This window comes from Coffea arabica, chromosome 11e, assembly GCF_036785885.1.
Source record: "Coffea arabica cultivar ET-39 chromosome 11e, Coffea Arabica ET-39 HiFi, whole genome shotgun sequence".
Classification (NCBI taxonomy): Eukaryota; Viridiplantae; Streptophyta; class Magnoliopsida; order Gentianales; family Rubiaceae; genus Coffea; species Coffea arabica.
In genome coordinates, this window is record NC_092331.1 from 54,466,836 (window position 1) to 54,538,924 (window position 72,089).

Here is a 72,089-nt window from a genome sequence, read left to right on the forward strand (position 1 = left end):
TTAACTACCCCCAATTAGCAAATAAACTACGTGAATAATTAAATATTACGCATCTATTCAATCATACACAATAGCTATAACAATTAAAAGTAAAAAATATACAAATACCAATAAATGAAGGAAACAGTTAAAATAATTTAGATCTCACAGTTATTGTTGAACCACATCTTCAGTTGTCCCCTTGACTAGAAATAAGAAGTCAGTTCTCCATTGACGGAGAACAAGCCATGCGGAAAAGCTATTCGAAGTTTACAATTGTTGTCTCCCCAAAAGTTGCCAAAAAGGAAAAGTAAAAGACGAAAAAAATAAAAATGAAAGCTATTGTCCTTAGGGGTGGCAATCGAGTCTAAATTGGGTTGAGACATGGGTATAATAAAAAACTTGCTGACTCGAACCTGACCCGCCAACCTGAAACAAGTTAGTATACTTGACCCGAACCCGAAAATTTCAGGTTGGCGGGTTGGCGGGTCGACCTGAAATGACCCGAAATTCAATTTTAATTTCCTGATTTGCTGATTGTGATTCTTAACACAATCAATTCCAAGCTAAAATAAGACACCATAAGAGTAGAAATAATGTAATACATCACCATCCAAATCTAATAACTTCAACTTATACACAAGTCAAACAAATTCAGTTAGAAGAAATTAGTCAAAGTTGGGCAACAAACCAAAGGAGTTTCAGTCATTGAGTTTTCAAGCTCCCTACAGGCCTAGTTTTGCAGAAATTAAAAAAAAAATCAATTTATCCCAATTGAGATGCGAGAGATAATCCAATCAAAGCTTTCTGAAGATTACATTTAAACCCACCGTATTGCCCAAAAGGCCAATATAAAGCTGGAGAGGATGGGGCTAGCTATTTAACAATCAGCTCAGAAAATTAAGGACCAAGAATGGTGTTAAGCGAGAAGCAAGAAGCTCTGGTGAAGGAGTCGTGGGAGTTGCTGAAACAAGATACTCCTCTACATGGCTTTCGTTATCTACATCGTAAGTTTGCGCCACCAGTTTCCGACCAATTCGTTTGCTTTGCAGAATTTAGGCTTTCTACACCCGCACACACACAGAGATATGGAGTAGAACAGAAGAGAGCAAGGCGGCCGCATTTCTGGTTTTGCCGTTTAGAAGAAAAAGGGAAGAAAGATTTAGGGTTAAGGGAGGATATTTACTGATATTTGGGAGTGATATGTGAAGCTCCCCAATAAGCTACTTTAGCAAGTGGATATAAACATCAAGATCAGATCCTAGACATAAAGGAATGAGCTTGGGGCCTCCAATTAAAGCCGGTTAAGTCAAGAATCAAGTGAATGTGTACTGTCAATTGTGTAGTGGACCTAGTGGTATTTAGTTATTTACTATTTAGTGTTCAGAAATGGGTTAGCGGGTCAACCCGATTGTGACCTGATTTTGACCTGTTTTTTTCGGGTTCATCGGGTCTGAGCCGATTCTGACCCGAATTTTCAAAATCTAAATCCAAATCCATTAATTTCGTGTTAGGTTCGTGTTGTGTCAAAAATTGCCACTCCTAATTGCCCTCCTGTGTCCTTTCCCAGTCGGCCAAAGGAGAAAGTAAAGACCAAGTCCAATGACCTCACGTCTCTAGCCACACAAAAGATGGAAACAAATTGTCTGACGATTTCTTTCCTACTTTGACTCCTAATTGGTTGGTATTCTACTACCAATCAACTTCTTAGAATAAAGCCCTATTACAAGTCAACTTCCTCAGCTTTCTTTTTTCTTGGGAGTGGCCCGCTAGTATCCTAATTTGTAGCTAACTACTTGATGCATTTTTGGAAGCTTCTCATGTGCACTAAATCCCGAGAATCTGGACTTGAATGTGCCACCACCAAATTAGCTGGAAATTACTCATTTTAATCATATTTTGATTATTTTCCTACAATTAGTACCATTAACCAAATATAAGTAGAATCCATGAATTAATACAATATTTGGCTAAAATAAAAGGAAAAATAAACATAAATTGGATGACAATTTCACATCCTATCAAGAACCCAAATTAATGGTGTCATCTTTGTTTGTTATGTTAATAAATGAGTTTGACTGACGAGTGTGTGCATTCATATGATAAGTTATCTATAATTTTGGTATTTTAACAAGTGTTTCGACATCACTTGTTATAAAAGTCCTTAATAAATATCTATGGATTAATTTTCTATACACTGAAACAGTGTATACACTTTTATCATTGAATACATGACATATAATCTGAAATTTGAATTTGAAATTTAAATTTTACAAATGTATCGTACATCCAATTGTAATTGTGTATACACTCTCAATGTATATAAGATTTATTCTAGATATATATCCTAAGTTGAATGGCTAAAATAGGACAAATCTCAAAGGCTTCAGTTATGTTTCTTTATATCTTCATCATCAACAAACATACACAACCCTCAAGAAGGGATTAATGATAGCGGATGTTCACTTCTATTCCCTTCAAAATATTGTCAAATCTAGGCGGAATGAGAATATTAGATTGATAAAAATGAAGCGTCGGCAATGGTAAAAAACAGTGATCTCACAATTAGTGAATGCAAACTCTCATTCGATAGGACTTTTGCGAAGAAAATGAATTTTGATCAAAATCTAAGTATTTTAGATCTTGCAGATGGGACCTCTACTGAGTTTATATTTGCTAAATGCAAGGACCACTCTTCTAAAACATGTAACCAAAATCAATCTTATTGTCTAATGATTTTGAATTTCATCATAATCTTGGGAAGTTTTCATACAAGTCACGAGGCCTCCTCAAAGGCAGAGAGTTTCCTTGACTCACATTAATCAAAATTCATTAGTCAAACCCAATTGAAATTTTGAACAATGCACATTATAAACAGGTCAATGGAAGTGACAAGAATACTCAATGGAAGCAACTCATGCTCATGTTTATTTCTATGTGATTAGGCTTTACGTCTCCTTTATTAAACCAAAGAGAACCAAAAATAAAATAAAATGATGAAGCATAAAAATTGGTTAAGAATCTGAGCGAAAATGAATAATCAAGTAATAATTTGTTTATTTAGTGAAACGATTTTCTGAATCACATCATAATAATGCACCAATTATTGCGGCCATTCACGTAATTTTTCTAAATACCCAGGGAGAGGATCTTCTGCTGTTCCAAAATAGAACCCATCTTCTTGTGCTGCCCAGAAGCAAGTGTTTCCCAGTGGATTCCTGCCACAGTGGTGCCTAGCAAATGACCAACTCATAACATCAAAACTTGTGTCTTTATTTCCCCACCAAAAGTGACACCAAAATTTGGTTGTGTGCCAATAATTCATCCGAAAGTGCCATCTAATTCTTTCATTTGGACGTAGGTCATGAAACCCAATATCATTATCTTTAGATTGACAATGAACACGCAATAAATAACTGGAATTTTGTGGCAGCCGACTAGCTACAATAACATCGTACGCAGGCAAATTAATTGCAGAAACATGGACAATCTGAAGATAGTAAAATGACACGAACAGAGCAAGGAGAAAGCTACCTTTACTTATTGTGTCACTCATTTTGATATTTTGAGAACGATATAGTGCTCAATAACTTCTCAACCAGCAATATATAGAGGTTAGCTCTAGAACCCAAATTAGCTCTGGACTAAGTTATTGACCTAACGTTGAATGGCTGAATCTGGACTAAAATCTTTAAGGTTTATGACGTTGAGGTGGGCATTGAAAATCGGATTTACTCGACCAGGAAAATAATTGCTCTGGCATATTGTATTGTGTGGTTGATATACGAAGGAAGTTCGAACACAAACAATGCCACATTGCTCATCGTTATCCAAAATTTAAGATGTAATTAATGGCTCCCCAAAGTTTGTTACGAAAATGTGTGCTGCCATTAATTTTCTTCTATTATTTTGTTTTAAATCTTGTGCTTTAATAAAAGGACAAGCCTACTTATATAGTCCCATGTTTGGACCCAAGAAAATAAAAAACCAAAGAGATTAGATAAAAATCAAATGACTTCGTAATCTCTTGTCCCGTTGGATAAGTTGGATTAGTTATCTTATCAATTACCAACAAACAAACACAAAATCCTCAAGAAAGGATTATTATTCGGGGATGCTCACTTTCTAGGAATCCTAATTCCAATATTAGTCACCAAAGGTTGACTACTGATGATTAATTTTCTGAATTAAAGGATTCTAATTTAATCCTGCGCTAATTTTTGTCAATTATTTTATTCCAAATCCTGTGCTCTTTAGAAAAGCAGATATTTCTGCTTATCAAGGGTGGAGCCAAGACTCCACAATCAGTGGGGTCAAATTTTAGTACAGTAAAACTTATTTTTTGTAAAAAAAAAGAAAGTAATATTACATACAGATTATAATTGTACCCTATGAGTACTCATTTTCTTAAAACCTTGCAAAATCGATTCATTATCAATTTTGTTAAATACATCTTCTCCAATGTAAGTAATTGAATCTCTTGATTTTTTAAAAATAATTTGTGAAGTACCATTAACTCCATCTTCTATGAGTTTCTTTTAAGATATTTATCTTTACACCTGCTATAAATAAAAATCATAATAACATGGGCAAAAATCTTCAGCGGCCATTAAAATATTGCTCGTATCAACTTTTAATTATTAAATAATTTTCATCACATATTGACTACTAAACTAACGAATCAGTACAAATGTGGCCATTTCGTGAATTCTAGCTCGTAATCTACAAAATAATCAAAACATCTAGGGTATTTTTGTCCACCAATAACAAAGTTTTCAGTTATGATGTTCAGGTGGTCATTTAATCCTGGGTTCAATATGCGTAGAAAGTTAGACAACTTACAAATCCCCGCAGCTCATCATCTTGAGTTTGAGATCTTACTGGCTAAAATCTGTAGTTTGTTGGCTTTTTTTCTTTAATGAACAAACAGGAAGAAATATGCACTAATGGCCGTAATTGCATGTATCAGAAATAGTAAATGGAAGAAATCTCCTTCTAAACCAAAAACTAACCAGAAAAAAAAAAGAAAAAGAGTAACACTTTCAAACTCCAAATCTTTACCTCCATTACTCTATAATCTTGAATAAATGTGTAGTTGCTGATATTTTTTTTTCAATTTTTTCATTCCAATTCTCTAGCTCTAGAAAAAGGTTAGCATACCCACCTTAATTTAATCGATCATTTTATGTAATCCTGTATTTTGGATGAAAAAACGAAATAAGATGGACTTTATAATCTCCCCTTCCCCGAGTATGTGTTTACAAGTGTTCGTGGCGTGCATAAATTATATTGTCAAATCATTAAAAAAATCAGCACAGATTCCTTAACAAAGGATTAATAATCAGGGATGTTTTCTTTTTGGACTCTTAATTTCAAAATTAATCATCTGAGGATGAACAATTTCGTGAACTACGAGAGCGTAACTGTTGTTATTATTATCATTATTATTATTGTAAGGATACGTACTTGCAAACGTAGGCGGGAATGAAAGTATTCTGCTCCTGCATGTGAATTACAATGGAGAGTAAACTAATTCTAAAAAATAAGTAAATTAATCAGTAAAATACACTTCCAAAGTTTAAACTGGCCTAAAAGTTGGGTTATCTATTCATCGTTTCATTTTTTTTTTATCCACTGCTTTTGTTCAAGAAAAGTTGGTTATTCAGTGTATTATACAATTATATCGATCGCATTTAAATAATCCAGTGCAATTAATATTTGTCTAATGGTTGAATATTTAAGTCAGGCTTCTTATTTCATATTGAATGTGTAGTTATTTTGTGGAGCAAACTCAGAGTCGAAGTTTTAAGAATGCTAAATGGAAGTGACTCATCCTCGTTATATTTCTATGTGATAAGGCATTAACCATCCTTTCTCACACAAAAGGACAAAAGATAAGTAAAGAGTGTATGGTATAAAGTGGGTAAAAATCTAAAAAAATAAAAATAAATAATCAAGAAGGAAAATTGTTTATTCGGTGTGATTTCTTTTGTATTACGCCAAGATAATACATCACTATATATGATGAACTCCATGAATTTTTGTCCCCAAATTGTATGCGAACGTCTCTTGATCACAATATTTCTGCGTAATTAGGCTTTAAGGCTCCTATCTCTCTCTTTCTCTCTCTCTCTCTGACCAAAAATAATAAGGGATAATTTCAAAAGACCTCCCCTGATGTTTCTGAAGATTTCACTGAGCTCCCCTGAGGTTTTCAATATTACACTTACTGCCCTTAATGATAGATAATGACTATAATAACTTTCATAATTTTTCAAAAGACAAGTCATTAATAAAAAGGGAAAAGATAATAGAAAAATGAAAAATGAAAAAAGGAAAACAATTCTTCTGGACTAGGCTGTATATTGTGGCCAAACTGTTTCAGCCATGACTATTAAATTGTAAACTTCTATCACTCAAATATACTAATCAAAGTAGATGTCTCCTTCCTTATAGTCATCCTGTCATCACCATCCGTGCCACCTTCTCAAAGTGTCTTTTGAATTCCTATTCTCCTAAATGCTAATCCAAAACTTGTAACTCTTTTTTATTTTGCCACCCTACTCATTAAAATCTTGGCAATTCTATCTGTAAATTGAAATAGAATGGAAATCTAAAAGTTTCACATGAAAAACCCATCAAAAGTGGAAATCTAAAAATTTCACATAGAAAATCCATTAAAAGCCCTTACCTCACTTATCTTATTTTCATGCTACTGCTGTTGATGATGATGGAAGCAATCATCACTGCCAGCAACTCAATTATTTATAACATTGAGTACAAAAAAGTTACTGGATTACAGGAAAGTATAATTTAATAGACTGTACTAAAACTACCATCCTAAACTTGCACTTTGTTGATGTTTTTACTAGTTCTTCTTAATAGACATCAAACTTGTTCTCAATAAAATTGTGTCAATTCAGAGAAAAAAAAAATGTGGACTGATTTAGGATGACCAACCCAAATATTGAGAGCAGAGGTTAGAAGAATTTTGGTAACTGAAGGCTTGGCCATTTGAGTGGGGAAAAGGTAAGGATTGTGAGTTTTATAATTAATGGTTTGGTAGACAATATATGAAAGAAACCTATAGATAGGTAAAGATTGTGAAAATAAGAATTATGACGGTGGATTTTGGCATATAAGACAAAGAGTTTGTTCAGAAGAACAAGAAGTGATAAGAGTTCAAAAATTTGGATAAATGTGAAAACCCACGGGGATGGAAAACATCAAAACAATGGCTAAGTAATAAAACTCATAATTTGGTAGTATACAAGTGTATTATTGACTTTTAAAATTTTTTAATGATTATTCATATTAAGGAAATTTAGATGAGGGTAATTTTGGGCATTCATATACCATTTTGGTCTTACATCATCAAGGTGAAACCCAGATCTATGTTCAGGAGGGATATGTATAAATTTCAAAATATGAGGGGAGCTGTCAGAAATTACTAGAAATCTCAAGAAAGGTTTCTAAAATTATCCCAAATAATATTAATAATAAAAATAATATGAAGCATTTGGAATTACATCAAGAAAATGAACTGACTATTGTGTCCAATCTTGCAATTTGATTAGAGCATCTTCGAGAGGGGTGTCCCATTTAGAAAATGGGAATCCATCTTCTCTAACTAACCAATAACATGTGTTTCCTTTAGAATTCAAACCATAGTGATTTTGGCAAATGAATAACTCGTGATATCAATTTCAATGTTTGTTTGAATCAACCGCAAACAATCTAAGCAAAACAAAAACCGGTTATGTCACGTTAATATTTTCTTTTTAAATTTAAGTTTTTATTTTTGTTCCAGAAACCCTAGTCATTCTGGTTGAGTAGCAAAATTATTGAAAACACTTAGCAATTATACTATTTTCTAAAGAACTATTTCTACACTTTGCTTTATACTCCTACTTTTTGCTCTTGTTGATGTTCTGAAAAACCAAAACAAAAGTGCAAAAAGTACTTTAATTCTGTCAACAAGAATGTCCAATCCTATAGCCCTTAGGGAATGTCAAATCGATACCTTCGCATGCTGTTCATTTTATGAAAAATGAAGCATATAGGGTCTAGCAAGCACGAAATTTTCTTGGGTTAGAACGTTCCTATAGAGAGTTGGGTCACATTCCTTGTAAAGCTCAATGGAAATTATGGAGTTTCTTACTTCAATTCAGAGTGCAAATTAAGCAACTATTGTAGAGAGGGTAACTCTTGTATAGTAGTCTTGGCAATATTAAACTTAGGCAAACTAGATGGGATTACTGCGTTCTCTGATTGTTGGGACGAAGTCGGTCGATATTTGTCCACATTTTCTTTGTATAGGATCTGTTCATCCTCGTTTTATTATATATGTAATTATAGGCTTTAAGCCTTCTTTCTAGCACAAAAAAGGAAAAAGACTCAAAAGAAAGAGAGAGGAGATTATACGTAAATTACATGTTTAGGTCTAAAGAAAGCTACAAACTGTATACCAATTTTGAAGGAAAACCAAAACACTGGCTCTTCTTCTAATAGAGGTGCAAGGCGCCAACTACTGTGGCCAATCGCGCAATTTTTCTAGGTACCCTGGAATGGCCATGCCCGATTTTGCAAAATAAAATCCATCTTCTTTTACTAACCAATAACATTTGTTTCCACTTTTTTCCACACCACAGTGATGCCTAGCAAATGAAAAACTCATAACATCAAACGCTGTATCTTTGGAACCCCACCAAAAGTGGCAAAAAAATTTAGTTGTCCACCAGTAATTCATCCTGAAGTGCCAGGAAAACTGTTCATTTGGACGGAGATCATGGTATCCAAGATCATTATCTTTAGATGCACAATGAATGCGCAATAAAGGGGAAGTATTTGGCAGACCGCTGGCTATGATAACATCATATGGCTCATGAATTGCGAAAACTTGGACATTCTGGAGAATGCAAAATGACACAAATAAGGCAAGTAGAAAACTACTTTTGATTCTTGTGTCATTCATTTTGGAATTGTAAGAAAGGATATGGTTCTCAAGAACCTTTTAAAAAAAAAGAAGAAGAAAAGATATAGTTCTCAATAACTTCTGGACTGGCAATTTATGGAGGTTAGGTGTAGAACCGAAATTATTGGGACTGTCTTTGTTTGTTTTATTGCTAAATATCGACTTTATCTATGAACGGCTAAAAATTGGGCAAAACTCATAAAGGATTCAGTTATGATGTTGAGGCGAACTTTTAATTGATAAAACTAGATTTTCTCCGCCAGGAAAAGTATTGTTCCAGCATTATTGTAGGCTCGAGATGCGTAAAAAGTTTTTATTCTAAATATTGTGCTCTAGGAAAAAGGTTAAACCTAGCCAATTATATTTCAAACTTTCATTAAAGCAAATATAATTCTCGATGACAAAGGATTATCTGTTTGGATGTTTTTTACTTCGCCCTCTCATCCTCAATTGCCACGTACAAACACTGAACCTAATAGTTTGGGTAGACACTCATGACCTTTCCTTGGCCATTCGGCCGACTCCAGTGATCTTCTAGTTTCTTTGAATCATCTGCAACTATAACCATTTATTGCCTAAACTCATTGTTTTGTCATTCATTTTGAAACTCAAATGAACGATATACTTCCTATTAGCTTCTGAACTAGCAATTTATAGACGTTAGATGCACAACTCTAACTAGTGGCTACATTAACAGCTATCGAGTCAATATTGAATGACCAAGAATTGGACAAAACATCATAAAAGTTAAAGCTATGATGCTGAGGTAGACATCTAAATTAGATTAAAGATAAAAGTTTGCTTTATTTATCATTCTCCACAGTTTCATATCCGTATATTTCACCTACACGCCATCCGTAATAAGAGTTTTATGAATAATAGACAATCACACCATCCGTAATAACAGTTTCATGGCTAAAAGAGACCGACGAACTGGGTATAGATTTGAAGGAAAACTATAATCAAGAAAGAAAATTGTTTATTGGATGGAATTATGTATGTTTGAATTACATCAAGATACACCAACTATTGCGGCCAATCTCGCAATTTTTCTGTTATCTCGTAGGAGATACCCCTATTTGAAAAATAGAATCCATCTTCTCTTACCATCCAAAAACATGTGTTTCTTATTAATAGATCATGGCCACAGTGAATCTTGGCAAATGACCAACTCATAACAGTAAACCTTCTATCTTTGGAGTTCCACCAAAAGTGACACCAAAATTCAGTTGTACCCCAGAAATTCATCCGAAATTGCCACCTAAATTGCCCATCTTCCAAGGTCATTATCTTTGGATGCACGATGGATATGCAGTAAACTGCTATTTGCTGGAAGCTGGCTAACTATAAAAACTTCAAATGGTATCGGAAAAAGTGCAGAAACATGGAAGCTCTAGAGATAGTAAAATGTTGCAAACAGAGCAAGAAGATAACTACTTTTAATTCCTGTGTCATTCATTTTGAAGATGAACTTTTAATTACTGATATGGTTCCCATTAACTTGTCAGCTAGCAATTTATAGACGTGAGGAGCATAAAACAAATTAATGGCACTTTATTGGTTGCTATATTAATAGATATCCAGTCAATATTGAATGACCATGGCTCTGTTTGGGGTTGCAGTGTTTTTTATAAAAAAAAATTACTTTTAGGTGTTAAAAGTACTTTTAAAGCGTTTGGTGAACATCATCCCATAAAATTAGGAGTAAAATTTTTTATGTTAAAAGCAGTTTTAACAAAAGTTCAAATTTGATGCTTTTAGAGTAGCTTTTGTGATTTAAAAAATAAAATATTGAATTTAATCATTTTATCCTATGTTATAAACTAAATAAAGAGATAAATTCATTTAAAAATTTTTAAATCACACATTATCCAATACAATAAGTATTTGTTGAACTATATTTCCAAACAGTATACTTAAAAACACTTAAGCATTTCAATAAGTACTTTTATTAAAAACTCTATTAGAAAAGTACTTTTCAATAAGTTATCGCAACCCCAAACGGGGCCCTTAGAATTGGATGAAAATAATAAATGTTATACCTATGATGCAGAGGTGGAAATTCAAATTAGATTTACTTGGCATAAGAAATAGTTGCTCCGGCTCCATCATTGGTAGGAAGTTAATAATAATATCCAAATTCGCATTGTTAATCATTCTGCAGATTTTGATATCTAGTATTTAGTTTCCTGGCAATTCCGAGTTCATCAATCTCGCAATATATGTGTTGTCATTAAAATTCTATCAAAATTTTTTTTTATTGTTCTAAACATTGTGTCCGGACTGTATGCAACAAAAGATAATTAAACCTAATTTCTAGACTTTAAGCTTTCTTTAATTTTTCATTTGGTATAGTCCAGTGTTTTTCAAAAAGAGAGACAGAGGGAGAGATACAATGACTCCATAATCTCTCCATCTATATGCCCAAATGGAAAGGCGAAATGAAAATAGTAGGCACTCGTTAAGCAAATCGAATGAATAATCCTATAATCAAGGTTTAGTTGAATGAGATATTTTCTCAGTTAAGAGGAAATCTGCACTGTGTCCCCAATAAAGGATTATTGGTCGTGAACTAAGGATCCTAATCTATTCTCATTAAAGAAAAAAAGTAGTCAAATATAGAAAAAAATAGGGCAATTATAGCTGTCTGGGTTAATAATAGGCATGTCAATGGATTTATCCATATCCAACCCAGACCCGATGTCTTGGGTAGGTTTGGATTTAATTTTTCAAATCCAAACTCTACCCAGACTCAGATCTTATAAAAGAGTTATGAGTCAGGATAGGATCTGATTATCTATAATCCATATTTAAATCTGAAGCCATACCAGATCTTATCCAGATCCATGCATATATAATTAAATTTATATATAAATAAATTTATAAAATATGCTAATATTCTATAGTTATTTGATTGAATACAGTAAGATTTCATGATTATTTTCTTTTTTCAATCTAATTCTAGTTGTCATTGTAATTAGTACAAACTTTTTCAGAAAAAGGAGAAAAAGTAAAGGTAAATAAATGAAAGATTTGACTTAGATACAGTTGAAGGTTTAAAAATAAATAGAAGCAATCAATAGTAGTTATTGTTCATAATATTGCATTTAACTTCTTGAATATTAATTTTATTATTTAAAAATAAAAATTGGACGGTGTTTATTTTTTTTTGAAATCTATGTATTTTTTTAATATATTTTACTTTGGTGTGTTTATAAAAATATAATGGATACCCAAATCCAAAAGGGTCTGGGTTTGGACTATTTTTTCCAACCCATAAAAGCCTGGGTCGAGGTTTAGGTTTAACTAAATTTAATGGGTCTAGATCTGGATTAAAGGGATCCAACCCAAACCCTACCCATTGGCATGTTTAGTTAATAACTATAAAGAATGAGCACCAGCAAAAAGTTATTGAAAGAGAGAATTGTGCCAGTCATCCCTCACATATTTCTGATGTGAAAATTTAGTCTCTTAAAATAAAAATGAATAATTTTAGTTCCTGGGAAACAAAAAATGATCACTTTTAGTCCATTTTCACTTTTCCGTGCAATTCTTGGTCGGAATAAGTTGCAAGCATATCAGGTAACCAATTTTTAAAAGGTAAAAATGACAACTCACTTCACCAAAAATGTAAGGGACCATCATCCCTCAATCGCTTTCAATTCTTCCAAACCCTTCTTTGCTACACTAATTTAGCTACTGATTATGCCTTTCCCCTGTTCTTGTGGTTTAATTTGCACCTAGTCAGTAGCAAAGGACGAATTTCTTGTCCCATTTCTTCGGTGTTAGTAGCTTCATTGCTTCCCCCACCATTGTTGGAACTATCCAATCCTCACTCCCACTCTCACCGTGACAGCTACTACTACTTGATTCCACCACCTCATCTCCATGGTTATTAGGGGCCTTGGGCATTTGCAGAAGCTTATTCTTGGGTTCTTATTTGTTTCTGTATTACTATTATCAGATGTCTCTAGAGGAGAGCCCCAAAACCTGTTGGCCGGTAATGAAGATCTATAAGGAGCAGATCTGCACCTAGTCAATAATGCTTTTTTTGGTGGAGAAGTTGTAGAAGATTAAAGAAAATATTCCTTGGCTTCTCCTCCATTTGCATCGTTATCTTCAATGTCACCAGTACCACTATTGTTGTTGGCAAAATTGACATGATTTTGACCTCTAAATTAGTAGACACCACAACCATTGAAGAAGAAGAAGAAAAACAATCATCCCTAATATCAATTTCTTGCAATATCCAAACCTGAAAAACAGTACCAACTTGCAAAAAGGCCTGCAAAATGATCCGGGCTTGTGGAATGTTGGAGTGTTTAAACGGAAACAAGTGTTTGAACGGAATAGCTAGAGCTGCAGCTGCAAGAAGAGGAAGATGGTTCTTGTTGATCTGGGCTTCTGGTTCGGACTTGGCCTATGCAAGTGACTTTAGGGGAAGATGGTTCTTGTTGAGCATCATTAATGGCCGCTGCAATACTCATTTTGGGTCGCATAATAAACATAGGACCTGAATGTGACCTCCTTTTGCTTCTGCCAAACATTGCTTCTCAAATCTCATCATCAATGGGGTTGGAAACTTATCTACCCTCCTTTAATTCAGCCATTCTTTATAACTGGTTTATAATTTGATACCTTAGCAGGCGCTGTCCTCTTAGGTCTCTGAACATGCAAACAAATCAATGCACCCTTGTGGTGGTTCTACCGTGGTGATGAAGCTTAGATTTAGGTTTTAGAAGAATTAAAAGAGATTAAGGAGTTATGGTCCCTTACATTTTTTGTTAACATTAAAATGATTTGTCATTTTTACACCTTAAAAATTAGTCACCTGATCTGCTTGCTACTTATTCTGGCCAAGATTTGTGCGGATAAGTGAAAATGGACCAAAAGTAATCATTTTTTTCTTGGGGACTAAAATTGCTCATTTTCAATCTGAGAGATTAAATTTTCACATCAACGATATGTAGGGGCGTTTAGTGTAATTCTCCCTTATTAAAAATGCTAAATCTATGTGAGCAGAAAGTATAAGTGAGAGCATCCGAATTTGAGCCCTCCCACTTATACTATTAAAAAGAAAAAGGTGAAACTTCACTCTTTTTTTTTTAATTTATTTTTATAAGAAATTAGAAATGTTCATTAGTAAATTCGACGAAGAAAACTAATGAAAACACAAAACTATTATATTTTTTTAAGGGATAAATTCTACACTTTGATTTCATTTTCCCCCCTTCTTTGCTCCTGTTGAAGTTGTAAACAACTACGCAAAGTGTAAAATCTTTTAGAAGTCATGAAAGTATCCTATTTAGTCCTAATGCTTTTAAGTTTTTCAGTTAAAGAATGTCCAAACTATATATGTTTTAAAGGTAATTAATAAATTACGAAAACGATGGAATGTGTAAAAAAGGATTTCCTAAGTCTTGTGCTCTAGAAAACCTTAAACCTACCTCCTTAATCCAATATAATTCTATACTTTGGATAAAAAAGGAGATGAGATCAGGAGATCCAATTTATACTCCAAAACATATTTGCAAGCCACAAAATTGTGAAGAGTTCCTCAAATTGGTGAACAAAGAATATGGTCTATGATTGATTGACATTCTCATATATTTGTTTTTTAAGCAATAGTTGACGCTCTAAAATTTATAGCTAGTTTGGATGTTTAGGTTAGAAAAGAAAAGATGGGAAATGTTAAGTTATGAAAGAAAAGAAAAGAAAAGAAAGGAAGAGAAGAGATTTTAATGTTGTTTGGGAGTTAATGTAGGAAAATGGATGATTTTGGATATATATATATGTGTGTGTGTGTGTGTGTGTGTCAATAAAAATTTGTTCAATACATATTTGAAGACAAAATTGGCATTTAGAAAAATTTTATTAGGTATTCTCAGCTTTTCCGATACTTTTCGCCCACATTTGGGTGGAAAACTTTGATAACCACAACAGTAGGAGCCCATCCGTCAAAATCATATGCTTTCCTTTTCTACCCTTCAAAAATCCCCATACGCCGGAAAGAATGTCTTTTCTATCACCTTCTTTTCTTTTCTCATCAAATCACAACTTCCAAACTAACTATTAAAGTTTTTTATCTCAATTCCTCCTTCACTTCTTCCATATATGGGATCCATAATTATATGTATCAAGGTTTCCTAGAGCACTGGTCTACAGCAGAATTTTCATTTTCTTTTAACTGTTAGATATCATAAAATTTTAAATAAAATGAACAAATTTATTATAAATTCAATAGAATTTTCATATCTGCCTTCAAATTCAAAGCGGACCCAGCGGGCGCTAAATGCGTGATTCATCTTGGCTAGGAACAATTTGGGCCTTCTTCAATTAATACACAACGAATTTACCGGTTAGACCAGTTAGCAGGAACAAATTTGTTCTCTATTCTCTAAAAGAGATGAAAAGAGATGTAGTGCACGTTCTTTGCATTATTGTTAGAGTAAAATGTGCACAGTTTATTATTTAGATTAATTTTTACTGTCAGTCGTGAATGAAAGACAACTATGCAAAATTTTAATTTTTATATACGTATCATGGATCTAACGGTGATAGTGTATACACTGTCAGTATATATAAGGTTTACTCTTATTATTTTGACTATAAATTTAGGATTAACTTTTTGTACACTGATAGTGCAGTAATTTTTTTTTTTACACGAATAGCTATGGTTGTATGGCACACATGCATGATTTGAATTTCAAATTTGAATTTACATTATACGGCATGATCTAAACTTGCTAGTGTAAAGAAAATTGTACACTGATAGTGTATTAAAAAGTTATCCATAAATTTATAGATTAATTTTTATACACTAATAGTGTAGTGATTTTTTTTTTTTTACACTAGCAACTATAGATGCATGACACATATGTATGATTTGAATTTTAAATTTGAATTCATATTATATGTCATGATCTAAACCTGCTAATGTAAAATAAATATTGTATACAGACATTGTACAAAAAAACTTACTCTAAATTTAAAACATGTGCACAATTTGTTATTTTTGTACGTTATCTTGTTTATAAAACTTGCAAAATATAGAAAAGATGCTAATTAAAACAACTTGTTTCTTAAATTTTTTTTAAAACTAAAGAGCGCCAAGAAATACCAATTGAAATTTGTGAAGAAATTACAGAAACTCTGTTTATTGAGAAGGTGGATATTAATACAAACTGGTAATATGTAGCTTAGTTATTTTGACAAAGAATTTTGGAAGAATATTCTATTCTGCAGGAAGAGGCTGTAACTTGAGGGGTTGACGTAACAAAAGTTATTCAACAAGAAAATAATGTGCAAAAGACTGCAATATGATCTTTCCGCCCCCGGATGGAAAGAGCTGCATAACAGTTCTCATCTTTTCATTCCTTCTCCAAATATTGGTGCCATCTTCACTCCACCGTTTTGTCTCTCCATATTTCCTTCCCAACCTAACAATTTGAAGTTGCCACATAAACCACAAAATAAAATTTCAGAAAATTGATTCTACATAGGTAAATGGGACGGTGCAATTATGATTTTTAGTTTACGCTCCTAGACTTTGTTTAACGTGTGAGATGAGGCCATCAAAAGACAAATTCAACTGGTTAAGTTGAAAGATGAATAAGCTGTTTAAGTTCAAAGGTGTAAATTTACGACTTTTGTAGCATTTGGGAAAAATCTCCCCAGATATATTATATTGTAGACGTTTTCTATTCTGTGCACTTAGAGCATAAGATAAGCATACAAAAATATGAGGCAAGCAAATGTACACCAAAAAACATTGATATTACAACCTACTCCCCCAGCCCCCCCGGGAATTGTTTTCACCTTTTGTGTTGTGAATTTATATTTTTTCCAAACAAGAATAGATAGGCACCACCTTTTATTCTTGTCCTTAAACAAAGAATAAAAGAACAATATGGTGCTTTTATTACAGTTTTTACATCTTTTGCAAAATTAAAATACTTTGTCAAACTAAAATATCTTCAGAATGTTTTCTTTTGAGGGCATCTATACGTACTAAAAGAGAGACAAAGAATTTACCAAGGGACATATCAAAGTCACGGTTTCTGAGCTCACGGTACTCTTGACACAAGGCACAGAATTCGCAGCAGAACTGAACAAGACAATCTCCACGAGGGCTTTCAGGCAACATATATTGCTGCCTCATCTTAGAACGATAGAAACAAGAGTCAATGCATCCGCAACCAGTTGCAAGACAGATCAGGCCATAAAACCCTCCACTTGCTGCACAAGCTGCAAACCACCAAAAAAGTAGTAGTAATAAACGTAATAATGCATTAATTACTAAGTGTCAGAGGTACTATATATATATCCGATATTTATATATTTTTTTTCTATTAATATCTTCACTTACGAGTCGTTTCTTTGTCTACAATTTCTGCAATTTGTCCAAACGTGTTGGGAAAGGGTACCAGTACAGGCACACAATATCAGAGTTAGTTCAGAACAAATTTCTCTTTCCCCAAGTACCAATTAAAACAGGAACAAATCAAATCACCAAGTAATAATGCCAGCAGTGATAATAAAGTGTAAGAAAAATAAAAGGCATAGGACACCAAGATTTTTACGTGGAAAACCTAATTGGGAAAAACCACGGGACCTAATCCAATCAAAATCTCCACTATCACAATAATAAGAATACACAGGTCTATCCGAAATATTCGAACGACAATAATATCACCACCACCAACCAAGTGAAATTGCTACAAAATTATTCCCAAAAACTACAACTGTCAAAGAAGTGAGTTTGGAAATATGTTACCAAACGAAGAGGAAATTTAAAATCTGAACCGGTAGATGAGTAGAGCTTGACAAGAGGATCACGTGTGTAAAATTTCGTCTTAATCGGGTTTCAAATCACCCTCCAATCAAAACCTTGAAGCTTCTCTCTCTCTAGCTATTTCTCTCTCTTCGTGTCTCTCAAAAGTGGCGTCTGGCTCTTTTTCTCGCACGAAGACCGAAGCTTGAATGCAACGTGCGGCTACTCCCTTTTTTTTTGTTTTTAAGTCAACCTTGACTTAAACCTAAATTGTTTGGTTTTGTGGTTTGGCCCACAAACCCAACAATCTCCCCCTCCAGCTTATTTGAGGCGCTCCACCAAACCTGTTTTTTGTCTACAAAACAAGAGTTTCTCCTTAGGTAATGGCTTGGTCAACATGTCAGCACCATTATCATATGTATGCACCTTCTCAAGTGTCAATAACCTGGAATCCAGTACTTTCCGAATCCAATGATACCTCACATCAATGTGTTTGGATCAAGAGTAAAATGTAGAGTTCTTACACAAATGAATAGCACTCTGACTGTCACAGTAAAGATTATACTTGTCTTGTTTCATACCCAACTCCTGAAGGAATTTCTGCAACCAAAGAGTCTCCTTGCATACTTTAGTGGTTGCAATGTACTCCGCCTCTATACTAGAAAGGGCGATACACTTCTGTAACTTATTTTGCCATAACACTACTCCCCCTGCAAAGATCATCAAGTACCCAAATGTGGATTTCCTATTATCAAGATCACCTGCCATATCTGCATCAGTGTATCAATCTAGCATAGTTTTACCATTGCCGAAACATTGACATAATCTAGAAGTTCCCTTGAGATACCTGAAAATCCATTTGACAGGATTCCAAAGCTCCTTACCAGGATTAGAGAGATACCGACTGACTACTCCAACTGCATGAGCAATATCTGGCCTGATGCAAACCATAGCATACATCAAGCTACCAACAGTCGAAGCGTAAGGAATCTTCTTCATGTCTTCTTTATCTTTCTCACTTGTAGGATTCTGTTTGATATTCAATTTAAAGTGACCTGCAAGTGGAGTTGAGACTTCCTTAGCATTACTCATGTTAAACCTGTTGAGCACTTTCTCAATATATTTTTCTTGAGACAACCAGAGCTTCCCATTTTGCCTGTCACGTGAGATTTTCATCCCCAATATCTGTCTAGTCGGGCCTAAATCCTTCATTGCAAAAGATTTACTTAATTCCTTTTTCAACCTGTCAATTTTTATAGTATCACGGTCAACAATCAACATGTCATCAACATATAGCAAGAGAATAACAAAATCACCATCTGAAAAATTTTTCACATAAACACAGTGATCAGATGTAGTCCTGTGGTACTTATAGTCTATCATGAAAGAGTCAAATTTCTTATACCACTGTTTCGGTGCCTGTTTCAACCCATACAAATTCTTCTTGAGACGGCATACAGGATTTTCCTTGCCACTTTCTTTGAACTCCTCCGGTTGCTCCGTGTAGATCTTCTCTTCCAAGTCGCCATGTAGGAAGACTGTTTTCACAACAAGTTGTTCACTCTCCAAATTCAAGTTGGCTGCAATACCAAGAACAACTCGAATTGATGACATTTTACCACAGAAGAGAAGATTTCTTCAAAATCTATACCCTACTTTTGACTAAATCCCTTCACAACCAATCTTGTTTTGTACTTTGGTTGTGAGCTATACTCCTGAGTTTTCAACCTGTAAACCCATTTATTCTTTAGAACTATCTTGCCCTTAGGCAGTTTCACTAACTCATAAATGTAATTCTCATGCAGGGGCACGATCTCCTCTTGCATGGATCGCAACCAATTTTCTTGTTCTCATGCTCTAAAGCCTCACTGTAGGACTCTGGCTCTCCTCCATCTATTAACAACAAATATTCATGAGGATAATATCTACTAGAAGGTCTCCTCTCTCTGGTAGATCTCCTAATCTCATCTTGTGGTGGCGGTGGTGGAGTAGGTGGTGCTTCATGCTCAACTTCATCAGTAGTAGAATTATCATCATCATTAACATCCTCTCTCTGCTCTATCTCAACTCCCCCTTGATTAAATTCAACAGGCACTGGCATTGGATCTGGATCTGAATTTGAACTAGCAGGAATGTCGTCTGAGAATTTTGAATTATCACCTTTATCAATGTCTTCAATGGTTTGATCTTCAAAGAAGACAACATCTCTACTCCTGATCACCTTCTTCTCGATAGGATCATACAACCTATAACCAAAATCTTCATGTCCATAACCCAAGAAAATGGATTGTTTTGATTTTATATCAAGTTTTGACCTCTCATCCTTAGTAATATGAACAAATACCCGGTAACCAAAAACTCTCAAATGTTTAAAGGACACATCTTTTTCCGTTCATACCCTCTCTGGGATATCACCATCTAGAGGAACTGATGGAGAAAGATTTATCAAATCAACTGCAGTCCTCATTGCCTCACCCCAAAAGGGTTTTGGCGGTTTAGCATTAGAGAGCATACATCTAACTCGCTCAGTGATGGATCTGTTCATCCTCTCTACTACTCCATTCTCTTGAGGAGTTTTTGGTACAGTTTTCTCTAATCTGATTCCATGGGACTTGCAATAGATTTCAAATGGTCCTCTGTACTCATCACCATTATCAGCACAAATACATTTTAACTGCTTGTCAGTCTCTCTTTCAATTTTGCTGTGAAAATCTTTAAACACATCCAAAATCTAATCTTTGGATTTCAAAGTAAAACACCAAACCTTTCTAACAAAGTTATCAATAAAAGTTACAAAATAAATAGCACCATCAAGAGACTTATCTTTCATATAGCAAACATCAGTGTGCACTAATTCTAATGGATTCAATTTTCTAGATGAAAAAAAAATTTTGAATGCAACTCTGTTTTGTTTCCCATAAATGCAGTCAATACAAGGTTTAAGTGCATTACCTCTAACTTCAGGTAGGAGTTGTTTGCGAACAAGTGTCTGAATCCCCTTTTCACCCATGTGCCCAAGTCGCCTATGCCACAGATCAATTGATGAATCACGAACTGCATTGACTTCTCCCTTCCCCAACTTGTCTTGCATCAAGTAGAGGGTACTCTGTTTCTTTTCTCTAACAATAACAAGATTTCCTTTGCTAAGTTTTCATTTGCCTCCACCTTGCAAGTTATGGTAACCCTCATCGTCAAGTTTTCCTGTAGAGATAAGATTAAGGCGAATATCAAGGACATGTCGAGCATTTTTTAATATCAGCTGGCACTCAGTATCTGTATCCAAATATATGTCTCTCATGCCAACAATTTTGCATGAGATCTCATTTCCCATCCTAACATATCCAAAACTTCTTCGGTGTAGATTGAGAAGAAATGCCTGTGAGGAGTAACATGGTAGGATGCACCCGAATCAACTACCCAATCACTGTCATAATGAATAATATTCACCTGACCATCATCACATAACACAAACATATCATCATGAGTTGCCGTAACTGCTGTAGTCTCTTCATCACCTTTTTCCTTCGCCTTACCCTTCTTCTCAGCTTGTTCCCGTTTTAGGATTCTGCACTCCTTCATATAATGTCCATTCTTTTTACAATAATAGCATGCAACATTTTTTCGCTACTCAGACCTGCCTCTAGATTTGTCAATCCTATTGTGGGGTCCTTTACTTTTGCTTCTCCCTCTTCTTTCTTTCTTTTCTGTCACCAGGGCCTGGAAGTCATAGATAATTCCTTGTTCCTTCCTCCTGAACTCTTCATTCATCACGGCCTCTTTTGCAATAATCATGGTCAACACACCATTTGGAGCTGAATTACTGACGGAGACCACCATAGTTTCCAAACTATCCGGTAGTGAACTGAATAATAATAAAACTTGCACTTCATCATCCCATTTCAAATTTAACGTAGTTACCTGGTTTATCAATCCCTGAAAATTACTCAGGTGTTCAATTATATCTTCCCCATTCTTATATCTCATCCGAGTAATCTGTTTCAGACAACTAATTTTGTTCAAACCGGTCTTCCTTTCATACATACTCTTAAGCCCTTTCCATAATACATCAGTTCTGGTGTTATTAGCAAAATGTTGAAAAATAGTTTGACCAATCCATTTTCTAATATTACCAACAGTTTTCGTATGCATAACAGCCCATTTTTCATCACTCATATCATTTAGTCTGCCTTTATCCCCTAGAACAGGTTCAAATAAATCTCTACAATGCAAGTAGTCTTCCATTCTGGACTTTTAAATTGAATAATTAGTCGCATTCAATTTTATCATGCAACCACTATTCGAATCATCCATTTTTAACCAGTACAAATGAGCAGTCTAACTGCTCTGATACCACTTGTTGGGAAAGGGGTACCAGTACAGGCACACAATATCAGAGTTAGCTCAGGACAAATTTCTCTTTCCCCAAGTACCAGTTAAAACAGGAACAAATCAAATCACCAAGTAATAATGCCAGCAGTGATAATAAAATGCAAGAAAAATAGAAGACACAGGACACCAAGATTTTTACGTGAAAAACCCAATTGGAAAAAATCACGGGACCTAATCCAGTCAAAATCTCCATTATCACAATAATGGGAATACACAGGTCTATCCGAAATATTCGAACGACAATAATATCACCACCACCAACCAAATGAAATTGCTACAAAATCACTTCCAAAAACTACAACTGTCAAAAAAGTGAGTTTGGAAAGGTGTTACCAAACGAAGAGTAAATCTGAAATCTGAACCGGTAGATGAGTAGAGATTGACAAGAGAATCGCGTGTGTAAAATTTCGTCTCAATCGGGTTTCAAATCACCCTCCAATCAAGATCTTGAAGTTTCTCTCACTCTAGCTATTTCTCTCTCTTCGTGTCTCTCAAAAGTGGCGGCTGGCTCTTTTTCTCGCACGAAGACCGAAGCCAGAATGCAACGTGCGACTGCTCCCTTTTTTTTTTTGTTTTTAAGTCAACCTTGACTTAAACCTAAATTGTTTGGTTTTGTGGTTTGGCCCACAAATGGGCTGGCCCACAAACCCAAATGTTATGCATGGAAGCTAACAAGTCAAGCAACCTGTAATAAAGTAGAAAAACACACTATAAGCATGAGAATAACATGGTATATTTCTTGGCAAAAGAAAAAAAAATGCTGTATATCAAGTTTTTATTTCTTGTTTTCCCCCTCTTTAATGAATGGATACTCTGAGATAGAGCGAGAAAAGAGTTATTTTACCAATATGTAAACTATATAGGCTCTGAGTACAAATTTTGGCATAATGGTAATTATCTCGTAATACTGGAACTCATCTGGAAATAACATCATGGAGACTGTAAAGTGTGATAGGTAGGTGCTTAATGCAGATATCATAGGTTCAATATTCTCAATAGTTACTAATTCTAATTAAGGTGTTAAATAAATCTCATAAGATTATGATCGTTACCATTTAATATCTAGAAACATGGAGAAATATTTAAAAACCAAAAAAAAAAGAAAAATTGAAGATGGTTTCTTACAATTTGGGACATCCGAGAAGCAGTCAAAAAGACCAGTGGACCAGAATCCTGGAGTTTTACTCTCAAACTGAGATGGTGTTTGATGAGTATTATCACCAATACTACAATTTTTGTACTCAAATAAAGATGATGTATAGAGGAGCGAAGATAAGTAGATCAATGATAAGATGAGGGATAATATTGATTTGATATATATATATGTCCTTTATTGCAGGCATAGATAGTGTGTACGAAATCTGCAATTGACTAATTATGCATGCAACTATTACACCATGTTTCTCAAACTTGTCTCCTCAGTTTGTTATTCAATTGAGGGGGCTGAACCAATGGAAGAAGTAGATTTAGACTTCTTGAATATTCTTAATACAGTTTTTTAATCAATTTCTTGAGCTTCATTTTGACACGCAATGTTGAAGTAACAAAATAATTTGACGCCCCCATGTATGACGAACACTAGGTAGCTTCTTGTGTGGTACAGGTCGAGAACTGTATACGTTATTTAGTTCTGTGATTCATATTTGATTAGTATTATACGTTCTCTTCCAGATTTGGCGTCCAGTTGAAAAATCCTTGGAGTTGAAATTTGTGAAGAAAGGTGAAAGTCTTTGCTAACCTCTGAAATTTCTTTTGCGGAATAAAAGTACACATGAATTTTGGTCAACCTGGTTCTAGATGTGTAGCAAATCGTTCTCAACAAGTGACTACCCCAGTACCAGTTGAAAAATCCTTGGGAGTTGAAATTTGTGAAGAAAGGTGAAAGTTTTGGCTAACCTTTGTGAAATTTCTTTGAGGTATAAAAGTACACGTGAATTTTGGTCAGCCTCTAGATGCGCAGTGAAGTCGTTCCCAACAAATGACTGCATCAGTAGTTGATATGAATATAATCGGAGTGTTTTGATAAAATTGAAGTTTTAAAACTAAAATTTAAAATCTAAAATCTAAAATTTGAAATTTGAATTCATTAAATTACTGAATTGTTAAGTACTAAATTTGATACGTTTGAATGTTTATTATATTAAATGATAAGTGAATAATTTATCACTTATTTTTTGGAGTAAGTTTTGCTTGAAAAATTCAACGTCACTTAACTAATTTAGATATTTTATTTTTTGTTATCAAACGCATTTGAACATATTAAGATCTAAACTCATTAAATTTAAGTGCTAAACTGAATTATCAAATAGTGCATAAGTCTGAAAGATGTAATGTTTTAGTTAATTTTGACTAATAGAGCGCTGAACTTACACAACAAATACAACAAATTTGTCATTTTTTATTTTTTCATTTATCCTTTCACCCCACCTCACATATAAGATTCTAACCTTAAACTTGATTGCGTGGAAAACTCTAAAAGCCTCATCGGACCAGTTATGATTTTCATCGTTTTTCTATGAATGATGTGCGGATTGCAATGACAGCTCAAGTAAATTGAATTGGATTTTGAAAAAAAAAATATTTTTCTTTTCGCACCAACGCATGACAGCGAATTGGACTCCATCAATAGTCTCTTTGAAGACGATGCTAGATGACCATGTTACCTTTTCCATTAGTATTGCTCAATTTTGAGCCTGCCAAATGCCACAAACAGTCGCAGCTTAGTGCCTACGTAGAATTCATCGGACCAAGAAACTGCACCTCTAAAAATGAAAGTCCATTCTGGACTGAAGTCCATATTGCCATAATCCTTTTTAGTCCCTTAACTTTTAATTTCTTCATGTAATTCTTTATCTTTGGATTCATATCCATTAGTCCTTAATCTTAGCAAGTTAAATATACCCTTTTCATTTCCATTTAGGTGTAATGATCACTTGGCTCATCACCAAATCCACCGCGTCAATTTCATGAATAATAGACAATCAAGTCATCCACAACAAGAGTTTACTTGACTAAAAGCAAAGATGATGAATCATTAACTCCAAAAAAAATTTTGAAAAAAGGGAACCCCGCACGTGACAAACACGGGGAGGACAACCATGTTTTGCAAGGAACTCATTTGTGCTTTATACTACATTTCTAAAAGGGTTAAATTACTAAAAAGCCTTTTGTAGTTTACCAAATATTCACCTTAACTTCTTATAGTTTAGAAACCTACATTTTAGTATCTCGTGGTTTTAACTAAATTAAAACTTGAACAAAAACCATCTAAACTAATAGTTGCATGTGAAATGTTAGAATTGTCGTTTATAAATAATAGGACTAAATACCATAAAGCCCCTTGTAACTTATTGAACGTCCAACTTGACTCCTTGTGGTTCAAGACCCTACATTTTAGCCTGTGGTGGTAAACAATCTTAATAACTCCTTTAAAAACTGCATTCTTAACTCTCTGTAGTTCGAAAACTTACATTTTAACCCATCGTGGTAAACAATCTCAATAAATCCTTTAACAACTTCAAAAACCTACATTCTAGCCCCCTCTTGGCAAACAATCTCAATAAGTTCTTTAACAACTATGTTCTTAACTCTTTATGATTTGAAAGCCTATATTCTAGCCCCTTATTATAAACAATTTTAATGAGTCCTTTAACAACAACATTCTTTTAGCAAGGCAAATGGCTATGGTAGGACTGTTTGAATGGATAAGGATAAGGCTAATGCAATGAATTCAATTTACTTAAATCCATGAGCTGTTAAAATATAAATTTTCGAACTATAGGGAGTCAAATTGAATATTTGGCAAACCACTGAAGATTTTTGGTATTTAATCCTATTACTTAGAAAGAGCAATTCTAACACTTCCCGTGCAATCATTAGTTTAGACATTTTGTGCCCAAATTTCAATTCAGTTAAAACCACGGGGGGCAAAAATATAGGTTTCCAAACTATAGGAAATTAAGTTGAATGTTTGGTAAACTACAAAGGACTTTTCAGTATTTAATCCTATTATTTATAAAGGACAATTTTGACATTTCACATATAACCATTAGTTTGGATGATTTTTGTTCAAGTTTCAATTTAGTTAAAACCACGAGATACTGAAATGTAGATTTTCTAAATATAGAGAATTAAGTTGAATATTCGACAAACTACACGAGGCTTTTTAGTAATTTAACCCTTTCTAAAAAGCAAAGATGATGAATCATTAACTCCAAAAAAATTAAACAAAAAGGGAACAATTATTTATTCCACAAATTGTTTTATTCAAAGCTTATAATCCATACGAATGTACAACGATAGAAATGATGCATCCTGGTATAAGCATCTTACTTTTCAATATTCATTCATTTTTCCAATCATATTTCTTCTGCAAACCACTGATTGAAAGAACATAAAAACCATCTTGTTTAACGGTCCAAGATTTCGTAACGCCGCTGATTGGGAGTATTAAAAAATTAAGATTTTAAAAAATGCGCATTAAAAAAAGGTTGTTGTACAACAACTATTTTTCATTAATATATTACAGGTAATCAGATCCAAATGGTTATACCACTTCTTTTTAAAAAGGCTTGGTCATGTTGACTAAACCAACTTCCAATAATAAAAAAAAAGCTAGAAAAATTGCATTCTATAATAAGTAAAATTTACATGCAATCAGTAAAATCATAACCATACGGGAAAAAGTTAGAAAACTCTAAAATGTACTATTTTTATGCCTTTTCTTTATCTGTTAGAATAATAATCACATATTGAGAAGAAACGATGTATTAATAAAATGGTGTGAACTGTACAAGAACAGTATATCTGTATTTACTTTATAGTCTACTCGAAAATAGGAATACCTAATACAACTAATGTAAATAATAACACCATTTGTGGAAGTCAATCTTCAATCAAGGATTCGAAACTAATGCAATGAATGCGGAAATTAACAAAATACAATTTAGACATTGATACAAAAAATGTGGACACAACAAAGACATTAGCACTAGCTATTTAAGTCCAATTGCACAGGTAACTCTCTTAACAGACATTTCTTGAATTCTGTCGAAAAAAAGAAAATCACAAGATGTCTGACATCACAAAATATTCACTGCTTTTTCTATCATTCATTTTTGCAGTTTCATGCAATTTGGTGACTGGAATTTATCATGTTGATGTAAAGAACGAACTCCCACCAAATTCTCCACCACTAAGTCCAATGCGCATTAAGAGTATTAAAAAATTGATATTTTCCATTCCAAGCAAAACGACCGTTGATGTAGAGTACATCATCCACTGTTCTGATGGCTTGATAAACACCACCAACTGGGATTGTTTTGTTTCCCCAATCCTCTGAGTTAGCCTGCAAATGAACCCATAGTGGTGGAGAATTTGGTGGGAGTTCGTTCTTTACATCAACATGATAAATTCCAGTCACCAAATTGCATGAAACTGCAAAAATGAATGATAGAAAAAGCAGTGAATATTTTGTGATGTCAGACATCTTGTGATTTTCTTTTTTTCGACAGAATTCAAGAAATGTCTGTTAAGAGTTACCTGTGCAATTGGACTTAAATAGCTAGTGCTAATGTCTTTGTTGTGTCCACATTTTTTGTATCAATGTCTACATTGTATTTTGTTAATTTCCCCATTCATTGCATTAGTTTCGAATCCTTGATTGAAGATTGACTTCCACAAATGGTGTTATTATTTGCATTAGTTGTATTAGGTATTCCTATTTTCGAGTAGACTATAAAGTAAATACAGATATTCTGTTATTGTACAGTTCACACCATTTTATTAATACATCGTTTCTTCTCAATATGTGATTATTATTCTAACAGATAAAGAAAAGGCATAAAAATAGTACATTTTAGAGTTTTCTAACTTTTTCCCGTATGGTTATGATTTTACTGATTGCATGTAAATTTTACTTATTATAGAATGCAATTTTCCTAAATTTTTTTTATTATTGGAAGTTGGTTTAGTCAACATGACAAAGCCTTTTTCAAAAGAAGTGGTATAACCATTTGGATCTGATTACCTGTAATATATTAATGAAAAATAGTGGTTGTACAACAACCTTTTTTGACTCAGAATAACTCATGAAGAAAGTGAATAACATTATAGTTGTTTTACACAAGGAAATTAAGAGATGATCTCTGAGTCATTGCGATTTTAATAAAAATAACTATTTTTATAATATTACTTAATCCCAATAATTATAGATAATGCATATCCTTAAATGGTTTGAGTATTTAATTAATTCTTGTTTCATCCCAAGTCAATGATACAGATTTTTATTAAAAGCAGAAATTTGTTCCAAATTACAAAAAGAATTGAAATTTGACAATGTTGATAAATTTATAGTACAAAATATAACATGTGAAATATATCTTAATGATAGCGCAGTAAAAATTATCAAGTGGGTTAGAAAGACAGTAAAAGTGTGTAAAAGTACTTTATTAAGCGAATCTCAACTCTCAAGTGGGTTATAATCTTTAACGGAGAACAAGGGAAATTATAACTCAGAATTCTGTCCAAGTATTTTGCTTGGGAGAGTAATCATGAGCATTGATGAGGTAAAATCTGCCATTATTTACTATATATACGTAAATGGAATTTTTTAACGGGTGCTCTAGCACACCAAATATTCACCTAACCTACTATATATATATATATATCCTCCTTTACATTTTTCCATTAAATCTTGTCTACCCGCCTTTATATTTATTTATTTTCTCTAATTAATCTTATATTTTCAAAAATATAACACATGAAATATATGTACATAAATAAGTTATACATCGCCCAATAGCATATGTTATGGTTCTTGTTTCTACTACTATTTCTTTCGCCATCTCTAAAGAACTTATTTTCCTCCTCCTCCTTTTTTTATTTCTTTTTTCCATTTTCAAGTTAAAACTTTTGAGAAGTGAGAAGGCCACTCCCTAGTGTGTGGACCACGAAACGTTCTGATTCAATAAATTCAACCAAAACACATTTGGTTCAACTTTTCGATTTGGAGAAAACATGGACCAAGCGATGAAATCTTGTTCATTGTATTGGTGATTGGAGAGAAAATCGGACAAACAAGGTGGGACATATGGACAAGGGATTTTAGGTGCATTGTATTGTCATATCCAAAAGCAAATGATTCCACTTGTGCCACAAGTTGGAACATAAAATAAATTACATCACCAGGAATTTACGGATTAGAATTTTAGGTATAAAGAATAATCAAACTACTACGAATTTAAGTTTTCTTTTTGTTGAGTAGAATATTCATATGTATCAGGAACCTCTTAGTTCTCAAGTGACATCGGCTGATTGTTCATTCCTTCATCTGAAAATGTTGCAGTTAGTGACGTAACAATTTCTGCTTTCTGAGTGAAGCTTTAGGAGACAATGGGGGTTTGGACTTCAATTGGTCTTGCTTGACTATGGCTGCACCAATCGGTGTTGCTGATGGTGGTCGGATAACTCTCTGGAGTTGGTGGGATTGGTGTTTAGCTTTAGCCTGTGGAGATGGAGTTTAACTACTAGATTCTAAAACTTCGATTGTAATTAACCTTCTTTAAGAGAGACGAGAGGCAATTTCCTCTAAAAAGGTGAAAAAGAAAGGTGTTGGAATGCTAGAATACAATTGTGGAGCGCATATATCATCAGCCATATTGTTTACTACAGAAGTAAAGAGCACCTGCAATTGCAAACCAAGTTACGCTCTTGCCATTGTCCTACACTATAATATTCATAGTTATCGTATTTAGTTCTTTTCTCCCCTTTGCAGATTCTAGATTACATCATGAGGAATTTAAGTGGTTAGAGTTTTAGGCATAAAGGATAATCAACCACTAAGTTTTCTTTTTACTATAATTTTAGAAAATTTTGATTTTATCCTACTAATTTGCTAATGTACCCTCACATGCCAAACAAAATAATATAGTTTTAGGTATTGGGCAGTAGAAAATGTTTACCCTGCTAATTTGTAATTTATGCCCTCAATCAATAATTTTCTAGGTAAATTACACTTTATCCCCCTGTGGTTTAGTACTTTTTTACATAACTCTCTACAGTTTCAAAAACTATAAATAACTCTCTCATAGTTTGGATTAAAGAGTCAAAATGACGAAATTTACATTTTATAATGGAGTCAACTAAAATATCAAAAATATCCCTATATAAAGTTGAAAATTATTTATTAACCACAAGGGGAATATATTTTGAAAATCATAAGGGAGTTATATGGTAAAATATAAAACTATAAGGGATTAGAGTGTGATGCATATAATGCTTATATACTTTAGTCACTTCAACCATTTTGGTTTTTAAACAAGGATAATTTCGACATTTTCATGGATTTCATTACGAATGATTATTTTCATTATTTTGACATTTTAATCCAAATTATGAGATGGTTACATATAAATTTTAAAACTATAGAGACGTTATGTGAAAAAAAACTATACCACAGGAGGGTAAAGTGTATTTTGTCCTAATTTTCTGGCTCTACCGCTGCTCTTTTTCTCATATTACTTATACAATGATGGACTAAAAGAGGAGGACACATTCCCTTTCCTCCTTTCCTCGCCATAATGAAGTCAGCAATATTGATACACGGTTATTTTGTTTTCTTTTATGTTGTTTTCTTCATATTTAGTTATGACATTTATAGTTAAGCAACTCAATTTTTTTTCCTGTGTTAAATACTAGAAATAATTATGATCTAACCAAGAAAAGAAAGAAAATGAGATTCATTGGAGAATTTTATACAGTACTTGATATGACGCATTTAGAAAGAACAACTGTATCTCAAACTGCTCATTTAAAAAATAAAAATAAATAAATAAAATTACACTGATTCATAACTTGCAACAAAATAAAAGGAAGTATATAGGAAATGATGATACAATCTTTTTATAAGATTTAGATGTCATTATTCAATCATCAACAGTATTCAAGTGTGATGTCCACGGGGTACTCAACGATCCATTCCTCCTTGAACAATGGGAGCCATGGTTACTCCAGCGTTCTGTTTATCCATATTCGCTTGCCAGCCTAACGATTCCACATATAAACAAGAAAGATAGTGTTAAACAATAAAATCAAAACTAACATGCAGGCATAGATAGTTCAAGTGAATGTGATATCATGCACCATACTTCAATAAAAAAAACACATACTTCTATTTTGTAATTTCTTGTTGGTTGTGGCCTTTAAATCAAGTATCACATTTATGTTTATATAACCAACTCATTCTCGGAATCAAGCCATAGTTTTTATAATTTTCTAAATGAAAACCGTGAGTTTGACCAATTGACATGACGAATTCAAGTTTTCTAAAGCTAAATATATAAATACACAAACATTAACATGCAAACTCAAGTGCCGAGAAAGTCTTGATCTAAAAGTTAATATTAAGGTTCTCAAGAATTAGAGGTTCTGAATTTTAATCCTCTTGTCTCCTCTGTTTCTTATAGCACATCCCTTTCATATTAGGAAATTAAAAATAAATGTGCAAACTCAAGATTATTGATTGGTTCACGTAACTAGCAAAGCTAACGACTTTTCTGCTAGTCAATTATGAGAAATTGACTCTCGTTGTCATCGATTATTGATTGGTTTAAGTAACTAGCAAAGCTAACGACTTTTCTGCTAGTCAATTATGAGAAATTGACTCTCGTTGTCATCAGTACAAAATAGCCATTGCGCTTTCCCTAATACTCCTCATAAGATCATGAACTAAAAGAGGAGGATCAATTCCCCTACCCCCTTCCCTTGCCATAATGAAATCATGCATCAAAAACTTAAAAACCAAAAAAAAAAAAATTGTGAGATGGTGCACTTGTGCACCCGATCCATATCAAGAATTAAAAAAGATATTGAAATACTGTTCTTTTGTACTCTTTATGTTATTTTCTTCAAATTATTTATGAAGTTTATAGTCAAGCAACTCAATTTTTTCCTGTGTTAAATACTAGTATTAATAATTATCATCTGGCCAAGAAAAGAAAGAAATGAGATTACCAAGCGACATGTCAAATCCACGATTTTTGAGCTCACGGTGCTCTTGACACAGGGCACATGGTTCACAGAAAAAATGAACCAAACAATCTCCACAGGGGGTTGCAGGCAAATTATATTGCTTCCTCATCCTTGATCGATAGAGGCGAGAGTGTAAGCATGCACAACCCAAAATATTTAGTACTGCATATAATGCTCCACATGCCTCGCGAGCTGTCACAAAAATATGAATTAACATGAAAAACAGTTTCGTAATTTGACGTTTTCTCCATAATCTCTAATTACAAGAACGTTTTAACTTACAGGTTGATCCTCTGTCTACAATCCCTGCAATCCGTCCGAGTGTTACGCATGGACACCACAATGTTAAGCAACCTGCCGAACCAAGGTGGAAAATATATACTTAATTAAGGGTTTCCCGTGGACAGATGGATCTTTTGGTTTTTGCAAATGAGCTGAAAATTACAAGGAAGTTGAAAAAGTAAAAGTTACTAGTATTCTAGAACTATTTAATTAATCAGTTTGTTTTAAAAGTTGTTCAATTTTTCAAGCCTTCTATTTCAATCTCTGAATTTAAAGGCACATTTCCGAACAATTAAAAAAAAAACCCCAAAATGATGAACTCTAAAGAGTTATAACTAGCTAACATAGAATAAGAAGTAAATTGATCTATTAACTTACAATTTGGGACATCAGAGAAGCAGTCATAGAGCCCAGTAGACCAAGTTCCCGGAATATTGGCCGGAGCGATAGCCTCAGTGCTATGATAATTGTAGTGGTTTTGAGGTGGTTGAGATTTCTGCAAATCGCTTTCATTTGATGAATACATAGTTCAAAACTAGGAGGCTATAGATGCTATATATGAAATGTTCTATCTTTGTTTTTTCCTTACTGTTTGGGGACATTGGCTAGCTATTTATACACGAAAAGTGTGGAATGTTAAAACTCGACATGCTTCTTATTGTTTGAGACATGATTGTATTAGCACGTTGGATTTTGTAGTCCTGCTTATGAATTTTCTGCATTACCACGTTGATTTAATCCTTGATCTGGACAGTTTGGAGTCGGCGTAGATTCAACACCTTGATTAAATCGGTTCAACGAATGCCACACGCAAGCGCGCACAAGATTCAATGTTGTGGGTTTGGTTGACTGTGGAAATTCTGAACCCGACAAATGGTGCATTACAAAGTTTACATCAGCAATGGTAAAATTTATAGCAAGTTTCCTGCAAATTTTTGCCTAATTAACTATTGAGGATACATATATGGAGTTCATATGAGGGAGCTGTGGGTGTGTTCGGATACAAGATTATTTGAAAAACAAAATAAAATAATGTTGTAGTATTTTTTGTGACATGATATCTGTGAGATAAAAAGTTAGTTAAAAAAATCAAAAGATAATTACAAAATGTAATTTTCGTTCAAGTAAAAAAAAATTTGTAAAAAATTGTGCATCGAAACAAACCCATATTTATGAATCTCACACGCATAGAAAGATGGAATATATTGGACTTAAAAGATGACCTCGGTCTCTTTTTCATCCATTCCTCAGTAAAGGGTTACCGTATTGATAATAGAAAAATTCTATACTAAGCCACAATATGAGTTAAGCGATGTAAATAAATTAAAAGATGATCCACCTCCTTGATTTTAAGGATCTCATATTTATGTTTATCGATTAGAAATGCTGTGATTTTAACTCATTTTTTATAGGTGAACTCTCCATATCTGTGATTCCCACACGCATAGAAACATATATTAGACTTGAAAGATGACTTTGGTCTCTTTTTCACCCATTCCTCAATAAAGGGTTACCATATTGATAATAGAAAAATCCTATACTAAACGCGACTTAGGTGATAAAAATGACTAAAAGATGGCTTGCTTCCTTGATTTTAGGGATTCCATGTTTATGTCTATCATTTAAAAATAGGACTATATACGACTCGACCTACTCGCGAGCCTTTTGCGAGTAGCTCAAGTTAGAGCTCGAGTCGGACTTGAGCAAATTGTTATCATACGTGAGTTGAGTTCAAGTGGTACTTTCACAGGCTCGATAGCTCAAAGAGCTGCTCAATCAACTCAAGTTCATATGAAATTACATAATTGCCTCTCTATCAATTCCAATTTACAATAATTCCTATTTTCTAAATACGATTTCGAGCTGACTTCGAACTATTCTCGATCCAGAAAATCAAGTGCAACTTGAGCTAACAATTCGAGATACTTGTGAGCCAGAAATTGAATTTCAACTTGCGAGCCTTGTCGATTCGATCTTGAGCCTGCCTTTTCCTTGATCGAGTCAAGCTCGAACTCCAATTTCTTGGCTTGTTGAACTCGAGCTCAAACTGAAAACCACACATAAACAAGTCAACCTAGGCTCGATAAGTTAAAAAAATCAACTTGACTCGACTCGTTTGTGGCTCTACTTAGAAATATCATGATTTTAACTCGCTTTTTATAAGTGAACTCTTCGTAATATTTGCTGCTAAAGCCTAAAATCATGTTTCGTAGATTTTGGTTAGATACCAATTTAAAATGGATATCACATTTTGCTGAAGGACAAAATGGTAAATGAGGAGTAAGAGAAATATGTTCACTTAAATTTCAGAGATTTAATTGAGAGTGTCTGTCCACTTCCTTACATCCGTTAGTTTGTTAGTTTTTAGTTATTATTGGAGGGCACAGAAATATCTATTTACTAGGTATAATTAATACCCTCATCTTTTATTTGTCACCAAACCCTTAATTAATTTCTCTCTGAAAATTGTGTCTTACTTTATCGTTCTTTTTGTTGAAAATCATCAGGATTTAGGGCATAACTAACCTAAAAATGGGGCACTAAAGAAGCAGACAAAGACAAAAAGGCCAAAATCTATAGGAAATTCATGGTAACAACATGGATAACATTCCGTTTATATTAACATTATTTGGGCTTTATTAAAAAAAAAGGTGTTATTGTAAAAAATTTTGTAAGAACTTTTTAAATACAATTTTTAATCATATTTTTATCCTATACTCACGACGTTATTATACACTGGATACTTCTATACACACAAATTTACTGATTGTAAGGATCACCAGAATTGGAACCATAATGAGCGATGCACAAGGCCCGTTAACAAAAGATGACTGATAAATGACTAAGGCTTCGAAGACTCTTCAAATAACATACATTGGGCCGAAAGGCCCTAAACCATAGGCCATGTTTGGAGAGGAAAAATTGAAAATAATAATAATAATAATAAAATTGATTAGGTCAGACAACATGTACCTCTATTAATGGCTTAATTTGCTAATTTAGAATAAAATAAGGTAGCAATTGAACAAATTAAGGGCATTAAAATATGAAATATGCCCTTTACAAACACTTTAAAATTATTACGCATCCCCTAATTTGGATACAAATTAAAAATAATTTACGTAAAAAGTGACACCAAAGCTACCCTTTATCCATGATAGGGTGCATTTTAGTGGGCTATTTTGCTAATATTTCATAGTTGTTTGGACTAAATACTGCATTATTTGGAGGATTCTACTTAGATTTTGTGTTTGGTGTAATTGTAGGAAGTGGTGAAGAAAAAGTACTGAAAATCAATATTCCAGAAGATTTCCTGACAATTAGCCATGGTCACGCCTAACTCCAGCCTTCGAGTCCGAATTCTCGAGATTACTTGCACGAGGGAAGCTTCAAAAAATGAAGGAAGTAGCTGATTACAAATTGGAAAATCAGTGGGATCACTTTCAAGGAAAGGAAAAGCTGAAGAAGTTGACTTGTAATAAGATTATCATCATTATCGTTTAGAAAGTTGATTGGTATTTTTTTTTTTTTTCCAAACGATAACATAAGTTGATTGGTATTTGAATATCAATTAATTAGTTAGAAGAAGACTTTCTTTTTCGGCTGGGCTTTCTCTCTTTGACCGATTTTTTTGGGGGGGGGGGGGGGGGGGCGGGGGAGATATATCAGACTCTCTTTATACTTTAGCTTATCCCACCTTTTAGGCAGCCAGAAACGAAAAAGGAGCATTGTACTTGTCTTTTGACTTTTCTTGCCTTTTGGAAAAGTTTGGAGGAAACCAACGAAAAAGCCACAATTGTGGGCTTGTTCTTTCTTTCCTCTGTTGACCGAAATTTGTAGACAAGAATTAACAACTTTTTCCAATTCTCTACGCATGGCTTTTTCTCCATTAATGGAGAACTAACTTCTTATTTCTAGTCAAGGGGATCATTGAAGATTTGGTTCAATAATAATTATGAGATCTGAATTATTTTAACTGTTTCTTTTATTTATTGGTATTCGTATATTTTCTGCTTTTAATTGTTATAACTATCATGTATGATTGAATAGATGCGTAATATTTAATTATTCACATAGTCTATTTGCTATTGGGGGTAGTTAAATGCGTAATTGTTCGATTACTTCCGTCCCGGTAGCAACTAGCATAATTGGGTTTATGTCAGGAAAACATACGATCTAACTTAAATAAACCCTTGTAGCTTGTTAGTTAGGGTTGGTCTTTTCTAATTCTTAATGCAATTTAGAAATTAAATCTTACGGTCGTATCTAGGGTTATTTCTTTGTTAGAGAAATAGTTAACGGTCGTACATTGACTATCGAAAAAGTAAGGAAAAACTGATTGTTTATCGCATGTATGACAGTTATAACCAATCTATTATTAAATGTTGGAATTATATTTGAATCAATGATCAGTTGCATGAACCATTTCTGAAGTGTATCATTGGCTAGAGTGTTTCCAATTATTTCTCTCAATTAATTATTTTTCGCAATTAATTCATTTTATTGGCAATTCATTAGTAATCAATTCTCAAACCCCCCGTTTGTCTTGGTTTAAAAAGAAACGAACTTTTCCCCAGTAACTGAGGAGACGACCCTACTTGCCACTGTCTGCTAGTTAGTAATTCTGTCAATTAGTTAATTCTAATATATCGGATTAAGCACTCTTCAGAATCAGGGTGAATCAAGTAACCCATTACACATATAGAGTCCCTGCTCCAGTACCTGGATTTGATTGTTGACTAATTTTGGTGGTAGTTAAGTTTTTATTATTATTGCACGGGCTCGACGACCTGTCAATCCACCAAAATTGAAATATTGCTATAAACAGGAGTCATTGGTCATGCAAGTTAAGTATAGAACAATATAGCACATAGACAATATGCAACACGTTTTGGTTGATGATCCATATTACTTTACGAGATTTATATATGGTACAAATACAAGATCCAAACTATCCCACAAGTTTAAGAATATGGAAAGGAGGAGGATTTTGGTAGAAAAGTGAAGTTGGATACCAGTAGAAACATCAAATCCTTGGAACTGAAGTTCATGGTACTCTTGGCATAGGGCACAAGGCTGGCAAAAGCAATGAATGAGACAATCAGGGCATGCGCCATTCTTGATCCCGTAGTGTTGCCTCAGCTTAGTGCTCTATCCCATGCTAATAATCCACGAAAATCCAGCATGATGACACATGAGATTCAACGCATAGAAAATGCACCCCATCTGGCAGCAAGCTATTATGGGGAAAAATTTTTAATTAACGTATTTCCTATATATCCTCCATAGCCAAATTACTGATGAATTAATAGTAAAAAAAATTCTTGTTTGTACTTACAAATTTGGCCTTATCCACAATCTCAGCATTCCTCCCGAAGGTAACACAAGGACACCAGCAGGTAAGGCAACCTGCAGAAATTACATTATATACGAAGATTAAAAACCTTAATAAACTACGTGTAGTTTATGTAATGCCGTAGTTGTCTTTATTAGCAATTAAGGGAATTTTATATCGGTGCTATCAAATTTTTTTGATAAGTAAGGATTTACTATACTAAATAGGACTACGCATACTAAGTGTAATTTGATAAGATAAAGAAAGTGGCCCACACTCGTTATCCCTTACTCCTCACTTTATTTGATTTAATCTCACAACCTTAATATTTCGTAAAGCAATACCTCAATATTCTTTTCCGTTGTTTAATAATACTTTTTTTAAAATTTCACTTCCTTTAAATTCTTTTATCATTTGAAACGAAGAGAATATTCTCATCTCTCACTGCTATTACAGCCACTTTATTTCCAAAAAAAAAAAAAGATACATTGGTGCAGTTAGAGATACATGAGGGGTATTTTTGTCTTTTCACATTATAAAAAGAGTTTCCAAGGAGTGCATTTAGCAAGTTCGTGTGAATGAGACTCAAATTTCCTACAATTGATCAATTGCATAGTGCAAATTATAACCCAAATGATTTTTCTTCTTTTGAAACGATGACATAACTTGAATTAGGAAGCATAGAATTATTCGTGAGACACAAATTTTAATGAGTGACATAATTTATTATAGTTTTGCACGTTACCACATCTGTATTGATAGTATCTATATTATCTACTGTAATTCACACGGGTGATTGCGAGAGCCTGGGATTCGTGTGAATGCCAATATCAGCTTCCCTGGATTAATTCTACTTTGTATCCATCAACTTTTAAGTTAGAGGAAATTGTTTATTATTCCTTGTGAATGCTAATATACCTCGAAGAAAAAGAACAAAAATGTAAATGATGCCATTGCTGGTAGGTCACTCTGCAATGGGGTAAGAGGCCGCGTAAACATGACTGACTAGTTGAACACTTTTGGTTGAGCTGATCACAACTTTTGTTCCCAATTATAAACAACAAAGTCTTCAAACCCTGGCCAACATACACATTTAGACAATTAATTTGTGACAAAAAGATGCTCTACAATGCATGTGAAATGATAGAGATGTATTTGGGTCTATGCGAGCAGCATTTTATGTGTCGTAGGAATAATATGGCACTTTTTTTTTTTTGAAGCAAATAATATGGCACATTAATCTTTTCAAAAGTTTAAAATTACTATCTGCTTCTCTCCGGGGGCTGCATGCGTGAAGGATATCATGTGAAATGATCAAAAAGGTGGAAAGCTATTAGAACATTTGATGTTTCGTAGGAAATATCGAGGAAAGTGGCTCTGTTTAGATTGGATTATTTTTCATAAATAATGTTACAGTAATAAAACGATTCTAAAAACACTGTAAGTTTTTTAAATACACGTAATTAAAAAACAAAAACCAAAATCCTACCCTTTTTCTCTTCTTTCACCCACCACCTACTACCACCACCACTCTCTTTTCTTCTCTTCTCTATCTTCTCCCTCCTCCTCCCTTTCTTCCTCCCTCTTCTCCCTTTTTTCATTGGTCGTGGGCTGCGACTAGAAAGGGGAGAGGGGTTACGGAAGAGGAGGTGAGAGAAGGAAGAGAGAGGAAAAGGGAGGAGGAAGAGGAAAAAAAGGGAGGAAAACGTCAAGGGAGGAGAGAGGAGGAGGAGGGAGGGAGGGAGGGGGAGGAGTTGTGGCGGTGATGGGTAATGGTGATGATGGGTGGTGATGAAGTTTTCTAAATTTTTAAAAACATTCCACTAAAATTTTAATTTTTAAAAATATCTCAAAATATATTCTCAATAATACCTCCTGAAAACATCTAATCATTTGCTGTAAAATTTTTTTTTATACATCATTATAGTAAAGTTATTGAAAAACACCCCAGACAATAGGTAATCCGCCCCTTACTTGGGAATGTAGGGGTGGTCTTAGGAAAGAGCCCTATTTTGGTGGGTTTCATGGTATTTCTTTTTGCATCAAACTATTTTTTTTTTTTGAGAAAAGTATAAATAATTTTGGAGGTGTGATAATTGTACAATATTGAGCGCATACATATTAAGAACAAAAGGAAATTTAAAATTAAAAAATTAATTAAATTAAAGAAAATGAAAGGGAAAATTTCAATGTTTTGTCGATAAGTCTTGTTTTAATGATTAAAATTGAGATTTCAAACAACTATGAATTTCTCCTCCTATTATTTATAGGTTACTTTAGTATTATTGAATTGTAATTCTCATCATTTATGACTTAAATTGTTCATTGTATTACTCCTATTATTATGAGTTTCTCTCATAATCTTACAACAAAAAAGGAAAAAAAAAATGCAGTATTCCCAAAAAGGCCGAAGCTTTCCGGAGCATCAGTCTTGTAAACTGAAGGTGTATGGTTAAAGCCCGCACTCATTGTTGAAATCATTGGTATGATCAGAAATTCAGAAGCACTTAAATTACCAACCAAAACTGTTTTCGGAAATATTAGGTTGGTGATTATGACAACGAAAGCAGCCGACCTTAGCTCAGTTGGCAGAGCGGAGGACTGTAGTTGTTACATAGCAATCCTTAGGTCGCTGGTTCGAATCCGGCAGGTCGGATTTCACTTTTTCCACTACCAAATTTTCATGACTTATGACTTAATCCGCTCACCAAGAATGAAAGAAAAAGAAAAAATTGGCTCTCGGAGAGAAGTAGTAACTTGCTGTCAGATTGGTTCCAGTTTTAGGTTGATCCAAACCACAGAGATAGCAACACAAAATTGTATCTCAAATTACCTTCTTGATATATGTCAATCCAGAATTTTTGGACATATTCTTGGGAACTAAGAAAAAGGGACCACAATAGAGAACTAGAAAATGGAATCAACAAGAAATTCCAGGTAATGGCCATATTTTTATATGAATAGAAAGGAAAATAAAAATCGTATAAACCCACATGCAAGTATGGCCCCCATAGGTTGTGATAGGTTGATAAATTGTACCATTTCCAATAGGGAAAAAAGTTCCAATAACCCTCCCAACAGGTAAACTTTTAGTCCTTCAATAATTAGGAGTAAACATTTTGCCTCCAATCTATTGAAAGTGCCAAATGTTCGTTCTTCTATCAATTCCAACAGTTAAGAATGACGGAGCACAACATTACGCGTAATCACGAGGAATTAATAAGGGCATTCTCGTCCATTCACGATAATTCATTGAGTGAAAGGCCGTAAAAAACCATAATTGAAGGAGCATCTTACAGCCCCTTTTCTTTACTTCAAACATGGAAGAAATTTACTTCCCAATCTCTCGGACAAGAAAATTGAACAGTGTTCAAGATCAGCAAGCATCATCATAGCCCTTTTTCCCTTTCTATTATTTGAGTTGTTTATTACCCCCTTCACCTTTGCTTTCTTGCTCCCTCTTCCTCCTTTAAGCCTCATCATATCTCTTCAAGTCTAAACCATAAAAACTAAATAAATTGTCAAACAAAGGATTTGTTTTTTCCTTTTTTTTTTGGGTTTCTTTCTAGGTACAAAGCTACGAGTTTGGAATTTGAGCAACAAAGGAGGTAACTTTCTTGGAATTTCATATCCATTAGATAGAAAGATTAGTTCTTGATCCAAAACAAGAAGTGGGTTTTTCTAGGTTTTCAATCTTTTGATGTTATAAGCTTGAAATATTTGTTTAGGAGGTATAACAAATGGCTTGTTGTTTGAAGACTCGTTTGTGTGCTTTTGGTTCAAGTGATACCCTTCTTGGTCGTAAAGCCAAGGTGTCTTTAGGGGTTTCTTCATTTGTTAGGGCTCTCCAGTTTTCAGATTTAAAATTAAATGATTTCACAAGGAAACGAATGGATTATTCAGTCCAAATTCAACTACTTTTTATGTTAAGGTATGAATCATGTTCCTGACCATTTTTAAAATTTTTTTTACTTTAAATATTTATGTGTGGCTTCAAAGTTACATACTTTGCTAAAATTTTTGATGAATATATTTAGGCACAAGCATCAATTAGTGTTAGCAGAGCTTTGAGATTGTGAGAGAAGACTCTTAAGGCCAACATGATTGAGATCCATTTTGCACAAGAACTTGTGGATTCATTGATAAATGCCGGTGATAGATTGGTTATAGTTGACTTTTATTCCCCTGGTTGTGGAGGTTGCAATGCGTTGTATCCCATCTTTGTGGGCTGCAATGGAGATGGTCTTTCTCTACTGCGGGTAAATCATCTTCCATGGAGTAAAAGAGGTTGGCTGCCTTTTACTCCATAAATACTACTGGGTGGACAAGAAAAGAATGCCCTTACTAATCCCTCATGAATCGCACGTGATGATGTTTTTCCATTATTCTTGACTATTGGAATTGACAAAAGGACCAACATTTGACAATTTTTTATAAATTGGAGACTAAAAGTTTACCTTTAATTATTGGAGGGTTAAAAGTTCATCCAGACAAAAGTTGGAGGGTCAATGGAACTTTTTTCCCCTTCCAATAATATGCTATGCATTTGTCCCCAGTAGCAAAAATCTATGATTAAATGACAAGCGGTTTTATAGATTAGTGTTTTGGGTCCTCATGAAATTCTGCCTGTGAAGTCGCACTTTGATCAAGATTTGTAAGTTATAGTGAATAACCATTTTTCATTTCAGCTATTCAATCCTTTCTGAACAAATTCGAAGGCTAATCATAAATTGCTTATAACATTGCAATGTTTAGGTTAATGCTTAACTTTCCAAAACGATCAAAAATTTCAGAAAAATATAAAAAAGTAAAAACAAATTTGAAAGAATTAGTAACTATATTAATAGTCATAGAAAGGTATTCAGAAAAAATAATTAGTAATAATGATAAATGATAATTGGTAGTAATGATAAAATGATAATTGAGAGGGTGGCCCAGAATTATAAACGAATAGAGTCGAGCTGAGTTTCGACTCAATTTTACCATCGAACTTGAGCTCAATGAGCTCTTAACATAAAGTTCGAGCTCGAGCTCGACCTCAAATTTGAGTCGAGTCTAACTCGAGCTCGAGCCTATTTGAGTTTAAAAAATAAAAAATTATTATTTTATTTTTAAAAAATAAATAAAATAGTAATTTTTTAATATATAATAAAATATTAGAAATATATATAATTCACTATATATATATAATCGAACAACTCGCGAGCTAATGACATAAGTTTTTCTATGCTCGAACTCGAGTTCGAGTTCGATGTTGATCAAAGTTGAATCAAGTTTTAACTGAATTAACTCGCAAGGCTACAGTGGTTTGCTACAGTGTCGCTACAGTACTGCTACAGCGCGCGCTACAGTGCAACGTTTGTCTTTTGTTGCCGTGTTTGCATAGTAACTTGCCGGATTGCTACAGTGCTTCCGGTGTTACAGTAAAAATGATTTTTTCTGAATTTTGTTCCGATTGAGCCAGCTTTTCCGTTTGAGCCAGCCTTTTTCTAATTGTTGTCAGCATAAAATTCTGTTCTGATATTTTGTTTGTCCAAAGAAATCACACTTAACTCATCAAGTTGAGGACGATTCTCTGTTATTGAAGAGTATGTAGGAGATCTAGGAACTCCTAGTTTGATTCGTTTGTAATTCTAGGTGATCCTTACTACACCACGTACATTTTCTCCTCACAGTCTGATTTCTGGATTATAATCATGGATGGGTTGAAAAGTAGGCCAATAGGTCTACTAAAACGGCACTGAGAGGCCTAGACTGAGGGAAGCCTTCAATAGAGTGGGGCGCAGCAACTACATCTCCTAGCAGATGGTATTGTTTTGGATCAGGACTTAAAAAAGTACCTGGACACTACTTTTCCCACAATGTGGGCCGGATGTGGCAGAACTGATGGAATTGATGTAACCCGATGGCGAAGTCTCTGTGGATAATATGCACCATGTTCGACGGCTCACTGGAGCATGCCTAAGAATGTCGTCAACCTGGTAGCCCAAGTAATGAAAAAAAAAATTGACAAGAAATTAGACATATTTAAAGTTTGCAGTGTCCCTCGAACTTTAGAACAGAGTTATATATACATCAAGAAAATAGAAGAGGGTGTAAGGTCACAATGATTTGTCCTTTGACTAAGCTGATGAAAAAGGTGCCACGTTCGAGAGAGAATTGGAACTTCAGATTGGACTGGAATCTTGATAAGAAAATTTTTGCAGTTTTTTCATGAGATGTGATGTAATGTCTTTTTTATTTGCTGTATACTCGGAGTTGTAATCTATTTAGTTTTGTTTTGGATCCCTTTGATGATGCATCAGTGCAGCAAATGTTGCTTGTGATCGTCTCTTTTATTATTAAAAGTTGAGTTAATCTTTTATATACTGATACTATTTACATTATCTCCGTTAGATATACAATATTTAATCTGAATTAGAATTTAAAATTCAAATTCTGCATGTGTTGCCGGCCTGAAGATTTACAATTCATACTTCATCTAGGGAAAGAAAAAAAAAACAGCCCAGCTGGTAGTTAAAAATTGAAATAATCCCCGTTTTGCATTTCAAAGTAGTATTAAAGTTGGGATCCATTGTTCCATAAAATTGTCTTTGTGAACTTGAAAGCTGATGAGATTATTTCTGATGAGTAGAACCCTACATTTTGTCATTTATTTTAAGAATCAATTTAGGTATATATTAGATTATTACAAAGAGAAAATCAACCAGAAAAACTATCAGAACATTGATGTTTTCGAAGGTGCAAATGAAATGTAGTTGCAGATGAGTAGATTCTTCGAGCTAACGTTTCATGCTTTGCCAAACTGGAGCCAAAGTCATCCAATTAGCGATCTTTTTGGAGGTATTTCCATCCCAACCTGGAAACCACAGTACATCATGGAGAATGCTTTATAAAAATATTGAATCTGAAATTGGAATTGGAGATTAAGTTCTGATTATGTCTTGACCGTACGAACCAATATAGAGATTTTATACTGATCAGTTGATGCAACATGTACCCCAATTCAAGACACAATTTTCTTTTAAAAAAAGGAAAAAAAAATGAATGTAGATTGAACAAATTGGGAGCATTTTTGTTGTTTGCCTCAAAGCACACGCTGAGCATACCAAAATGAAGAAGGGGGTGAACCCACAAACGTTTCAAGATTACATCTTATACCAAAAAAAAAAAAAAAACACTTTGCAAAGAAAAAAAAAGAGGAAAAAACAATAAACTTACACTAAACCCTAAAATTCAGAATATGGAGATTAAAAATGGCTTATGGTCTTGCAAATTACTTGTGGAATAAAAAGAGAAAATTTCTACAATATTGTTAGACTTAATCAAGTTGCATATCATATTCATTTCATCAATACCTTCTTCTAGAGAATTGTTTTCTATGGTTGATTTTAGAAAACCCTAGATACTTTTATAGAAAAGAATATGAGGTAAATGTGCTTGACTAGAATATAATGATCATCTCAATTTGTCAAGAGGAGTGTTTTAGTGAGATCAATCAATCAACGGGCCAAAAAAAAAAAAATGAAGGCAGAGGCGTTATAGTCTCTGAATAAAAAAGATGATATAGTGGAGGTGTAAATAACAAAAAAGAGAGTGCCGTTAACATTTTCCTTTTAATATGACCAAATAATGATGCATATATTTTCACGAAACAGGTACAAATGCACACTCCAAATGGAAAAAATGACATGGTTGATCAGTGAAGTTCTTACCAGCAGAAACATCAAATCCCTGGGACTCAAGTTCACGGTACTCTTGGCACAAGGCACAAGACTGGCAACAGAAATGAATGAGACAATCCTGGCATGACCCTCCCTTAATACCGAATTGCTTCCTCAGCTTACTGCGATAGCCCATGCTAATAATCCACGAACAACCAGCATAATGACATGTGAGATTCAGCAAATAGAAAATGCACCCCATCAGGCAGCAAGCTGAAAAAAGTAAAGGCAAAAAAAAAAAAAAGAACAAATTCTTTTCATCGATGCATTTCATATCTCATAGCTTGATTGCTGTTGAATTGGAACACTAAAACCGTTCTTGTTTCTACTTACAATTTTGGCCTTTATCCACAATCTCAGCATTTCTCCCGAAGGCAACACAAGGGCACCAGCAAGTAAGGCAGCCTGTCAAATAACGAACGATATTAATCAGGACAGGAAATGTTGATGAACTGTGAATTGCACTATGAGAAATCAACGAAGACAATTGAAAACCTTTAAATGGTACTTATATACAGCGCATGAATTCTGATAACTTACAGGAACGGCAATCTTTGGTACAATCACAGAGGCCAGTAGACCACTCGTTCGAATTTCCAATACTTGGAAAAATTCCCATAGTGAATAGGAAATCTTAGATTGAGCCGTTAAAAGATTGTATTGACACACAAGAGGGACCTCGATATGTTAATCAAGAGTGAAGTTTGCACAAGCTGCTTACTTTGATGGGGATAATATAGACAGAATCAATCTGTCAAGCGGAAAGCTAATTGAACAAATCATAGGTAATATAAATAGAAAAAGAATTTATCTACAGGAAACAGTTCCAACCTTGTTTAATATTGTACTTACCGAGGTTGTCTCTATTTGAATTGTCGGAAGTGATGATATTAAGACTCTCCTGCTTAATTGCACTACGTTGAATAATTAATCAATTCAAACGACAAAAGTACGTTTATCATTTTATAGATCACATTTTAACTTCGCTTATAGTTCAAATGAAATAAATGGTGTTTTTATCATTTTATATTGTTGGAAAAATTCAATAACACTTGGTGGCACTGAATTAAAACTATTGTTTATTGTCCCCCGTCAATGCAAGTATACAAGGGAGGAAATTATATATATGTATACACATATTTATGTATGTATGCATGTATATGTATTTGTAAAAGGAACAAAAATATGCATGATGCGATTGCCGTAGGGTGCCCCACAATTGAGGTATGTTTATTGAAAACTTTGATCGAGCTAATCAAAAGCTTTGTTCTCAATCATAAACAACAAAGTCTTTGGACCCTGGCCAGCATTCACTTTTGGACAATCAATCTTTACAACAAAAAGTGTACCACGGCTATGAAATGATAGAGAGGTATTCAGCCCTATTCGAGCAACATTTTACGTGCCTCTCGTATAATCTGCGGCATTATTGTATATAATTTACTTTCTCTATGGAGGCATGACAGTGAAGGATTGCATGTAAAATGATAACAAATTGAACGGCAAGAACAGACAACATTTTACTCTTCTGGAAAATATCGAGAAGAATAGTTATATCCTTTCTTACTTTGGAAAGGTTTCTGTTTAAACCAAAGAGTCCTTTACTTTGGCGTCTTCATGTAATTTTATTTTTCTAAAGTGTTACATTTAATCAAAGTGTCTTTCAATTTTGGTCCGGTTTCATTTTTTTTCCCCTATAAAAGTGTTCCTTTTCTAAGAATTATGTATGTAATTCATGAGATGAGTGATCAATTAAGAATTTTTAGAGCAGGCATATTAAGAAGAAAGAAAATTAAAAAAAAAAAAAAGAATAATCTAAAACAAAACAATGTAACAGATGGAAAGCCCTATAATTGTAGGCTAAAGTGAAATGTTACCATATTATAACTTAAGCTATTGAATCCTTTTCTTGACAAATTTGAAGACTGATCTTAAATTGCTTATAAAATTTTAATGCCTAATTTTCCGAAAAAGTCACCAAAAAAAAAAAGAAACGGCAAAAGCGAATTTCATAAAAAAAAAAAAAAACTACTTTACTTTCATTAATTGAAATGATACAATTAGGAACTTTAGTAATGATAATAACAATAATAATTGATAATAATAGAGAGGGTGGCCTTTGCACACCACTACATTCTCTCTTCACATCACGGAGCGTAAATCATGGATGGGTTGAAAAGTAGGCCAACAGGCCCACTAATGGGGCATTGACATAAGTGGTGGGCTCAGACTCCTGAAAAAAGGGCCTAGAGTCAGGGAACGCATCAGTGGTGTTGGGTCCACCAACTACAGCACCTACCAGAGGGTTAGGATTTGGATCTGGACTTAGGAAGTACCTCGACCCTTCTTTGCAGCCAATGTGGGCCGGGTGGACCCGAACTGATGGTAACGAACTAGCCCGATGATGAATCCTCTGCGGATAATGTTCTCCGTACCCCACCATGTACGACATTCCCATTGGATTATCCCCAAGAATATAGTCAACCTGGTAGCCCAAGCAATTTGGCAAAAATTTATAATAATTGAAAAAAATCAGTTACATAAAAAAAAAAAATAAAAAATAAAAATAGAGGGAATAAGATAAGGTCACAGACGTTGGCTCAAATAATTTTTCTTTGAGCCAAAGGAAATTAATTTTTTTTTTAACTAAATTTTCAATTATTTGGGTGGACCCAAAGGAAATTCTCAAAATGATTATGGTTCTTGACATATATCATGAAGAAGGCTACTACTATAGACCATCTTACATGTTGCAACAAGATCCATAAATATCATCCATCCAAATCCAAGAGCTTAATTAAATAAAAACAAAGGCGAGTAGCCGTTATAATCGTCTTGCTGGGGCAAGTGGTCCAACAATATAACAAATGAAATCGATAGAAATAAAATAGGTCCAACTTTTCTAATTAAGGAAAGCTACTCTTTCCATGTTTTTCTTTCAACTTTCAAGTGCCAATTTTCTTACACCTCAACCATACAAGTTGAGATTTAAGCTTCGATTAAAACATGTACTGAATCTTGAATCACAAATGATGATATACGTACGAACGAACGTGTATTGTACAAGTATTATACGTGAGTTGAGTTTATTATTTACCTGACGTTTGGCTAAGTTTTTGAGGAGAGAAGGGGAAGCCAACGTCTCGCCACATGGCACGGCCTTATTGGCGTGGCTTAGATAATTAGAGTAAGCTAAGAGCAGGAAAGATAGGGATGTTACATGCTGCATGTTGCACACTCCAGCTTTGACAATCAGTCCACCTTTTTACACCCAGAAAAAAAAAAAATTTTAAAAAAAGAGAAAAAAGAAAGATGTAAGAAAATAAAATCTTCAAATTGTTATCTTCTATGTCTAAAAGATCAACTGAAAGAAATTTTCATCTGAAATTTTTTTTTTTTGGGTAAGTGTAGAATAGTATACCTGGAGAATACTGGACTTGAGGATGAGAAATTCCAGGCAATATAGAACAGATGAAACCATCTGCATTTCTCCTGAAGGATTGCAGATCATCTGCTTTGCCCATCAGCACTTCCTGTCACATTAGCCATTTCACACATGATTAAGTTGAATTATAGTCTAATTATAACTTAATAATCTTCATAATATAATAAAACCCAAGAAAAAAAAAATACTGAGAGCAAAAATGATGAATTTGGAGGAGTTGAGTTCCACTCATATTATTATATTATTGGATGCTGTCATGTGAGTTCTTGACCCCATTTGGAGAATCCAAAAGCAGTGGGTAAAGAGACAACTGACAACCTACTACTCAAAAAAGGCCAAAGGAAAAGAGCATTAAATAACGAAATTTACGATCCTGCCCCAAATCTTGAGCCTCCAATGAGGAAAGTCGCATTCATGAATAAAAAGCCATCTTCATCATCATGCATCATAGCATATAAGAAGAAGAGCTCTCAGTATGGAAGAACTGTTGTCTCAGACCTTTTTGCACATGCATGGCAGCAGCAGCAACTCACTTATCCCATCCCCAATGCCCCCACAAATCTTAGGTCCTAAATGTAAGAAATAGTAGTAGCACCCCCTTTTTCTTTTATTTATTTTTTTTGTCTTCTCAATATTCATTTTTTGTTTGTGCTTTAGTATATATTAGCACTTTTAATTAGCCCAATATTTCTTACGTGTATCTAGCAATTTCCAGGCTAATTTTGCGCCTTATTGGTAAATTTACAATTAATTCGCAATAGTGAGCCATGCCAATTTGTATACTACTCCATTAATATGTTCACTTGCGAAGGAAAGGAAATTGCCTTTTAGACTTTGTTAAAGTAAAAAAAAAAAAAAAGAATGTCCAAGTTTTCTGCCACCAAGTGAAAGCAACAACACTCAAAGCCATCATGTGCAATTATCCAAAAAAAAAAAAAAAATGACCCTTCGCCGTATGATCTGGTACTGAACATTAAGGCCAAGTGGACCCTTTGTTCTTTGTAGCACCAATCTAAAGATGTTCATCGTGGTTCACTCATCCATATCTATAGATTCTATACCCTGTGATGGGATGCATAAATTTTTTTTTTTTTGCATAATAGGTCAAAATTCACTAGACAAGAAGAATAAAGTTATAAAACCACAAAGAAAAAAAGACAGAGATTTGATGATGAGTGCAGGCTTCAATAATTAATCAACAAACAAACAGCATGATGTTTCCTCATATGGGTACTTGATTAAATTAAATTTCCGAAATAGGTGGGGGGTGGGAAAACAAAAGATTAGAGATTATGCTACTAACCTTGGAAATGAGAACGTTAATCCCGGCGTGTTTGTTATCCCATCCGAATTCATTAATTGTGTCTGCCGCCCTCAATATCACCTCGTTCCTTACTATATACTCCCTGTATTCACGCCTTCTTGACGCCTTGTGTAACCATGCCGCCCCCCAAAGCAACTCATCCTACATTCTCATTCATTGATAAACAAACATCTTTTTTTAGGGCAACTATCGAATTAGTAGTAATTCCATATTTTAAAAATGATTGTTGAAATGCTAATTAGACCCTCTTTCCTTCCCAAAAATGTTCCTATATCAAATAAATTATCTAGTTAATTAATTACATAATGAATAGTATATGGATTCTTGATTTATTAACTACAGAAGTAGAGTTTTTTTTTTTCTTTTTTGGGACATGATAGACCTACTCTTACTCTATACTATAGGGAGAGGGAGGGAGTGACCCAATGGAATCAAAGGAGAAATCGGGGAGGAGGGGGGACTGAGTCACCACCAGTCCAAATGGATACCTACGCACCCACTGACAAAACATTTAAGGAAGTTCTGAATTTTTAAAATGCAAGCCAAGAAAAGTAGAGATTAATGGTAGTGCTCGTAGGGATATATGCATTGGGGGTCGGAAACTCGAGTGCAGCAAGGAAATTCTATAGTAGAATAAAAGAAGGGAAGTTATTAGTAGTTACCTGGTACCCATTAACATCACAATAAAAAGGGCAAACTGCAGAGCGCAGGCTGGAGCTGTACGCACCCCGGTGCCTGTCAGCGAACTGGAACACCTACAAAAAAACCAACACCAGGTCCATTTCACACACTCACGCAACGGTCCAATTCTTAGCTACTAGAGCAAGTACTACTACTGTAATGGTATCAATTATATGTTTCTCGTGAAATGCTTTACTTTTCCTTCTCAATAGCAACACTAACGTTAAATGCTTGGCTTTTAATACTAGTAGCTTGTGGAATTTGGAAAGAAAAGCATGTCTTGCTGCTGCAGTATCCACCATAATAGTAATAACTTTAGCATGTGATCATCATCAGAATGAGAAGTCCCAAATATCACAACTCTAAAGATTTTACATGAATTTTTCAAGATCAAATTACCACAACCTGCAAATTTTGTGATAATAAAAGTCACTTGTTTTGTGTCCCAATAAAGCAGGCAGGCACCAGTACGTTGTAATTGTAAGGGGCCCGTGACACTATGAAGTTAACGTTATAGTAGGGAGTATATTGTGAATCTTCTTTGCAGTGTATAGTCACGTAACAACGTTGACAATTTCACTGCATGTTTCTACTATATAATAAGGAAAATGTAGAGCAGTGAATATAGGATTTGGTTTAGAGTGTCGTCCAATCCCTTGAGGAAAAAGGAATTGCTGCTGCTTTCTTTCCAACCACTAAATAAAAAATGGTAAGTTTTATTTATTTTTTTTTAGTCTTTGGACGTGATTGGGACTTACTAGTACTTATGAACACTGTGTTGCAGCCTTTTACAATAAGTTGAAAAAGGGGAAATTTTTTCCAAAAAACGAGAGAGAAATGAAGCAGCTTATAGTTTTCTCATAATTATTCAATTTTCAACCCATGTATTGTCCTAAAAGAAGGAGTCCAAGATTAAAGGCAAATAACCGAAACCAGGAAACCGGATGGTTAAAATTGATGCAACATTACATTATGACTTTATTGGAAGTCACAAACGTTATCAAAAGAAGCAAAACGACCAATCAGATGTTCCCTCAGTCAATCACATGCTGCCACCTAAAGTTTCTCGTTTTAGTCAAAAAAAAAAAAACACAACCAAAATCACTCATGCATGTTTTATACACTCCTCATTTTGAAGATCACATAACCGGAAAAAAAAAAAAAAAAAAACTTAAGAGAACAATTTTTAGAACCTTTAAAGTAATGTATACAAGTTCAAGAAAACCAGTAATACAGTAACATGCATGCCAAAATCAACAAAAAATACCAACATTCCTTAATTAATTATAAGCTAAGCCCCGAAAATAAAGTGCATCATTACCTTCATGGCACGATTGAGCAGGAGCCTAGAATAAGCAGGGTCACGGGACCTAAAGACAATGGAAGCAGCAGCCAAAGCGGCGGCAGTTTCACCAGCAACATCAGAGCCCGGATGGTTAACATCTATCTTGTAAACGGTCCTCAACGTATCCATATCTTCAGGCCTTTCCCAACAATTATGGTCGGAAATTGCGTCCCCAACTTGTACGTAAATAATGCCCTCTTTCGCGGTCGCTTTCAGCAAGTAGTCAGTCCCCCATTTGACCGCCTTCAGTGCATTGTCCAGTTCACTTCCCATGTTCCTCCCGAAGTCTATAATGCTCCAAGACAACAATGTGGTGGTAAAGGCCATGGGAAAGCCGAATTTTATGTTGTCTCCGGCATCGTAGTATCCTCCGGTCAAGTCCACCTGGTCAAAAAATGCAGAACACATACGTGATTACTTTTGAAATAGTCAAATCTGCGTTTTTTTTAGCAGCGGGAAGCGATAAAACTTACTCCGGCTGAGGCTCCGTCGTGCAATGCGGAGTCTTTGCGCCACCGGACACGCTGGTCGGGAGGCAGTTCGCCGGAGCGTTGGCCTTCGAAAAAGAGTATGCTTTTCTTGAGGGCGTCATGGTAATTTTGGCCACCGGAGACGGCGGGGCCATGGAGGAGGAGGGAGGAGGCAATGAGGAGGAAAACGGCGGAAAATCTTGCTGTTGAGGTTACCGGGATATGGCAAGATTTTCGCGCCATATTTAGTTGCTCGAGGGAGAAGTAAAGAATGAAGGAAGATCTCCTTGGTATATATAGGCGTGATGGAAAGAAAGAAGGGGAGAAAGCTTGTCATTGGATTCTTGGGGATTCAGGGGTAGTGGAACGACACGTAGGAAGACGTGGCTGGTTCAGACTATTTGGGTTACCGATGAGGCAAGGATTGACCGGTTTAACCCTAAAATTTGACCGGTTCAATGAACCGGGGAATTGGGATCGAGTTATGAGAGTCGGTGGGGTCATGGATTCATGGGGGGAGTTAGCCGTTTTGGTTATGGTGGAGTGTATGTGCATTGTGTAGTGAGTAAAATAATCTGCGATTCCATGATGTGAATGGGGTTTGGGATTCACCGCCGTTTGATGGGGAACACGTGGAGGTTCGGAAAAAAGTGAAGAAATTGGTCCCACAGATCCAGTGAGATTCAGGGGGAGATGGCAAGGGTAAGGAGGGGACTTGGGGGTGTAACCAGTTTGACTGAACTATTCCCACCGTCTGATACATAATTGATAAGTAGTAGAGTACTATAGGCTGTGAGATTTGGGCATGTACAGAGGATTCATGTGGTTAACCAACCAGAACAGCGGTCCAACGTTCGAGTTTTGATCTCAAGTGTAACGTTAGAAGTATTTTGTCCTGTCCTGCAACTTCTACTGGTGGAGTTTGCTAGCACTTGTTAGGAGTGGTTATTTGGCGTTCAGATGCTCATTTTCCGTGAGTCCAATATGAAGAACATTAGACCCCACGGATAGTCCGTCTAATTTCGTATTTTGGTGGTTATCAGCAAATTTCACGATGAATTCTTTGTGCTATTTTACTGTATATTCTTGAAACAAGATTTCACACAATTTTAGGAAATTAATCTGATCAAAAGTTGGATACCCCAAAGTGAATATATATATATATATACGAAGAACATCAATGGGATAGGAGTGGAGGGTTGATGAATCCACAAGTAAAGAATCTGATTTAGTATATGTTCCCTATTGCCCCAACCCTTTTTTTATGCAAGCCTAGATTTTTGTTAAGGAATGACTACTTTGTCTAACATAATTGTGTTGTGGCAACCCTTTTTTCTGGTGTATTGGAAAAGCATTTGTATGTATGTCTATGACTTTGTGCAGCATAGCCTGATTTGTATTGTACAAAGGTACGAGATCAGAAATCATGATTGGTCAAACAGTATGGTTTTCTTTTCTTTTCTTTATTTAAGCGAAAGATAAGATAAACCATGAACCTCAGTAGAGACTTGCATGATGGTAGTCAGAGGTGATGGTGTATCAACAACAAACAAACTATTGATGACATAAACAATTCTTGTTGACAATGATAATACTGCTTAAGTGTGAATCTACAGTGACCATGAAGTTGCAGTAGTGTGTCCTTTGCTACACGAGAAATGCAATTACGAAGAATTTTTCACCGAAAAATTACAATCCGAACGAGGGATTGCAGCACAGTTCACTTGTGGCTTTTCCAATTGGATAGATATTTTTTTTTTGTCAGCAACGATACATTTGTATAACCTACTCTATCCTAATCTAGGAGGGAGGGGGAGCCTAAAGAGGCTGTGGTAGGGAACTAGTGGATATATAGATCCAAATAGATCAACGGAGTGCTCTTACACAACTCTTAGATTTTTTTCGCTGTAAATGAAGTTTGAGCTCTCACCTACAGTCCAAGAAGGGACTTAAAGCCCCTCCCTCCCTGGTGGGTGGTTCCAATTGGATAGATAGAGTCTGTGATTATGTGGAGAGTGTAAAGAGAGTTGGGAAGCAACCTCAGGGCTTTCAGAATTTTTTTTTTTTTTTTGGTATTTAGATTGTTCAGTTTCGGTTAATGGAAAAGAAATACTACTATAATATAATAGTAGTAGTAGTAGTAGTTGGGAAGGGTTGGGAGTAAAAATGGCAGCAAAGACTGCAATTCATTTATGAGGGTGCTCAAGTTGGTTATTTCTGCGCTGGTTACTAAGTTACTTATTATAGCAGTGCCTACTGCCCTTTTTTGGTTGACAGGTTTCAGTTTCAGCATATGTGAAGGAGGTTAAAGAAAATAGCCCACACATGGTTGAATGAATAGGGATCAGGCACTAGCATGTTGGAGTAGGGTTGTTCCACTTTTCTTTTTTTTTTTATTGAACTTTGTTTATCTTTTTCTTTTCTCCGATGTAAAAGCACTCTGATGTTTGTTACTACCGTGTTTAAAGGGGAAGGGGAACAAATGACTAGAGAAGTCAAAAAAGAAGTCAAAAAGAAATACTAGGCCAGAAAATGTTTGTTCGGAAACCAAAAAAACCGACTGCCTTAAAGCTTAACCATGGATCTCTCTCTTTTTCCTGTTTCTCGTTACAAATTTGTAGAAAGATGTGATATTCTTGACCCGTAAGTTTCTTTCATACAGTTTGTCTAATGGGCGCCACAGAGTATTCGTTAAAATATATTTAAAGTATTATATTTTTTAAAATATAAAATTAATTGATAAAAATAAATAAATATAAGAGAGCGTGTGTAAAATTAAATAAAAAAAGTACATAGATATAATGGTAATATATATGTATATATATATATATATATGATAGGTTAAATGAATACCAGGTTTGTTAACGAATACACCCGTTGGAAAAGCTCTTTTTCATATCATGTATGCATAAGCAATCTGACCTTTCCAATTGTGAATAATCCAATACGTTTCCAAACTACCATGATTATGAGCTTTAATGATAACGAAAGATTGCAAAAAATTCTTTCTGCCCCACGCCATATATGCCGTAATGGTTGGATACTACTGTACATATATTCTCTCTTTTCTGATCTACATTCCGAACTTTTGAGATTCAGATGAGTCGTTAATCACGGTCAAGAGGTCAAAGTTGGACTGCCAAAAAGGGTAGAAGAAAGTTCATATTTCAAACAAGTTTCTAATATAGTCTCGTATAACACACGGAGAGGAAAGAGTCTCGTTCAGCTGCTAAGTTGAACGCAAATTAATGCGAGAAATGATCCTTCTTCTGTCATTGAACTCTACAATAGTTAGATGCAAATGTAGTATGAGATGTGTTGAACTTAAGCCAATTTTTGTTCATATAAACACTATAGTCCAAAAGATCTGTAACTATACAACATGAGTCATGATAACGTTTAACTTGATCATGGAAAAGACTTGCAGAATTCACTCTGCCAAACCACTTAGAAAAGGCAACTATGAACAATTTAATCTTATGTACAGTTAACTATATTGCTTAACTTGGCAGCGTAATAAGTTATGCGTGTTTTCATCTACTAATGTTTTTATAGTATCAACTTTTAAATGGTTACGAGTCATTTCTCAAAAGGAATACTTAATGAGTAATTAATTGTTTATACATGGATAGTGTATACGCTAACGCTTTTCGATACATATCATATATATAAAATTTGGTGTTCCAATTGAGATTGAGATGATATAACATATATGTAGACCGGTCTTTATGTATACACAACTAGGATTGGAAAGATTAACCTATACTTAAGATAAGAGTTGAAGAATTATTTTAAGTTCGAGCTCATCTGCAAAAAGTGATTGAAAATCACTGACATATCTAAACAATCAAAACAAACTTGAGAATTCTTAAAATCAAGAAGGTAAATTATTTTTCAATTTGCTTCTATCATGTAGAGAGTGTGTCTTATAGAACAACATTTTCCTTCAAGTTGTAGCTACCAAAATCGGAAATTGGGTGTGCTTCCTCAATAAAAAAAAAAAAAAAAAAAAAAGGTGTGGCAAGTCGCAACTGGCTGGGCTAATGATTGCTAATGAGTGATGACAAGTTGCTTCAATCCAAATTGCCAAAATCATAGGAGGTAAGCCCAACCCATCATAGGAGGCTCAACTTGCAGGCATCATTCGACCAAAACAAAATTGAGTTGGGCTTTTTTTGTTGGGTTTGGCTGCTTGAAGAAAACTTGCAAAAGTTAATTTTGTTTTCTATTTTTTTGAAATTTTTCAAAAAAAAAAAAAAAACTGTGAGTTAATTAATATCTTCCTTCGAGGTTTTACATTTGGATGATCGACTAGTCGAAATCATTTTGGCTAAGGAAGCTAACCATTCAGTCTTCTTCACTAATCAACCCTAAAGATTGTATTAAATTTGCTCAAATATGGTGAACACCAGGCGGAGATTAACTGTTTCGTCCAATTCAGTAGCTCATGAAGGAAAGCAAAGAAATCCTATCATGTCTATGTTGATACATATAAAACCAAAGTCTTTTTTTTTCCCCTTTTTTTTAAGGACTTTATATTTGTACTTGTTGTTTGTCTTTTAAATCTTATCTTAGTAGAATAAAACGCTAACTACAAATAGAACAGGACACACACAATTATATATAAAAGCGAAAATCTTTATTCAGACAATGCAAGATTTGAAGTGGAAGATATACTTGAGATTGATTATGTAGTGCAAAATTTGGAAGGAAATTTGCTCAAGTACTTGAAAGTCGAAATACAGAGTAACGATTGAGGTTCAAATCACTAGAGTTGGTCCAGTGACTTTTTTTTTTTTTTTTTTTAGGTCCGAATTTAAAAGTTTTCGTAAAGTGTATATACTCAATTAATGAGAATAAGATTTGGTCCACATAATAGTTAGAGTCACCATTTTCCGAGCTGGAGTGCCCAAACATTAAAATCACATTTTTATCAGAAGCTATCCACAATTTCTACAGTTAATTCTCAAGAATCCTACTTGACAAGAACAGAAATGATGGTGCAACAAGAAAGGTGTCTAGGACACATGGCTTTTGATTTTCCTGTCACATTATGGCTGTTATCTCTACAAGTTCACTTGCTGGGAGATACGCAATTGAGTGTCAGCCGCATAACAACACGAAAACAGTTATTCCCGTTCCTACTTTCACATCAATGGGTTTTTTTTTTGTATAATTTCTTTTGCCTTTTTGTGGGTTTTCTTGATCCTAATGTTGGCTAAATAGGAAGCTAAGCCTCTGCCAGTAGGCCACTAAATCCGATCCAGGGTTTCCTCTGCATGTAAAACCAATTATTGCAACCTTACTGTTTACGAATAAATTCCGTTTTTGAATTTTGCAATGTAAAAGCAGCCAATTTGGTCAAGGCTAACAGATAAACATCAGCTTTTACATTTGAGTCAATCACGGCGAGGAATTGTCTCTGTCTCTCCTCTTTTCCTGCAAATGATGAGCTTTACAGACATTCATGAGCCTTGAGTTGCGCTCGCACCATGAATTACTGATCTTGTAGCCTTCAATTTGTTTTGTAGAATGTACCGACATAGTTAAGCACTGTACATGGTTTGTAACAAATCTCGAGATTTATTAGCAATGTACATAAGTCAAAGTTTTTCACAAATTAAATTTCAAGTTCGTGGATAAACTCACTCTAACTCGTCAATTGAGATCCAAATATGGTCCCGTTTAAATTGCCATTTTTTTGAAATTCTTGTAGAAAGATGTACCGTAATGATTCGATATATATGAGATGAAAAGATAATTGAAAAATGTGTTCATTGAAAATGTCAAAATTTTTCCTCTGCGATTCAGATAAATAGCTATATATTTAATCTTCTCAGTATAAGTGTATAAAGGTTTCTTAGTTTAGGAAATCGACAATGATGAATGGGAAAAGCTTGCTTAAATAATTTCTAAATGTCCCATTACAATCCAAATAGGTCAGTGTTTGTAAACAATCTCTTATCATCCCAACAGAAAATAATTTAGGGTCTCACTCTCACATGTGGCAAAGTAGGGTATCCTTATATGTTTGTAGTATTGACATGGTTCAGAATCCTCTCATGTTAAAAAATGTATTAAGAGATTGTCTTTACTTACACGACTTTTTTTTTTTTTTTGAATAATCAAAACACTCACTCGTCCACGGCTTCTATACTTTTCACTCGTGCACGATTGAGCAAGCTCATGACAAAGATCAGCTTAGAATAGAATACCGAATCATCTTCACTTGAAATTCATTCACTATTTCTGTTCAAGCTTTCCCTGTTCTCTTCTTGCCATCTTAGATTCATTTGTTCTTCAAATATTTTGTTCATGACTGAATGCAAAGTCTTGGTTTTGTAGTTCAAGTTTTAGCTTAAAGGGAATTAGCTCCATACGTCACGTCAGTAAACTAGTCCTAAAAGTCCCAGTCTAAGCCAATACCTGTTTGGACTTCATTATGATGATGATGCTATTTCCTCACCATAGATTTTGGTTTGTAAGTTGATCCAAAATGACAATAATGCCTGATGTCAATTCTTTCACGAGAATTTGCTTTTACGTTGGTCCATAGTGTTGCTAAGGCATTGCGGCTGTCTCGTACGTACCATATAGTAATTTGTTGCATGTGACTTTAGGTTTTGTTTGAAAGCTAATTTGATGGTGGCTTCTAGCTTCTTCTGGAAAATTTTAACTGCTACAAAGCTGCGAATGCCTCGACCGCTAGGAATGTTCAATTGAGGTTCACATGATTGAGTTATCCAGGTTGAATTATTTGACTGCAATGCATGTGACTTTCAAAATCACTTTTAATGTGAATATGATGAACTTAACTATTGGATTTTGATCCAATATCAAGCAGAGCACCTTCAAACTTCTTCAAATCCCAGAAGTACAGTCCTTCTTTTCGTCAAAAAAATCCAGAGTGTGCAGTAGATTGTTGATGTTAAACCTAAAAAGGAAGAAGAAGAAGAAGAAGATGAAGAATATCATAGACTTGCATATGTTGAGCAGATTTATAATAGAGTACTATGTGAATTGTTCCTTAGAATCTAGAACTGATTAAACTTTGAAACCTATTTCTTTTTAAAAATTTAAACAACTACAGTATTTATGGACGATTTACAATATATGGATCGCTTTTTTCTGTTTTTTGGGGGTGGATGGGGGGTAAGATCTCCCCGCAGATCGGGTTACGAATCTGCCTCCTTTACTCGAATCGAGTTGATTTTTCTTGTAGTATTACTTTCTGCCTCGAATCCACGCGGGAATGTGACCAGCAATCCCTGCACGAATTCGGGTCGGATAAATTTTAGGTTTTTTTTTTCCTATTTTTGCATAATTTCTTAGGTTTTTGCTTGATTACTTAACTATTGATGATTAGGAATAAATGGCAAGTTAAATTAGCTATTTGTGCCATTAGATTAGATTAGTAGTTTTAAAAACATGGGATTAGTACTTTTGAAGAGTAGTTACCAATGCCCATCATCCCATAACAAATACTGCATGATTTGCGGTGGCAGGGAGATGGAGATTTGCTTTTGCTCGTCATGTGTTAGTTAAGTAGTTATTGCTCTATGGTCCTAGTCTATAAAGAGCGTTCATATGTATAATTTGAAAAGGATGTCCCATGATCATTTGGACCTAAAGAGCAAAAGAGATGGTCAAAAAATCAAGTTTGATGTTCAAACGTCTTGTTCTTGAATCTTTTATAAATAGTTTCTAGCACTTACAAGTTAATAAGGTTCTTGACACGAGAATAAATCCACTGTCCTGCTAGGTCATGAATTGGACTGCCGAGAAACTTATTGCCCTTGAGAGCAACACCCCCCCCCCCCCCCCCCCCCCAAAAAAAAAAAATTCTGGGGACCCAGAGGATCGGATTTACACATACCAGAACCTATATGTCAAATATGAATGGGAAGAGAAGGGGGGGCGGGGGGGGGGGGGTTCAATCCAAAGATGTATTTGGCAAAGTTTTTGGGAGGTGAAATCTCCCTAATAAAAATCTCCCTACTACTACTGTCAGGGTTTGTGATGTGCTTTAACGTCGTCATTATCAATTTTGGAAAGAAAAATCAGTATTTAACTATTTTCAAGAGACAAATTTAAGAAACTCAAAATTTTATGACCCAAGAAATGAAAATCAGGGAAAAAGCATCCATTGATGCCCTTATAGCCGTTGCTGAAATTTTTAGAATTTTGAGAAACCATCTTTTGTCCAATAATTACTCAAGAACAATTCAAATAGAGAAACTTTTGAACTTTGCGGTATTAATTTTTAGAAGTGCTAATTTGTTTCATGTAAACTATGAATATGAGTCCTCCTGATTTGGTTTAAAAAAAAAAGAAAAGAAAAGACAAGAAGAAAGAAAATGTCTCTGAGGCCAAGTTTAGTTTGTAGGGACATTACTCAAGTGATTGTAGAGTCCTGATTCGACTTTCAAATCTTCTTTTTTTTTTTTCATTTTCCTCTTGTAAGATTTGAAATCTTTCCTTAAACCAAAAAAATGTTCTTCTTCAAAATTCAAGAGTTTTCCACTTGACACACTGACATCTTAGTAGCAAAACTATTTGTCATAATAATAATAATTAGTACTTGATTTTCATACCCTTCTTTCTGATCAGTCTAGGAAGATAAACAGGAAGGTGAACTCGTCCACCCTGCGATCAATCAATTAGAATTCAGATGGACGAATCGAACCATTAGTTGAGGTTCAAAAAATCCCTTTTTTTTTTCTTCATCCCATCCAGAAGGGAAAGGGATAGAACATGCATGACTGATCCTACCATCAAAGATACACGTACCACATTGGCAACTCGAACAAATTTATAATCTATGTATCATTCAACTTGAACAACTACCTTGTTTAGTTTAAAGAGCATCGATGTCAAAAAGGGTAACGAAGCAGCAGAAAGGGATTGATTTACAAAAGAAAAGATTGCTTCAAGAACAAAATGGTGGCTGAGTGGTTTGGTGGAGGGCCCTAAATCTGTTAAAGCAACACCACAAATTGCACGCATGAGAACTTCGAAGTGGTTCCATAGGAGGCAGGCTTATAGGTTCTCCCATCCCGCTATCAAACTACCCCTTATTTTAAGTGGTCGGCTGGAAAAAAACTCTCCTGCCTCCACTCTCCACCACGCCACGGATTTTTATGTCGTCCACTCCATTGTGCCGGCTTGCGGGGTACTCTGTGCCCGATTCACCTCTGCTTTCTATATTCATTCAATCAAACTATTAAGTAGTGTTTGTTTGTAGGAAAAAGCGTGGAAAATTAAAGAAAATTAATTTATTTTTTCTTTCATGTATATTTGATTGGCAGGAATGTTGAAAATTTTCCTTGCATTTTACGTCCTGCAAATTTTACAAGATTTTAAAGAAAAATAGTTGGTTACTCACAAAACTACTGTTTATTGCCATTAATAATTATCTTAGTAACCAACCGTGTATGAGAAATTCATTTTCATTTTTCTTTACCTCACTTCTTTCACTTCACTTTCCCATATAACTTTACTTCTATTCAAACGAATTCTTAGTGTATAAATAATATGTTTTCAACAAAAATTATTTGACACTCTATAGAAGTTTATAAATTTGCTAGTTGGTTGTATTACTCACGCAGTGGTGGAGCCAAGTTATTATTCCTGTGGAGATACAACATAAGATGAAAATATTTTAGTTCTATTGCTAGAATTAGACACTAAGGGTGCGTTTGATGCAATTGAAATTTAAAAACTAAAATCTGAAATCTGAAATCTGAAATCTGAATCCATTAAGTTATTGAATTGTTAAATATTAAATCTAATACATTTGAGTGCATACCACATTCAGTGATAAGTGAATAGTTTATCACTTAATTTTGAGAACAAATTTTGTTTAGAAAATTTAGTATCACTTAATTAATTCAGATGTTTAATTTTTTGTTATTAAATGGTCTGAATATGTTAAGATCCGAATCTATTAAATTTGAGTATTGAATTGTATTATCAAATAGGGTCTAAGATCCACATGCCAAGTAATAGCAAGTATATCTATATGTGTTAATTACAAAATTATACAAGATGATATAAGACTTTTATTGATATATTACAAGTCATGAAAGCACTAACTTATACGTTTCTTCTGCTTAAAAGAAATTTTTTGAAACATCTACTGCTTAAAAGTATATATATATTTTTCCTTAGTGGGGGGCACATAGACAAATTTTTTGGGTCAAAACAAAAATTTTTATGAAATTTCTATGCTTAGAATTAAAGCTTTTCTTTGCCCCTATAAAATCTACGTGCGCCCATTGGTTTACATGTAGGTCTGCCGCTAGACTGATGTGTTAACATAAATCATTAGATTTCTGATTATTTTGCGTTTTCATCTTTAACATGGAGAAAATGACAATATTATGTGCTTAAAGCACGCCACAATCTAATGTCCAACTGAAGCAAAACATGAACTGGCATTTGACTTATGCAGCTCTTGGATTATCAAGTTCGTCTTAAAGAGCAAGAGCTAGAGTTTTGAGACCTCACGAACTCTAAATGCTATTTTCTTCCATTCTCTATATCGTTAGTCTTTCAGTAGAGGGTTCAATGTATACAAATATACGTATTTCAACATATAAATTAGTATTTTTTTTATTCTGACAATATATATTTTAGCAAGTTTAAAAGTACGAATAATAATCTTAATTTGAATATAAAACTCAAATTTTGCAAAAAAAAATATGTATGCATTGTCAGTATAAAAAAAAAAAAAGTTAAACATTAACATATTGTAAGTTTTTTTTTTTTTTTTTTTTTGGTTGTGAATGCCGGGGTTACTTTTGTCAAAAAACAAATGCGGAGGTTACAAAATCAGCACTCCCGGGCACACACAAACTGCGTGTAGCCGCAGTCAAAAAAGCCATGACAGGCAGATAAAAGCACAACTGCCGGCCCAATATGCTATCCCCACTCCAACTGCGTCTCGATCTCGTATTGCAATCACTTTTGGTGCACGCGCACTTTCCGTTATCTTTTCCATTGTATAACTACCCATGGTCAAGAAGACATCAATTCTGATTGTAAGTTCCCAAACATGCCCTTGTTATCAAACAATGTTACAACAACATAAAATTTCCGTGGGGAACTGAAATTGAAGATATTCTACAATTGACTACATGATTATACGTTATTTATTTGATGCATAGACTTGGTCCATTTGAAATTTGAATTCTGAAATCTGAAAGATTAGGTGTTGAAAGTATTAAGTTGTTGAATTGATTAAATTATATCTGTTTGATAAGTAACTAAATTATAATGCTGAATTGAAATGTTACATAAATATTATGTTGTTATCTTTAAAAAATTACCTTTATTTGTGTATTTACAGAGAAAGAAAAGTGTGTATGTGTGTGAGAGAGAAATAAAAAATAATAAAGCAATTTGGAGGTGGTGTTTAAGTGTGCATATTTACGTGTGATAGTGTATATTTCTATATGTATGTGTGTGTGTGAATAAAAAGAGAAAAAATATGTATTTTGTGTGAGAGAATGTATAAGAATGTAGTATATGTATGATAGTTATGGTATGTATTGTCAATTCAGAAAATTTAGTAAAAATAATTCAAAAAGTTTTGAATGAATTAATTTTTCAACATTATGTAAAGTTATCAAATAAGCCCACGTTAAAATTTCATTTTGCTATGGTCTCTCCTTCTTGCTTTCACGGTCAAGATTGCCAAAACATAATATTTGGTATACAAACTTGCTTAGAAATCAAATAAAATTGTAGGAACAAGGATGGTGTGATTAGAGTTTCTTTTATGTGTAAATTCTAGCTAGTCTATAAAAAGAAAGAAAACATCCTTAACTATAAATACAAATCAGAAAAACTATCACTACCAATAAAACCCTTCACAAATATTTTTTTTTTTTTTTTTGATATTGTCCTTCACAAAGAACTCATGTAGAATTAGCTTCAAATGAATTAAGCCATGGAATGGTTCTAATAAATCAAATCATACCTGGACATGGGTTTCAGAGCAATTCCAATCGAATTTATGGTTTGGCTTTGTTATATCTCATCCCCTTCGAGGATCAGTCTAATCATAGATGAGGTTATTGATTAACTAATGTCCTTGGTGCAAGCAACAAAGTATTGATGTGAGCGATGGGATTTACAGCTTGCAAAGATGCTGCTAATGGAAAAGGAGAGCGAACTAAAAGTTTCTTTTGACGAGGAAGAATTTAGTACGGCTGTTTTGTAAATTGAATACAACAAATAAGGTAAAATAGGACAAAAAGGTGATCAACTCGACAACAATTCTTCCTACCGTACTACAAATAAATAAGGTAAAATAAGACAAAAAGGTGATCAACTCAACAACTAAGGTAAAATATGCAGGTGTTTTTATTTTTATCTTACTTGTAACTCTTCTTTATGTCACTAAAATGAAAATGCTAAAGCAATGCGATATTTCAGTACAAGAAACGAAAGAGGGTTTCTGTTTATGGATTGTATTACACTTATTCTCTTCTTCCATTGATAGCCTTTACCCTATCTTTTTAGTGGATCCTAGTTATTTATTTGTATTGACATTGGATCTTAATACATAGGCCAAAAATCCCAGAAGTTCCAATATTAACTTTACTCCAATTTGAAACTACATAGCAAAAAAAAAAAATTTTTTTTCACTAAATATGTCCAAAATTTGATTTTCAAAATCAGAGAAAGTGCTATGTTTAGAGATCTTCAAGATAATACCTCACACAACAATTACGTAGAGATGATACGTGAACTAATCTAGTGTACATGCAGCCACGGATTTAAGGGGGGGCTGGTGGGGGCTTAAGCCCCCCCCAAGCCGCCGGAAAACCCCCTACATCTAGTCTACCTTCCAAGCAATGCTGCTCTGCCAATTGCACTGATGGCACGGGAGTACGAGGTTTTCACGGTTGTTCCTGTCAAGGAAACATCAAATGGTTCTCGATTCGCTCCTATAGGCCTCATCAGGATGTTCAATTCAGGTGGAGCGGTCAAAGAAGTGGGTTATGGAAAGAACATATGCGTCAAAGCACGGGGATGTGGTACTTTTGGAGCCTATTCATCAGTCAGACCCAAAAGAATCACAGTTGACACAGAGGAAGTCCAGTTTCATTTTGAAGAAGCCTCTGGATTGGTAACCCTCGATCTCCCAGTCCCAGTCCCAGTCCCAGAGAGAGCGCTGTACCTCTGGACCATCAACATTAAACTCTAAACAATTAGTTACAGCATTGAAGGCCGCCGGGCCCCATTAATTTAGAATGGAGCCCCAGGCCAGCTTTGCTCTCTGTAAACCTCCTTCAAAAATCAGCGGATGGTTTTGGATTGGATAGGCTCTATATGTTGCGCAAACCCGTCAGAAGAATCTTTTGCTGCACACTCCTAGATTTTTAACCATTTCGCCTTATGAACGAGACAAAAAAGATATCCTTCTCTGTTACGATCTTCTAACGCAAAAACTTATGTCACGGGGCACGACCCGGATCTTAGCAGAAGCAGCAGGAATCAATTTGGGCATGATGGGACTTAGCTTCGTAGCAACTTTTGACTTTGCTTCTTGTAGCTTTTCCATTGGGTTTGTGCAATATACATATTATTATTGATCCACCAGCTTCACTTGCAGGCCCAAATATTTTCTAGTTGAATTCTTGGACTTGATGGTAACGTGCTAAAAATAAAATCTGAAGGAACAAATGAACAAGCAATTGTTTGTGGCGACGGTTGAATGAGTAGTACTTTTCTTGATCCATTGTAATACAACACGCAAGTTGAATGACTGTCTGGTTGTATACATCGAGAAGGATATTTTTGCAACAATTGAAAATGAACAAATATTGCAGCGTTTTCAACGGATGAAGACTCGCAGAATGCAATTGCCTCCTCTTCGTTATTCGAGTGCAACAACTACCAATACTTCAAGTGTTAATCAATAACAAATTTTTGGGTATGTATAATTATATGTTTTTATTATTTTTATAATTATTGATTCTAAATTTTACTTATTAAATATATTTATTTCGTCACAAAAAAATTTTTTTAATACACTTCAGCCCCCCCAAAAATAAATTTCTGGCTCCGTCCCTGTGTACATGAGACATGAAAAAATAGTTTTGACTAATAGCTGTCTTTGTTGCAGCTGTAAACTCAAGAAACATCAACAAATGTCATGTTCCACATTGAGTTCTACACTCAAGAGACATCTCTTGTCCAATGTTGTGGCATGCAACAATTTTGTGTTCATGAGAAAATACAATTCCAAAAGGACACTACTGATACTTGGTGAAATTTTTTCTGTAAAAGAAAGATGCTTTTAAATTCCGGATGTCTATACCAAGAAAATTCCACCAGAATTACTATCAATTCAGCGTTACTCTTTTGCTTTGGACATTGTAACAAACAAATAGAAAACATACAGAAATTGCCCATGAGAATGTGGTTAGTGAAGAAGCTGCCACAAAGACTCTTCTATTGTTTACTTATATCCAAGGGCTTACTTCCGAACCTTAGGCTTATTTGGATGTTTCCAAGATGAAATAAAAACAACTATAATAGGCCAAATTCTGTTATTATCTGCTATTTTTAATAAAAGAAACAAGAATTGCTGGCCATGCCGATATTTCTAATGAAGCAGTGTATCCCAATTCTTTAGCACTTTTTAACTTTCTATATTAATTAGCTGTGGTTAATCAACCACTCATCAACACCGAAAGTGTCAGGTTCAAGCAATATTGATAGTCATCAATTAAGTACTGCAATTGGTACGTACGCGTCCGTAGCTAATGGGATTAGTTTAAACTTTATGCACTCTAGTTATAGAAAATTGTATTGTGCTCCCCCACCAACTTCAACCTCCCACTCCCCTCAAATGAAAACTAACAAGAAAGCTAATTTGATAAAGAAAAATATACAATATTGAACTCAAATGAATGCATTTAGGGTCTGTTTGGTTGGAAGTAAAATGTTTTTCTTGGGAAAATATTTTCCGTGGAAGTAATTTTCCATGAAAATCATTTCCCTTTCATCATTTTCAGGTGTTTGGTTAGCTTATTGAAAATATTTTCTTACTTCATTTTTCTGGTGTTTGTTTAACTTTTGAAATATTTCCACTTTTATCTCTATCTTTACTTTCTACACATTATAACTACATACTTCTTCCCATGCAAAATAAGAAAATTTATCTCATTGTTTAACTTTAAAAAATCTTGGAGAAATGTATATATGAATAAAAAATATCTCCTTAAGCAATAAACAAATTGCTGGCCATTTAGTGTCAAATATCAATCACATGCAATGCTTATTGTGACATATATCTTGCACTCTCACTGCTGAAAATTTCTCTAGAAAAGAATGTCCCTATTATACATAATTAATTACTAGCATAAGATGAGTAGGATGAGGTTTTTTTTTTTTATTTTGAATATACTAGGGGGAGGGTTGGGTTGGGTTGGGTGGTACGGGGGAGGGAGTGTAAGGAAGAGGTCTTGGGTTCGAGTCCTACTGTTTACACTAAAAAAAAAACATACTACAAGATGTTTTCAATAAGTTTGGAACATACTACAGGCGGGATGCATGCATTTCAGAAAACAACTTCAGTAAGTTTGGAAGGGAAGTTGTTTTCCATAAGATGAGTGAAAATATTTTACATAGGAAAATATTTTCAGTAACTTTTGTGCAACCAAACACGAGAAATTAGGAAAATATTTTTCTGGAAAACATTTTCACCCGAAACAAACAGACCCTTAACTGCAGTTATTTTCGACGATTTCTTTTTTGTTTTATCAAAGATAAATTGAGTCAAGATTTCACTTAAAATTACATTCACCTCATACTTTTTTGTATCATAGATAGCCTCCTACTTTGCCGAGATTGATTCCAACGCTTATCATGTAGCTTTGCAAGAAAAATTTGAATCATGGATACAGGACCCTTTATACGTAAGACCTATTGTTGAAGAGTTACTTCAAGATAAAGTATGATCATCATCAATATCTAATATGTAACCACTACTTGTGTTGAAAAAATTCAAAATTTCAATCTCTTAAACGTGCTAAGAGGATTTTTTTTTTTTTTTTTTTTTTACCAATCCATGATTAGAACAATTTGTTTTCGACAACAATCATCTGAATTTGACTCCCATGCATCAAGTCTCTTTGAGTCCCTCAATGGATAAATTGTTGTCTGTATATAATGCACATTATAATGTCTAACCACAGATAGACTAGCTTGCAGCAAATGTTCTGCCAAAAAGAAACTCATCATGCATTTTGGATCATTAAGGTGCTGCCAATGATATGTTGGGTAGACAACAAAAATATTGAGAGAACTAAAAAGGATTCATTGAAGTAAATTGTGTGTGAATTGCATTCAAAACTAGAAGATCGCTTAAACCATAAAATTAAAGCCTCTGCCAGCACCTTTATATTTGGCATTAACTGTCCCTAAAACCTCCAAATTAATTTATATTCATTGAAAAATATTGCAGAAATCTTTCAACTTGAGATATTCTCCTTTTTTTTCTCCACTTGTAATTTTTAGCCCAACCAAATGGTACCACTAGTTGTACAAATTCACAATCATGAGTTAAGGCACATGCTGTCCTTACAAGGTCAAACTTGTTAACAAAACTGAAAGATTTGAATCTTTAACCCTTTAAAGGTCCACACCACAAACAGTAGCATAATCATACACACATGTGCAACAAGGAAAACTTGAACTACTATAGCTTTTTTCCATTCTTCTTCTTTGTTAATCCATTTTCTCTTTTCTCCTCTAATTAAGGACTCCGTCCTAACCCTTAAAATAATACACCCTTCACATCAAGAAATAAACTATGCATAAAAATCAAATTACATGCCAAACGAAAATGGAGGGCATTATAGTCATTTTGCGCTCAAACAGAGTTTATATAAACTCCTTACAACTCTTCAAGAAACTCACTCTCCAACATTTGCGGTTTGCCACCAATATTTCCTAACCTCATACTACTATATTCCATAACAATTCAAGAAAACAAACAACGATGGATACTCATCAACGTCCTCTCTTCCTCATCACCACCTTCCTCCTCCTCCTCCTTCACCACCCCACCTCCACCCATTCCCTCATTGACCCCACCACCTACTCCACCCCGTCCGCCGCTCCCACCACCACCTCGGCTCCCACTCCCCCTGCCACCACCACCACTTACCCCACCAATAAAGACACCGAATTCATCCGTTCAAGCTGTGCATCCACCCGGTACCCCGACGAATGCTACAACTCCCTCTCGGGCTACGCCAGCGCTGTACAACAAAACCCTGCTCGGCTAGCGCGTGTAGCCATAGCCGTGAGCCTCTCCGGAGCCAGACTGGAAGCCACTTACTTCTCGAACTTATCGAAAGAAGCAGACTACGGGGCCGACCATCGAGTCTCAGCCGCTATTCACGACTGCTTCTCCACCTTCGGCGACGCTGTGGACCAGCTTCGCGGCTCGCTCAACCAGATGCGCCACCTCGTCCCGGCTGGCTCCAGCGAGACGTTTAGGTTTCAGATGAGTAACGTTCAGACGTGGATGAGTGCTGCCTTGACGAATGAGGACACGTGTACGGATGGATTTGATGGGGTTTCTGATGGGCCCACGAAGAAGGACGTCTTTGATCGCGTTCATAGAGCTGAGGCTGTTACCAGCAACGCGCTGGCTTTGGTCAATAGTTATGCTAATACAGTTGCAGCAGATTCGAACTTCCCGTGAGAATTTACTCTAGTGGAGTAAGAAAAAAAAATTATGTGAAAGGACTGACTTTTTATTTATAGGTTTTTTATATGCAGAAAATTAGGGGTGAGTGAATTATTCTTGGTTTGTGAGCTGATTAAAAAGTGAGTTAGCTGTATATTATTTGCATGTAAGTGTAGTAATGCTATAGTATGAGTTTGTGGGATTTTGTTGTTATCTTATAAAGGTAATAAAAGTGTTGGTCATAGAAATTTGACTTGAGAAGACACAAGAAATTAAAGGGGCAAAAGGGAAAGAATAATTTGGATTGTAGTTTTTTAACAAAAAAATTTATATTTTTTATAAGCATATTTTTCAATCATTTTTTCAATTCACGTATATCAAATCGTTTTAATATATTTTTTTTATAAAAATTTCAAAAAGTAGAAACCAAAATGGGAAAACAGAAAGCATTTGACGAGCTAGAGTACATTTTTACTTGACGAGGTAGAGTCAAAAATTGTATCAATATTTTTTGTCTATGGCCAATGCTCTACTGCGTCTCTGTATTGCTCCACAAAACCCTGTAAAGGAAATATAATGATTACAACTAACTTGATGGACTAACTACCAGTTTGAAATAGAGAGAATTTGTCCACCTGTGCGTTCATATTGTGTGGACAGTAAATAGTCGAAAGGGGAGGGACCCCCAGGCCTGTTAGTACTCGTAGTACCTTTTCAAGTTCAAGTTCAACCATATGTTTTTCAAACGGGTACGTTTGGATTGGTGTTTTTGAGCCTGTTTTTGAAAAACTGTTTTTCACATTCTAAATGCTACAGTAAATGTGTATTTCAAAAACAACTTCAAAAACACCAATCCAAACAATATATCAAAAACAACTCCAAATATATTTCAATTATGCATATTTAATTTGTATATTTTAATAAGTATATTTCAATTTGTATATTTTAATTATGTATTTTATATGTATATATCAATTATATTTTAATATATTTTAATTATATATTTTAATATGTATATTTCAATTATGTATTTTAATATGTATATTCAATTATGTATATTATATATATATTATATTAATATAAATATATTTATTTCAATTATGTATAATATTATATATATTATGTCAATTGAAATAAATATTATATATTTATATAAATACATTTATTTATATATAAATTTATAAATATATTTATGCAATTTTGTTTTATAATATATATTAATATGTATATTTCAATTATGTATATTATATATAAATTAAATTAATATTAATGTATATTATATATATTATACATTTCTAATATTATATATTTACATATACATATCATAAATATTTTATTTTATTTAAAATATATTTTTATATATTTATAATATATTTACATAAATATTATATGTTATATAAATTATATATAATATAATATATAATATATTATACATTTATATAAATGTACATTTATACATAATATATAAATATTTATGTATATTTATAATATACATTTATATTATATATTATATATAATATAATACATTTATAATACATTTATATATTTATATTAATATACATAATATTAATTTTACATTTATACATAATATTAATACATGTATACATTTATATTAATTATATT

The 72,089-nt window shown here is 34.2% G+C and overlaps 4 protein-coding genes, 1 non-coding gene and 1 pseudogene across 6 annotated transcripts; 2 read left to right on the forward strand and 4 right to left on the reverse strand.

Annotated features, from left to right (window-relative positions):
* Positions 1-16,261: 16,261 nt before the first annotated feature.
* LOC113718553 (protein PLANT CADMIUM RESISTANCE 2-like) lies at positions 16,262-24,912 on the reverse strand (annotated as a pseudogene).
* Positions 24,913-30,942: 6,030 nt separating this feature from the next.
* Positions 30,943-33,050, reverse strand: LOC113719689 (protein PLANT CADMIUM RESISTANCE 2-like). Its single transcript, XM_027244964.2, has 4 exons — positions 32,805-33,050; positions 32,427-32,498; positions 32,127-32,336; positions 30,943-31,157 (listed from the first exon to the last, which is right to left on the reverse strand). The coding sequence occupies exons 1-4, from the start codon at positions 32,950-32,952 to the stop codon at positions 31,081-31,083; spliced, it is 507 nt and encodes a 168-aa protein (XP_027100765.1). The 5' UTR covers positions 32,953-33,050; the 3' UTR covers positions 30,943-31,080.
* Positions 33,051-40,331: 7,281 nt separating this feature from the next.
* On the forward strand, positions 40,332-40,417 carry TRNAY-GUA (transfer RNA tyrosine (anticodon GUA)). Its single transcript is given in 2 exon segments — positions 40,332-40,368; positions 40,382-40,417. It is a non-coding gene; the product is annotated as a tRNA-Tyr (tRNA).
* A 2,771-nt stretch (positions 40,418-43,188) lies between these two features.
* LOC113717850 (cell number regulator 10-like) lies at positions 43,189-46,253 on the reverse strand. 2 transcript variants are annotated; one of them, XM_072071753.1, is made up of 4 exons: positions 46,026-46,253; positions 45,819-45,890; positions 45,477-45,698; positions 43,189-43,739 (listed from the first exon to the last, which is right to left on the reverse strand). In XM_072071753.1, exons 1-4 carry the CDS (start codon positions 46,102-46,104, stop codon positions 43,735-43,737), a joined length of 378 nt encoding a protein of 125 aa, XP_071927854.1. In that variant the 5' UTR covers positions 46,105-46,253; the 3' UTR covers positions 43,189-43,734. The 2 variants fall into 2 exon arrangements, with proteins under 2 accessions (XP_071927854.1, XP_027098474.1); XM_027242673.2 differs by lacking the exon at positions 43,189-43,739 and adding an exon at positions 44,379-44,620 and having other exon boundaries at positions 46,026-46,251.
* Positions 46,254-47,492: 1,239 nt separating this feature from the next.
* LOC113717794 (endoglucanase 8) lies at positions 47,493-53,018 on the reverse strand. The gene is made up of 7 exons (XM_027242606.2): positions 52,754-53,018; positions 52,257-52,664; positions 50,917-51,009; positions 50,234-50,395; positions 48,907-49,018; positions 48,583-48,746; positions 47,493-47,970 (listed from the first exon to the last, which is right to left on the reverse strand). Exons 1-7 carry the CDS (start codon positions 52,991-52,993, stop codon positions 47,647-47,649), a joined length of 1,503 nt encoding a protein of 500 aa, XP_027098407.1. The 5' UTR covers positions 52,994-53,018; the 3' UTR covers positions 47,493-47,646.
* Positions 53,019-69,678: 16,660 nt separating this feature from the next.
* LOC113718682 (pectinesterase inhibitor 7) lies at positions 69,679-70,714 on the forward strand. Its single transcript, XM_027243570.2, has one exon. It carries the CDS (start codon positions 69,771-69,773, stop codon positions 70,479-70,481), a length of 711 nt encoding a protein of 236 aa, XP_027099371.1. The 5' UTR covers positions 69,679-69,770; the 3' UTR covers positions 70,482-70,714.
* The last annotated feature ends 1,375 nt before the right edge of the window (positions 70,715-72,089 follow it).

Coding starts and splice junctions, on each gene's coding strand:
- LOC113719689 (XM_027244964.2), bottom strand. CDS start 32,952: ATGTATTCATCAAATGAAAGCGATTTGCAGAAATCTCAACCACCTCAA. Junction 32,337..32,426: donor TGTAGACAGAGGATCAACCT/GTAAGTTAAAAC, acceptor TTTTTGTGACAG/CTCGCGAGGCATGTGGAGCA. Junction 31,158..32,126: donor TGGATTTGACATGTCGCTTG/GTAATCTCATTT, acceptor TGGAATCGTTAG/GCTGGCAAGCGAATATGGAT.
- LOC113717850 (XM_027242673.2), bottom strand. CDS start 46,104: ATGGGAATTTTTCCAAGTATTGGAAATTCGAACGAGTGGTCTACTGGC. Junction 45,891..46,025: donor TACCAAAGATTGCCGTTCCT/GTAAGTTATCAG, acceptor GTTATTTGACAG/GCTGCCTTACTTGCTGGTGC. Junction 45,699..45,818: donor TGTGGATAAAGGCCAAAATT/GTAAGTAGAAAC, acceptor TACTTTTTTCAG/CTTGCTGCCTGATGGGGTGC.
- LOC113717794 (XM_027242606.2), bottom strand. CDS start 52,993: ATGGCGCGAAAATCTTGCCATATCCCGGTAACCTCAACAGCAAGATTT. Junction 51,010..52,256: donor TGCTCAATCGTGCCATGAAG/GTAATGATGCAC, acceptor GTTTTTTTGTAG/GTGTTCCAGTTCGCTGACAG. Junction 47,971..48,582: donor AAAACTTAGCCAAACGTCAG/GTAAATAATAAA, acceptor TTGGGCTACCAG/GTTGACTATATTCTTGGGGA.
- LOC113718682 (XM_027243570.2), top strand. CDS start 69,771: ATGGATACTCATCAACGTCCTCTCTTCCTCATCACCACCTTCCTCCTC.